The 72,089-nt window shown below is 32.2% G+C and overlaps 6 protein-coding genes across 14 annotated transcripts in view; 3 read left to right on the top strand and 3 right to left on the bottom strand.

The window, feature by feature from the left end:
- The first annotated feature begins 548 nt into the window (after positions 1–548).
- On the top strand, positions 549–8,264 carry LOC130797786 (SUMO-activating enzyme subunit 1B-1-like). Of its 3 annotated transcripts, none has more exons than XM_057660534.1 (11): positions 549–828; positions 2,020–2,117; positions 2,987–3,038; positions 3,133–3,328; positions 3,479–3,558; positions 3,672–3,788; positions 4,712–4,762; positions 4,869–4,941; positions 7,580–7,683; positions 7,764–7,868; positions 7,967–8,264. In XM_057660534.1, the coding sequence occupies exons 2-11, from the start codon at positions 2,035–2,037 to the stop codon at positions 8,081–8,083; spliced, it is 978 nt and encodes a 325-aa protein (XP_057516517.1). In that variant the 5' UTR covers positions 549–828; positions 2,020–2,034; the 3' UTR covers positions 8,084–8,264. The 3 variants fall into 3 exon arrangements, with proteins under 3 accessions (XP_057516517.1, XP_057516518.1, XP_057516516.1); XM_057660533.1 differs by having other exon boundaries at positions 585–828; positions 4,836–4,941; XM_057660535.1 differs by lacking the exon at positions 2,020–2,117 and having other exon boundaries at positions 584–828; positions 4,836–4,941.
- A 2,126-nt stretch (positions 8,265–10,390) lies between these two features.
- LOC130797787 (monothiol glutaredoxin-S6-like) lies at positions 10,391–10,705 on the top strand. The gene has a single exon (XM_057660537.1). It carries the CDS (start codon positions 10,391–10,393, stop codon positions 10,703–10,705), a length of 315 nt encoding a protein of 104 aa, XP_057516520.1.
- Positions 10,706–12,319: 1,614 nt separating this feature from the next.
- LOC130797788 (disease resistance protein At4g27190-like) lies at positions 12,320–22,810 on the bottom strand. 5 transcript variants are annotated; one of them, XM_057660539.1, is made up of 7 exons: positions 22,326–22,810; positions 22,191–22,235; positions 17,101–18,721; positions 16,866–17,004; positions 15,269–16,409; positions 13,980–14,708; positions 12,322–13,455 (listed from the first exon to the last, which is right to left on the bottom strand). In XM_057660539.1, the coding sequence occupies exons 3-7, from the start codon at positions 18,683–18,685 to the stop codon at positions 12,601–12,603; spliced, it is 4,449 nt and encodes a 1,482-aa protein (XP_057516522.1). In that variant the 5' UTR covers positions 18,686–18,721; positions 22,191–22,235; positions 22,326–22,810; the 3' UTR covers positions 12,322–12,600. The 5 variants fall into 5 exon arrangements, with proteins under 5 accessions (XP_057516525.1, XP_057516522.1, XP_057516523.1 ...); XM_057660540.1 differs by having other exon boundaries at positions 22,191–22,254; positions 22,326–22,377; XM_057660538.1 differs by lacking the exon at positions 22,191–22,235 and having other exon boundaries at positions 12,323–13,455.
- An 8,817-nt stretch (positions 22,811–31,627) lies between these two features.
- On the bottom strand, positions 31,628–38,879 carry LOC130797789 (NAC domain-containing protein 92). 2 transcript variants are annotated; one of them, XM_057660543.1, is made up of 4 exons: positions 38,658–38,879; positions 37,710–37,953; positions 35,449–35,720; positions 31,628–32,598 (listed from the first exon to the last, which is right to left on the bottom strand). In XM_057660543.1, exons 2-4 carry the CDS (start codon positions 37,885–37,887, stop codon positions 32,059–32,061), a joined length of 990 nt encoding a protein of 329 aa, XP_057516526.1. In that variant the 5' UTR covers positions 37,888–37,953; positions 38,658–38,879; the 3' UTR covers positions 31,628–32,058. The 2 variants fall into 2 exon arrangements, with proteins under 2 accessions (XP_057516526.1, XP_057516527.1); XM_057660544.1 differs by lacking the exon at positions 38,658–38,879 and having other exon boundaries at positions 31,760–32,598; positions 37,710–37,983.
- Positions 38,880–59,287: 20,408 nt separating this feature from the next.
- On the top strand, positions 59,288–67,884 carry LOC130797792 (RNA-binding KH domain-containing protein PEPPER-like). Its single transcript, XM_057660546.1, has 6 exons — positions 59,288–59,814; positions 60,347–60,599; positions 62,994–63,142; positions 63,224–63,451; positions 66,230–66,424; positions 67,470–67,884. The coding sequence occupies exons 1-6, from the start codon at positions 59,548–59,550 to the stop codon at positions 67,674–67,676; spliced, it is 1,299 nt and encodes a 432-aa protein (XP_057516529.1). The 5' UTR covers positions 59,288–59,547; the 3' UTR covers positions 67,677–67,884.
- Positions 67,885–68,403: 519 nt separating this feature from the next.
- LOC130797791 (short-chain dehydrogenase reductase ATA1) overlaps positions 68,404–72,089 on the bottom strand; it is a 7,030-nt gene continuing 3,344 nt past the window's right edge. Inside the window, exons 1-3 of one of the 2 annotated variants that reach the window (XM_057660545.1) lie at positions 70,690–71,604; positions 70,216–70,466; positions 68,404–69,516 (exon numbers count right to left, since the gene is read on the bottom strand). In XM_057660545.1, coding sequence (XP_057516528.1) covers positions 68,960–69,516; positions 70,216–70,466; positions 70,690–70,727 — 846 coding nt within the window. In that variant the 5' untranslated portion in view covers positions 70,728–71,604 and the 3' untranslated portion in view covers positions 68,404–68,959. Of the gene's footprint in view, positions 69,517–70,215; positions 70,467–70,689; positions 71,605–71,627 lie in introns of those variants that run through there. The other variant, XR_009038948.1, reaches the window with a different exon arrangement.

The raw sequence follows: 72,089 nt of genomic DNA on the forward strand, positions 1-72,089 counted from the left end.
GAAGAAAGCAATAAGAAACTAACAATGGTTAGGTCAAATTCAAAAATTAACGCCCACTTAACGAAAAAAATTTAAAAAGTGTAACGTATGTAATTAGCAAGATATGTTGGTGGTACCATTGGAATTACGAAAAATACAGGGGTACCAAAGATAAAGTGCAATAATACGGGGGTATCATTGATAATTTCCTTTAAAATATTTTTCAATCTCTCGTTTGTCTCTACTTAGTTTGATGGTATGAATATATTACATAACATCCCATACATGATGATGAAAGGGTTTTGCACCTATTTATAAACAAAAAAAAAGAAAAATATAAAACTCAATTCTAATTAAATTTCTCTTCTTCACTCATCCAAATTGCACAATGCAATGGTGTAGAATTGAACACATAACCTCCTAAAATTAAAGGGCCGATTCAACATTTAGACAAAGTCAACGATGTGAACTGACATCATTTAACTAATCTACAAACCCATATTCATTAGCATACCGATAAGTTGAGAGATTTTAATGATTAACATCAATCACCCATGTTCAAGACTCAACAACAACATTTTGAAACTGATTCTTTATATGTTCAAAAAACAATGCTAGAATTTAGAAACACACATACTTCCTCGATTCCTACTTCCTCCATCGCTCCTCAAAATCATGTTCTCCCTTTGTCTAACCTAAGTCCATAAACCTTCATCCACTGTACCGCCAGCCTCCATTCCAGCCCCTCCGCATACCGCACGCCATTGCCGCCAGTCTCCATCCAGCAGCCACCAACATTTCCGTACTGCTGCAGACGCCAGCAGGCAGCCACCGCCCACCACCACCAAAGTATGTACTTTTTTTTCTTTTTCTTTCTTTCCTTTAGAGTTTTAAATTTGTGCAATTGTCATAAATTTCTCATTTCTTTGAAAGTTAATTGCTAAATATTGTTGATTCATGATTGATGCTTATACGATACTCCAAACCACATTTGTTAATCAATTTAGGGTTTTTGTTTTAGCATTATGCATTTGTCTCCAAGGATTATTTTGATATTGATTTTGAACTTCATTTTTTGCTTCATCGAATTTCTTCAAAGGATTGAAGAACAAAGTGAATTGTTTCGAGTTCGACTGAGGCTAGTATGGTGCTCGTTATCTGATCGTAATGGCGGTTGCATTTTATAGCTCCATTTTTCAATAATTTTTATCTTGTGAAGTTCACAGAAGATGGAAAATTTCACATTACTCTTTGAAAGAGGAAAGCCTTTGACTTAGAGGTAGCAAATGGCTTGGGTGGTGTTAATTAGTGTTAGGCTACAATGGTTCTATAATATCTAGACTCTTCATTTATCTTGTGAAATTATATATACCCCATCAACCTTTGTTAATAAATTTAGGGTTTATTGGCTTGTACATTTTCAAATTGATTTGGGTTTTTTTGATTTATTGGAATTTTAATTGATTAGTGATTTGATTTTGTTTGAATTTGTTGGAATAAAGTTTAAATAATCAAATAGTTTAGGATTGCAATAACAAGTTTTCAATTTGGTTAATTGGTTTGGCTTATTATAACATTGTTTGCTATCTGATTTTGTTTGAATTTGTTGGAATAAGTGGTCAAATGATGATATTATTAAACGTAGTAAAATCTTACGTAAAGAGAAATAAAAATAATATAACTTTTAGCACTTAACATTATTCTACATTTTTTCTTTTTTTTTAAATATAATGGGCCGGCTAAATTATTGCAGTATCTCGCAAGGATTTGTAAAAAACACATGGGTTTGAATAGTCTAAAAAACCAAATGAGATATGTGAGGGATTATTTAGTTAGTGAGTAGAAGGGATTTGTTCAGTTCTCGCTGTTTGAAATTTCCTCCTCTCTACTTTCCTCAATCTTTACACAGCTCCGCAGTTTTCATGGCATCCACTTTCTCTCCCCCTTTTAAACCTTGAATTTGTACTTGATAATTTTCTTCTTCTTTAATTTATGCTTATTTTCCCCCTTTTTTTTATAAACTTTTTAAACCTTTTTTAGGGTTTGATTGGAAAAATGCAAGGGGAGGAGTTGACGGAACAAGAAACTGCGCTCTATGATCGTCAAATTAGGGTATGGGGTGCCGATGCGCAACGAAGGTATTTGCTAAAAATATTCAATTTTGTTGTTTCATCATTTGCAAACTTTATGATTACCACCTTTGTAAGTTGTACACTATCGCAAAAATTTTGCTGATAAACTTTGAGGAGTTAAGCCCCCATTACCCAAGCTTCAAGAAACGGTTTGAACACTTGTGACCCAAAAAGAGAACCAATGCAACACTAATCAAGAAACTCTAATCCAAGTAATAAAAGAACAATGCAAACCAAACACAATGATTTACAAGGTTCACCCTTAATTGGGCTACGTCCACGGTCTACTTAGATGTCTTTATTGCCTTCAAAGAACTTTTAAAGGAACTACAATGGATGATGATCACAACGATTTACTAGGGAGAGAATGTGGGTTAGAAATCTTAAGGGAACTAATCTATGTGTTGATCCCTATTTATAACATAAAGGGTCAACACTTACAACAAAACACCTAAGTAACAAAAAAGTCCAGTGATATAGAACAAATGACACTTCCAGCACACAAAGCCGAGTCCTTTTTTCCTTCTGCCTCCAAGACCAAATTTGCCTTTTCAAGACTTTTTACCTAATATCCAATTTTCCCCCGTTTCATCTCTTCTTAACCAATACATTTCCAAAGTGGATTAATGACGTAAGTCACCCCTTAATCACAACAAACTTAATGCTTTGTTAAGCACTGTGTATGAATGAATTATTATTGATTTTCTAGTAAATTTTATTGAAGCTCCTTATCTTGGAAAAGTTTGGCCTAGATCTCTTCCTCTTATTTTTGCTAAATTGAACTTATTATTACTGATCTTATGCAATGAACCGGTGTTTTGGATACTTGGCGTGATTGTTGTTGAATTTGATTCTTATTTGGTATCGTGTTATAGGCTTAGCAAGGCCCATGTGCTCGTTGGCGGGATGAAGGGAACAGTTGCCGAGGTCTCTTTCTCTCTTTTCCCTTTGCAAATGTTTTTTATTGCCATGTTGTACTTGAATCTTTATACTTGCTAGTGCTAATCTGAATACATTACAGTTTTGCAAGAACATTGTGTTAGCTGGCGTTGGAAGTGTTACGTTGCTTGATGATAGTCCAGTGACAGAAGAAGCAATGAATGCTAATTTTTTAATACCTCCAGATGAGGGATTCTATAAAGGCCGTTCTATTTCAGAGGTGTGTTGTGACTCGTTGAAGGATTTCAACCCAATGGTTCATGTCTCGGTAGAGAAAGGTTTGTACCTTTTGGAGATTACACTATGTGTGTATTTTTTTAATTGGATAAAATTTAATTCTGGATGATCCAGTGACCAGTCTTTCTTTGGTTTCCAATCGATATAGGCTTTTTGTTTAAAGTTTTGGGTAATAGTTAGTTTTTTCGCAGGTGATTTATCAAGTTTCAATGCAGATTTTTTTGAGAAGTTTGATGTTGTTGTCATCAGCTGTTGTTCTTTAAGTACAAAGGTAGGGGGTTAGTTTTCTTTTTAGTTTGTTCTCTCATTCACTAATGTTGTGACCTTCATGCCATGTTGACCAACCAACATATATATGTTTTTCCTATTGTACCAAAATTTCAGAGCGCGATCAATGAGATATGCCGAAAGTCGTCTAAGCGCATTGCATTTTATTCAGTTGATTGTCGGGGCTCTTGTGGTGAAATTTTTGTTGATTTACAAGAGCATTCATGCACAAAGGTTAGCACTTTCCTTTTGGAATATGAATTTGCATATATATAAAATGGCCTCTGTATTTCTATGTATAATTTGACAGCTGATCAAGTTGTGTGTCTTATAGCTAACTTTTCTTGAGTGTGCAATCGTTGTCTGTGACATTATAGTCTGCATCTGGTCTTCTGTAGTGCTTAAGATACAAGGTCTACAAAACGTATTCTGCTTTGTCAGTATCATGTGGCTGAAGTTCTCCTATATCCTAGATGGTGTTAACATCAAAGCACCGAGGAATAATTATTGACAGAACTGTGAAAGTAAAAAGAAAAAAAATGATATTTCTCTCGTGTGTGTGTGTGTATATATATATATATATTGCTTCTAAAGAAAGAAAAAAATGATAGGAAATATTACGATAGAGAAAAATTAATGGCTGGGTAAAATGAACTTCATGTTACTTGTGAACTGTGATAAATTTGTGCTTTGTATTAGATCACACCATAGTGCAAACATAAGGCTGCATCATATCGTATAGGCCATATCGTAAAGGTTTTCGAATTTACCAAATCAGTTATACCAGCGTTGTAAAGGTGTAAAAAACCCGCAATTTAGGTCGTTTCAAGCGCTATTTCATGGTTTAGGCCGATATTTGGCGATATGATAACCACATCACAATGTCTTGCAACCGCGACCGTTACTGTATTGTTGCACTATGGATCACACTCTGCTCCTTAAAGCTATTTATGTTCCTTTGTGCCAGCAAACGTGTGTGTGCATGTTCATGTTTATTATTATTAGATTGCAATGCCTTTGAATCTGATTAAGTGCTCTTCTTATAGTAGTCTTGGCATGCTCCATTATTTGACACATTTTAAACAATGTGGAATTTATTTATGTTTTTTTCTTTAATTTTCTGCTTAGTTTAAGTGTTTCTGTTTTTACATTTGCAGAAGCTGGCCAATGAAACTGTGGAATGCATCTTGCAGTATCCTAGTTTTGAGGTATGTGCCTATAATTGTTCGGTCAAACATCAAAGAGCTTATGGTTTTTCCCTGGTGTTTCTCTTTTGTGTAGCAACCCATCACTAAGACCTATCGCTCATGGCAGGAAGCAATTACATTACCCTGGAAAATACTTCCTAATCATAAGCGAGTCTCCAAACTTTACTTTGCGATGAGAGGTATGGAGTGGAACCTTTTCAATTATTCTCAATGTGCCTCCTACTCTTTGTGTATGTAAAACTACTTTTCTGTGGAGTTGAATTTGTTCAATTATTCTTAAATGTTAATTGCTCCTTTCTGTAATTTGTGAATTGTCTGTCATGATCTGTTCGTGAACAGTATAGGCTTTCTGGTCTTGTATTCATTGTTGGTAGTTATTTCTAATATCAAATTTTGAACTTTGTAACACACAACTTCTATTGGTCATGGATAACTTGCTATTTGGTGCCTTTTCAGTCATTAGAAGATTACTAATATGTCTGATTCCTGCAGGTATCCAATCCGATTAAATTTATACAGTTTTCTACCAAACAATATTTGTTTTGTTGAAAAATTTCTGTTTTTTTTTTTGGTAAAGCCTATGTACTTATTAATTAATATTTTCTTACAAGTGAGGATAGCCAGCCTTTTCATGGTGGGAGGGAGCTGGGGTATGTGAAATCAGGATCACTTTTTAGTTGCAGGGCAGAAGAATAGTGAGATCCTGTCTTCTGAAAAGCCAAATTTATACACTTTATGGCTTGCCTTGAATCCATGAAATATTTCTAAAAGAAAAGTTTATTAGGAGAGTTTTCTTGGAGGATTTATTCAGCGGATGATCTTTCCCGTTCTCAAATTTGGCTTGTTATTTGAATAAACATCTAAAAATTATGGCCCATTGGTGGTTGAGGAAGAATATTGTCGTGTATTGGTATTTGAACATTAAAACTGCTCAACAGATATGTGCACTTTTTATTTATGTGAAATTGCAGATAATGTTTGCTACTAAAAGTCGATAAGAAATAACTGTTTTGTGTAACAAGAATAAGGTTGTAGATTCCGCTACTTAATGACATTGGGGTAATAGAAGTTTATTATTGGTGTTTTGGATGGAAGGAGGGTGATGTGAAGAAAAAAAATTGTGATGTAAAGAAAATATAGTTTGGAGGAGATATAATTACAGGAGTTAGATGGGTGATGAGATCAAACTAAGTCACACAACTCACGGGAGGGGTACTTGTGAAGGAAGATAGTTGATATGGGTTCTTGGCGTAATTACATCCCTCTTTGAGGGAAATACATTATCCCATTATATAGCCTACCCTTTTAATGGCACAAAGGCTGTTTTGGTTGACTCTTGCTTTACTTAAAAAAGAAGTGCTTGTGTTTTAATGAACCGTATTACTAATAATACCTCACTATAAGAGCTTTTTCTTTTGTGACGACAAACACTAATATGGCCCGTTATTCATTACCTAGTGCTTAAGTTACTTGATACCATTAAGTTGTGTTGACAAGACAACGGTTAGCCTTTGACTAGGAAAGTTGCTATTAGCATGTTTTGTCTACAAACCAGCTCTTAGCTACTTAGGCAACCAATTATTTGTCACTCTTACCGCTGTTGCAACCCCTTTACTAATTAGGTTATTTGTTTGAGGCCTGGTAATCCACAAATTTTTTGGGAATAATAGAAAAAGGATGAACAGAGAGCATTTATATGCTTGTAAACAATAGGAACAATTGACTATATCTACATTATGAAAGTCTAGAGGCTAGAGCTGACTTTTCGTTTGAGCTTACCTTGAAGATTGGTGCTTTGAATGATGAGTGGATTTTAGCTGAGGCCTGATAGTGAGTTTAGAGGGGAGTTGAAGGATACAACAACAAGCCATTATTTGCCATGTGGCCCTAGCCTAAACAATGTTTGAGAGGGTTGGATATATGCAACCTTAGCCTTGTAATAACTAGAGGTTGTTCTTGATATGCCTTTGGAAGGGGAGTTGAAGGGGGTCTACGGGGAAATTGGTAGAAGCTATATAAGATTTCTCTACGACTACCAGAGACGTCATATAAGATTTATCATTGAATTGAATTTGAAGTTCAGTCTTCTCAATTTCAATCTTGGAGAAGAGACCTTTAGAATGTTGGTAGTTGTAAGTTGTAACTTGGAAGTGGTTATATTTACACTATGTTTGGATAATATTTTTGAAGAGAAAAGAAAGGGAGGGAAGGGAAAGGAAGAGAAGGGAAAGGAAGGGAAGAGAAATGGAAGGAAAATAGCTCTTGTTTGTATAGGAGGGAATGGAAGGGAAAGGAAGGAAGATAAAAATTTTCTCTTCAAATCTTTCCAGTTTTAGAGAGATTGGAACTTTAACAAAAAGTATCAATTAAATCCTTCCAATTCTCCCCTCCAAATCCTATCCCTCCCATTTTGCTATCCAAATAAGAGATTCTTTTTCCCTCCAAATCTCTCCCCTTCCTTTCCATCCAAACACACCCTTACTGTGAAGCATACTAAATTAGGGTTCAGTCTATTTTTTGGTTTCTTGCTAGTTCTTCTGGACAATCTCAGTCTATTCTTGAGGAACATGGGCGAACAAAAATCTTTCTTTGAGTGAAATTATGAGCGCTTTGTTTCATTGATTAGAGAGCAAAATAGCTGTTTTGTCATCCCTTTCAGACAAACATATCTGCAACACTAATAAGAGATAAGCCTAAATGTAAAACTAATCAGTCTTGGCCCATTTTCCCTGTTCAAAATTTGTACCTTCCGTAGAAATTTCTGTCACTAAATCATTATTCCTTAATTGCTCTTTTCGTTGTGTACTACTCCCTTAGTCATCCAAAGGTTCGAGGAGTCAGAAGCACGTAAACCTGGTGAAATCTCACTTGCTGATCTTCCTAATGTTTTGAAGCTGAAGAAGGAACTCTGTCAAGCACAGGTATGCTTAATAAGCTATAACTTATTACTTCAAATCATAGAACCTTCTGTTTGTTATAGTAACTTCCTTTGTTATTGCAGTCGTTCAACGAATCTCAAATCCCTGATTCTCTCCTAGAGAGATTACTATTGGGTAAATTGGAGTTTCCTCCCGTGTGTGCCATAATTGGTGGGATTCTTGGACAGGTAACCCGAGTCTAGTTGTATCGAATGCTTATTTAGTTATCAAATACAACAATGTAAGTTTCCTGATAAAATCTCGCAACTTGTTTTTCGAATTTCAGGAAGTAATTAAAGCTATTTCACGCAAAGGACAGCCTATCAAGAATTTTTTCTATTTCGATGCCATGGATGGAAATGGTGTAGTTGAAGATATCTCGAAACCAAACCCGGCTAGTTGAGCAGCTTCTTCACTGTTAACTTAAATTCATGTGACTATAGTTAGAATGGTTATGTCTTATTTCTTATGGAAAGTAAATTATGGGCAAATCTTGGCTCCTTAGCCCTCCTAACCTGATTCTGTATTTTTAGTGAAATCTAATTTATGTTGAGATCTATAATATAATTTTTTAACCTTTGGCGTATTTACAGTACAAACCACTTAACGTTAAAGTTATTGTTTAGCATTATAAATATTAAATGGTACTCCCTTCGTACATACCAAGCCACATTTAACTTTTGGTATGGAATTAATAATGTGATATGTAAGCCACATTACAAGTAGTATCCCTCCACACAATATTTTGCATGTAAATGTTTGTTTGGAGGATAGGAAACAATTCAGTTGTTCATTTACAAATGAAATTTTGTTGAAATTTTTGTAAAATTTCCTTAAAATTCCTTCTATATGTTGGTGCTCTAGAGAGTTTGAAATCTGAATCATCCCCAAAGAGTGTGCAAGACTACAACTTTAAGTTGACCTCCATGATCATTGGACATGAGGAGAAGACCCTATGCCTTACAAGATCCCTCAAGTTGGCAAGTATACTAAGTTAACAACATACATTATCCGTACTTCCTATTTGTACTGCCATTCATTATTCTCATATATATTCCTCCTTTTTATCCTTAATTGTATTCATTATTCTGGTAAAGGAAGTTGATTGTCTTCAACAACTAAGAATCTGGTTTCATTTGACTCTTCACTTCTTGAATAGCTATTTATTGTTAATCAGACATTTTGAATTCATATCTTTTGTCTCATACCTTTTGCACTTCCTTTATCTCAAAGAATCTAACTAATATTGCATCACATGCGTCAGCATTGTAGAGATCTTCGAATAAATTCCCGTGTGGCAAAGGTGTAAACTTACTGTGTTTTGGGCCGTTTTAAGGAATATTTTATGCTTTCGACTGATATTTGATATACGATAATCACATCTCTCTCATTAATGCATTATATGTTACTCGAACTCTTCATTTTGCTTCACGTATCCGTGTTTGAACCTTGCTCGGATATTGGTATGACACTTATTAGACACTTCATTTTAGGGATAAAATTAAATATTTAGACGTATTCGACACTTGGACACGTACTAATATTCAAAATTAGTACCCGAGTCCAAGTACCATAGACTGCATCACCTTGTCCATTATCATTACTACTATAGAGTTCATATATTTTCGACATTCGACACATTTATTTTCTGACTTCAACCCCTAAAATTGAATATATGTAACCTTACTATAATGATATCACAACATTGTTTCTGAATTGCTGATATTACTAGTGACATTAGGTATAGGATTTCAAAAAATCTATAACTCATGAGTTAAAAAGTCAGATAGTTTTTTGTTATGAATATGCCTTCTTATCATGATTTAGTGGTGTAGATTATGATCATAAGACATGACCTGATATCCAATAGACAGAAGAGTCATCACATAAATAATCAGAATCACAAAAGGTTCTTTAGCTTTCACAGTTTCGAGAATTATACCTTATCCTTCAGACTTTCATGCATGTCAGTTGCTCCCACTTAAGCAAAGTTTGAATGTTTGGATATACGCATTCTGACCTTTATTAGTGATAACAAAAAGGTTATTTTCGATTGATCTCTGATAGCAAATATTATAATGTAACTTCACTTAAATAAGAACACCTTATAATACAAAAATGTCAAGGAACAATTCAACCAAAAGCTTAAGCTGATGGTTGAAGCCCTAAGATATGTCATATATTCTAACACACCCCCTCACACAAGAGTCCTTTGGGCTAGAAGTGTTGATGCAGGCATACAGCACATACCCTCCTCATACTTGTCGCTTAATATTCCACTTTAAATAAGATGTGGTTGGGATTCGAACCATTGACCTCTTATCACGCTGGCTTCTGATATTATGTCGTGGAACCAATAGTTGATGATTGAGGCCTCAAGATATGTTATATATGCTCTAACACACCCCTCACACAAAAGCCCTTTGGATTGGAATTGTGGATGCAGACATGCAGCATAGATCCTCCTAATACCTGATGTTTAATATTCTAGTTTAAATGAGGGATGGTTGAGATTCAAACCATTACCTCTTGTCACATCGACTTCTAATAGCATGTCAAAGAATCAACTCAACCAAAAACTTAAGCCGATGATTTCAGGCCCCAAAATATGTTATATACTCTAACAGAAATCCAACATTGCCAAATTCAACTCAAAAATTACAAGAGTGCTAAAAAAAGGGACAAGCTCATATCATTTCAAAATTTGATAATGGATACTTTGAGGCCATTGGTAGATGAAATGCCTGTAGTAATATTCATTAAAAGCCAATCAGATCCTGTAAGCCATTCCATGAAGCAGCTTTTTAGTAGCTATGGTGCAAATCCTATAGTGTATGTGCTGAATAAATTAGAAAAAGGTCAAGACGTCAAATATGCCCTTCAAATGATGGGGCAGAACCCAAGTAATATTCCAGCCATTTTTATTGGAGGAGATTTCATTGGTGGAGCTAATGAAGTTATTGGCCTTCAAATTCGAGGGGAACTTGTGCACAAATTGATTAATGCTATAGCTATCTGGGTTTGAAACAAGAATCAATAATTAATCATATTATTTATTTATCTATTGTATTTTTTAGTTCGGAAAGGCTGAGGAAAAGGGAGAGCTATAGGATCTCATAATATGGGATAGTTATAGACGATGCTCCAACTGAGACAAAATTTGATTTCTTTATATGTAAGGTGGTTTTTGTTGTAGTGATATAACTTATAAAGAAATATTACGGTTTAAGTCACGTCACTATAAAAAAAATGTGGCATGTAACTATATTTAGGCACGCTTATTTAAGTGTGGCAAACTTTTTTGCAATTAGACTCATTTCTTGCGTTTTAAGCACGCTTATTAAGCATGAGAAATAATAGTCTCACTCATAAGCATGAGTACAAGTCAATTAAATACTGTTAAAATGTTATAAATTCAGCCACACGCCACACGCCACACGCCACACTAATAAGTATGGCTAAAGGTCTAAATGGATGATTTTGCAGTTACAACGTATTTTAATTGTGATAAATTCAAAAATACTTACAAATATAAAGTATTTCCAACAATAATCACCCATAATTAACAATGGTGCAGCTATTCACGTCAATATTTTATTATGTATTCCCTGTTTCTTTAGATGCTACAAGCCAACCTTAAAGTTTGCTAATTTCTTAGAAATGTAAGATATTATCAAAGTTGACATTCTTTCCACACTAAACATGTACTCGTGTCAGAAAAATATTACGATCATAATTGCTGAGTGCATGTAGGATATATTCAAAGGCTTAAGGCATGTACCAAAGCATGAACTAAGCAAAGAACATAACAACAAAGCAAAATGGGGCTACTCCAGCTGATGCTCGTTCGAGCACTCTGTTGCTCGTTCGAGCATGCCTTGGTTCGTCAGTCCGTTTCTTCCAAAGCCTTCTGTTTGATGTTTTAGTGTTTTGCTCGTTGGAGTACTTTGAGATTTTCGCGTCAGAAAGTTTCTAGAAAGTGATTTTGCATATGCTCGTTCGAGCACCTCGGAACAGTGCTTCTGTTCGTGATATGAAACTTTGTTTCATGAAATAAAGTGTTGTTATGAACGAATGTTTTACATCATAATTAACTGATAATCATCAGTTATCATTGATGTATGGTTTTGGATGAATCCATATATTACTTCAACTCTATAAATAAGAGTGAGTGCATGAAAATCATTTCATGTCTTAGAAATATCAAATTCTATCATCTTTCTCTCAATCTCTTGAAACATACAAGAGAGTAATTAATTCTTTTATTATTTTCTGATTTTAATCTCTACAAAACACATAATCATTTAGTTCAATCGATTCGTACTAATCGGTTGATGTGATTGATTGTATTTTATTGTGAATTTCCGGTATCATAACCCAAGTACCTTTATGGGGAGAAATATCACAAAAGGAAAGCTTATAGTCGCCTTCAATCTATATCAAGATTTCTAGTGACGCCAACGTCGCAAACTAATCTTCTCTACTGTGTTTTTGTTTAGTTCGTGATTCATTCATGGGAGGAGTTCGTTGCCATACATAAAGGAGACACTATAAACATCATCTTGTATTTGTAGTTTTATTTTCCGCATAATTATTTGTAATAACAATAATAGATATGGTGATACACTAATGAAAGTAATAAGTTTATAGTACGCCAATTATCGGGCAAAAGCACGAGATATCCTTCTAAACGTCATAAAACACAATTTTTAAAACTTTATAATTTCGCAAATATCAATTTGTTTTTCTAAAATTTTTACAATGCAACTGATGCGATGAGATACAATGCGACCTTGAATGTTGTGTATAGGTTCCTTGAAAAAAACACAATTCGTGTTACATGTACAACTAACTTACAAGTGCCATTTCGAACACATAACAGTCAATAGATATGATCTCGGTGATATGACAAACGACTGCTTAGCCGAGGGGAATGTGTTTTGGGTCATGTGGTAGCTGGCCTGTTTCTGTTGCTTGGATAGCAGTTGATGGAATGAGTGTCGTCGGAGAAAATAAATTGGCGGGTTTAAAAGAGCATTCTGTTATGATGAATTCTACCATAGATGGTCGAGCACAGCTTAAAGTATAACCTGCAGGACATATGCCTGAAAGGCAGGGCAGCCGTTCAAGGCGGATGATAATTAAGTCGGGCAATATAATCTGCTTGTCTTGTGCATATTTTTCTCGATCTTCACTGAATAATTGCTCCAATATAGCTGCTCCTTTTACACGCACACCTCTGAGCCTCGGTAGGTGTTGAGCAACAGAGATTTGAAACAAAGATTTCAGCTTGTCACATCCTCGTACATCAATATTTCGTAGATTTGGCAAACACGCTACTGGAGAACAGCTCTTAATCCCCACAGATACAGGCTCAAATATGTTATCTAACTCCATGCAGTTGTATATTTCGATAATTTCAAGTGAAGTTAGAGTTCGAGCCATTGTATATGTGAATACACTTTTTGTCAAAACATTACAATCATATAACTGGATTTTCCAGAGGTTCCTTAGCTGAATCAAATCTGTTTGTCCCTTCCAAATGCAGGTCAGATTGGGTAGGTATCTTAGTGTCAACTCGCTTATGTTCCAAATCAAACATCTCTCATTATTCTCAACTAAGTTTTCCATGTCTAACACATGTTCTGCGTCACAGTTTTCTACATTCAGACATAATGGATGACTTACTAATATGACCTCCTTAAATGGCAATATTCTGTTCCAACTTGTAGGAATTTCTCCTCCAAAAGGCTTTACCTCTTCCTCTTCCTCTTCCTATAAAATAAAATTAAATTAAACGAGAAACCATTACTCCTCTCTCACACAGAGTCACATAATTTACTAATCTTCTCGCAAATTGCAAATCCATAAGGTTAGCCATTTTGAGCGAATTACGTGCAAATCAACAAAACTTAATTGAATAAGTGCATCAAGTTCGTTGTCTTATCGTGTGCAAACAAGAAATCTCATCTTTAAGTGATCATTTTTCATATAAAAAAAAGATAAATAGATATTAATAATTCAACCTTCCACCCATCCGTTGTGAATAATCCCAACTTTAAATTATTTTTTAATAAACTAACCTTTGCCCTTAGTTAGCTATTAGCATACTAATAGGGTATGCTAATAGCAAACTAAGAGCAAAGGTTTAATTATTATAAAATAAAAAATTATGCTGATAGCAAACTAAGGGTAAAGATTGGATTATTAAAAAATAATTCAAGTGGGATTGAAATATTTTCAGCCGATGGGTGAAAGGTTGAATTATTAATATCAATTTTGAAAGAAAAAAAAAGTACCTGCTCTACAATATAATCCAACAAGTCTACATTTTGCAAAGAAGGGCATAACAAATGACAGTTTTCAGGAACAATGCTTATTAGACTAGGCAACCCAACAAGTTTTAATTCCCAAAGTTGTTGAAACATGATCTCTTTCAAGTTTGTTGACATCCTTTGTAGTCCAAGGTCATCATAAAATATATGTTGTAACTTAGGGCAGTCCTCAATTTCAAGCTCCATTAGGCGTGGAAACGTTGAAACCACGGAGAGAGGCAAAATACTTTCCAGCATATAACACCTTCCTATGAAAAGTTTCTCAAGTTTCAGTAAACAACTAGTCTTATCCGGAGAGCAAGAGTCCGTTACCTTTTCATAGTCGTTAGGATCAATGATATACTTTAACTTGTGGCAACAGTAAACTCTTAGAGTCTTCAGCGAGTGTAGAGTTTGAGCTATGCTGTATGTAAAGAGAGTTTTGAGGGCCGTGCAGCTACATACTTCTATTTCTTGTATATTCCTTAAGCTAACGAAATGTGTTGGTCCCTTCCAAATATATTTCAGATAGGGCAAGCAGGTTAACTTGAGCACTTGTAACCGTGCAACGATATGTTTCTCAACATTTTCAAGATTGAACACCTCTTCTCCATCATAGAAGTTATCAATTTCCAACACTTTGAAATCCATAAAACTCCTGTTTTCCATTCTTGGTAAAACTCCGTTAAGCATGTTTGTATGTGCTCTTGGGGTCTGTTAAAAACAACATTCCATCACCTCAATGTCATAACTGGCTCCCATGTATGTGTAAAGAGTCTAGTATAGACTTGGTCCACACTAATAGTCTTACACTTCACTTCACTCCACTCAACTTCACCCCCCTCCCCACTCTTTCACTCCACATTTCCACTTTATACTCTCACACTTTATCCATTCCACTCTAATACTTAAAAAAATTAAAAATTAAAATTAAAATTTAAAAAATCAAAATTTAAGAAATAAAAAATAAAAAAAATTAAAATTAAAAATAAAAAAAAAAAAACAAACAAAAAAAAAATTAAAAATTTAAAAAATTTAAAAAAATTAAAATTTAAAAAATGTAAAAATAAAAATAAAAATTTGAAAATTTTAATTTTTCTAAAAAGATTTTTTCCAGTCACTTTGTAGTATGTAATGAAGAGTGAAGAGCAGGAATAGGAGTCTTAAAACTTTGGTCCACACAAGAGGTTCTCATGTAAGTGGGGTTTAGGGGTACGGGTGTACCCTTGTTAAGGGTTCATGTAAATAAAAGTTAAAAGTAATTTTTTGCGTACCTGTTCAACATGGAGGTCATCAGAAAAATGCTTAGAGGTTGCGCCAGTCGCTATAATTACGATTTGAGATAGAGAAGGGACTTTTAGATGCCAATTCAATGGTAATAGAGAAGATAGTCTTGGTAGGTTCACAAGCTTTGCAGAACAAAGACTCTTCATTACTAGATTTCTCGTTTCAGCTCCATCATCTAATCCGATTACTTGCTCCAGCTTAGCACACTTTTCCACAGATATTCTCTCTAGTTTCGGAAGACCCTCAGCAACAAAAGACAAAGGTATGACATATTTCAATTCGCCACATGAATCTATCTCAATTGTCTTGAGTTCAAGAAAGCTTATGAGAGCTACATTATTTAGATCATCTTGAGTGAAAATTGTTTCTAAGGCATTACATTCAGAGATCACAATATGTTGCAAGTTTTGCAATCTTTGGGCATGTCTGAAGCTGAAAAGATACTTCAATTTATTACAGCATATTAGTTTAATGCATTCGATGTTTTGGAAGCCACAGTTTTGATGAGGACGACCTTTCAATACGCACTTGGAATAAGTAGTATCGACCAAACATTCAAGACTATCAGAGTGCCAAAGATTAAATTCTCTAAGATTCTGAAAGCACGTATTATTAACCTGAGGACATAGGTTTTGGATACCGGCCTGCATAGTTTTCCCAATACAAAGATGCTCTACACCCGGCAACAAATGCTCAAAAGCCTTCATGGAGAAGTCATTAAGCTCATTGAAATCCAAAAATCTTGACCACTTATAGTTAGAATCTATTCGGTTTGATGTCTTTATGTGGTACCTTTGCAAGTTCCCAAACTTAAAATTATCAGGAAAAGATAGAGTCCCTCTAAACCTGCCACTGTAGGCAGTCAAATGAGACAACAACATAAGGTCAGACAGATAATCATAACTCAAATTTGAATCGTAAGTGCAAGGGGTGTAAAACTCCTCTAACTTAGCTAATCCTGGCAGTAAATTGTGAGGTATATACTCCAATCCCCGCCATTTAGATAGGTCTAAAACTCGTAAGTTACAAAGCTTTCCTATCCAGTATGGTAGTATCTTTCCAGCTGTACAGCCCAAGCATAGAATCTCCAGGTTTTTCAACTTCCCTATTATAGACATGTCCCTAGCCCTGAAACAGAAAAGCAGCAATAAACAAGAAAAACCACAAATACAATTTTATATCTTGACTGATATTAGGTTATAAAATGTAAAGAATCATATCATGGTAATTTGTCTAAAAAATTCTTATTCCCCTAAATTCTTATCCAAACACAGTGTAAAGGAAAAGCTTTATGGTTGACTTAGCTGGACTTTGTTTTAGGGTAAACATTTTCTAGGAAAATTGTTCTCCTCTTATCCCAAGTTTGGTTGGAAGCATATTTTGAAAAGAGAAAGAAGAGTTTTCCACCCCCATGCAATCATTTTCCTCCAAATATGAAAAAGAATAATTTCTTATCCCCTTCTAACAGAAGGACAACTAATCTTCAATAACAATTTCTATTAAAATTATTCTCCCCACCAAACCAATGGCGATTGGAGTCTTATACAGGGTATCAATAGAAAATTTAAGTTTATGTTGCAATACCTCCAGCTTAGAGCTCCAATCACATGAAGACTTATGAGATTATCTAGTTTTGAGAGAGAAACCAACGGCAACATTGGCTCATTAATTGCTAGCTCCAAGTGAAGAACTTGTATAGCTCTTGTCTCTTCTAAAAACATGTCTGCAGATTATAGAAACAAATAAGCATTCATACATCACGGCTGTGAAACCTTCTAGAGTATCGTTATAACGAACAAACCATATAATAAAAAGTCACCTGAAAATGTTTCACCAGCTTGTTCAGTCACTAAATGAGTCTGTTTAACAATCAGGATTTTTAAGTCTGGATATTCCAATCTGCTAGGAAATTGCCACTTTGGACCAACCCTTAAATAAAATGCTGTTGCCTTCTCATACATGAATTTGCTTTTCAATCCTGTCAATGAGCTTAAAGTAAAAAAAGGGATACCATTGACCTTAGTAATCCATAAAGCAACATCACGAATCATATCATGCATTTTTACGCGGTTGTGACATGGAACAAATTGGCGAAAGTAACGGCTGTCATCAACAGTAGCTAACAAACAAACATTTTCGAGCTTTTTCACCAAGGAGAGCATCCTATTCCTTGCTTGATCAACTGAATCAACATTTCCAAATAAACCCAATCCAATCGCATTTCTAGTTAAATCCTCCAGCTTTATCTCACTATCCTCCGGAAATAAAGAACATAATAAGAAGCACTTTTGGGATATTTCGTCTTCCAAATAATCAAAACTCATCTTCAAACAAGCATAGATATCCCTATCAACACTTTCTATTTCAGCAAATCTGGATTTAGAAAGTTTTTGAACAGCATCTTCATACTCTTCTAAGCTTTTGTCCCTTAAAGCACTTCCGACAGTAACAACAGCAAGTGGCAAACCAGCACACTCTTTCACAATCTTCTTTGCTACTCGTGTGAGGGAATACCCTAGTGGTTGTCCAGCATAGTTACAAAACATAGCCCATGTTTCATCTGTTTTCATCACATCCAAATGAACTATCACACTACAACCCATTGCTTCACAAACTTCCTTTTTACGCGTAGTGAGAATAATCTTGACTCCTTTGTTATCTAAATTTGAAGGGACTCCAACGCTTTCTAAATCCAGTTTTCCCCAAATATCATCCAATATTACTAGAATATTCTTTTCTTTCTCCATTCGTCCTCGAAGCTCGTTTGCTCTTCCAATCTCAGTAACTTCTTTGAAGTTTAGGCCCAACATATCAGCAAGTGTCCCTTGGATGTTTACTATATGAGGATCTCTAGACACTGTCGCAAACACAACTTGATCAAACAACTTATCATCTTTAGCCCTCTTACCTGATTCCACCACTAATTTAGTTTTTCCAATACCTCCCATTCCAAAAGCACCAATAATGCTAACCTTTTCGTCCTCAAGGCCATTCATGATCATGTTAAAAGCAGATCTTCTAGACCTGAATTCTACAAAGTCATCACGCCATACAAGTTCAATTCCTTTGGGATATGAATGTTGGCAAGCTTCCAAAATCTTCTTTCCTTCCTCCATGAGGTTACTGACATCACCTACAATACCATTTTCCATTTCTAAAACATCTTTGTAGGATTTTTTGGATGGACGAAAACAACCGATTAATCTTCTCTTCCTCACGGTATTGGCTTTTTCGACAGCTAGCCAAACAGTTTTCACCTTGGCACTCATTTTGTGAACTTCTCCTAACCAGTTGTTAATTTGTTCATCAATTTCCCCTCCCTCCTCCTTAGCTATGTTTACCTGGTCTTGAACCTCCTTTTCTATACACCCCAATTCATCAATTACTCTACGTAGTTCTTTCATATTAATATCATAGATGATACTGAACTCTTATCATGTCTGTAATGTAATAATTTTATGAGAATAAGCTAACAGAAAAACAAATTTTGAATATAATTTACCTAATTCAGCTGACTCAAATCCACAATTGATTAATAACTTGAATTTGTCTGTTCGTTCTTTGGTTTCAAAATATAAAAGATCGTAATAAAATGACTAGTTAAATCGCGTAAACTTATTTATGCGAAGTTATTGTCTTACTGATGATGTTTCTTACCAAGGGTCAATAAAAATCTCTTTGTTAGAACAATTATACAATACAAGGGGATCTGTGTAGATTCAATCCCTTCAAATCCTGCCTAGAGCATGTGGGACTAACTTAATTGCATTGAATAATTGAATGAAATCTTGATCAATAGCTTGAACACAACACAAACTCAATCCCATCCACATAAAAGTAACTCCTAATCATATGCAAAATGTGGCCAAAATCACTATATTACGACCGTATAGTTAAGGTTTTTGAGCTTAGTGTGACTGAATTATTGGCCAAAACAACCTCGAAACCATCTATATCGAGCGCAAAAGTCTTTCACAACCATGACCAAAACTGTATTTTTGCACTATGCCCCCTAACCTTGACTCATCAAAGATCTCACCCATCTTACTAATAAAACTATCTTCTTTTGAGTAAATTAAGGATTAAAAAGTCAATAACAGCTTCATCATCTCTCATTCAACCCCTGCCCCTTAATGATAACACGATACCAAAAATCTCTATGAATATGTTAACCCATTTGGTAGTCGGTATTGAAATGAGAGCTAGCTTAGAGTCTAAAAATAAATTCTCAAACTCTAATATCACCAAGATCGAAGATATGAAGTACCTTGATAAACAAATAACAACTTCAGTGAAAATAACAATGTATGAGGGAAATAACAATGCAAACAATTGACACAAGTATTTACAAGGTTCACCCATGGTAGGCTACGTCCTCGAAGGTGTGTAGTATTTTGTTTATACTATAACAATGGAGTTTCAACAACTCTTACAATGAAGGATTACAATGGAGAGTAAGAGAGAATAAGGCTATGTGTTTAGGCTAGGGTTTGTGTTTAATGATTCCAAATGAGCATATGAGCTCCCTATTTATAGAGCTAAATATGTTAATGAGTCTTACATACTTAAAGCTAAGAATAAATGGCATAATAATCAGCTCTAGAATACAAAACGTTAACAAAACAACATCCAAAGCCAATTGGTCAGCCTGCTCGTTCGAGCCAACATAGTGCTCGTTCGAGCAGGTTCATATGACAGTTTCTGTGTGCAGCAGCATAATGTGCTCATTTGAGCACAATCTTTCAAAGCCTACTATCTGCTTTTGATCTTCATTATCGTTCAATACAAAGGGTGATCTCCAAGTGCCTTGTTCAAGGCACCTTGTACAAACTCTTTTCAACTCCTCATTAAGTATCAATCATCATCCCATTAACATCACCATTTACATTACATGTTTAAGACTCATCAACACCTTCATAACTTCAAATATTAAACCACATTCTTAAACACCACAATCAGTCACACACTTCACTCACTCATTAACACACCTATTGGATTCTCATCTTTATGCACACATGAATACATAGACTTGATTGGTGCACTCAAGACTCCATTACTTCAAAAGAATATTAAAGGGTGGTAATGATAATGAAAAGTTAGTGTAATTTTGGTAGAAAAATATTTCGACAATTTTAATAGTTATACTTGTTCTTCTTCGATAATCTCATTTTCTTAACCCAATTCATTTCAATTAAAAAGTTGGTATTAGGTGGTAATGGAAAATTCCGAAAAAATAAAAATCTTCAACAAGTCATTGTCATTACCACCTTTAGTACCGACAATTAAGCGAGTTGTAAATGTATCCGAGGGGCAAAGCCATGATTTTGAATTGGGGGAAGGGCAAATTGTTGATATACTAGCAAATTATATACCATATAAAAGATAGAGGTGTTCATAATAGATCAGATGACTCGACATCGTCGATATACTAGCAAATAATTTCTCGACATTGTAACCGAATCAAATTTGACTCGATTTCAAAAATAATTTACAATTATGTAAAAACAATATGGATTTCAAACTGACCTGAAACACCTAACCCAAAAGTAACTTGATGACCCAAAAAAACACCTCTAATGAAAACTAGTTAAGCTATGAAAAATTTAAATTCATATATACCGAAATAAACTTGAATCATTGCAAAATTTATATTTAACAACTAGAGTTGAAGCTTCCTAATAATTATCCATTTTGAAAAAAACTAAGTGTTTTAACGAGTCTATTCCCATTATATTGCTCAAAAAAAATAATTCCCACTTTGCATTATGTGGGAAAGTATTTCCCACAATACCGTCCACGTGGAAATTTTTTTATTTTTTTTAATTTTTCAGACAAAACCGCCACTTGAGATGGCGGTTTGCCTTAAGCACTAAACCGCCACATGAAGTGGCGGTTTGCTTACTAATTTTTAAAAAAAAAAAAATTAAAATGACCTGTTGTTTTGTACTGCTATAAAACCGCCACTTGAAGTGGCGGTTTGCTTACTTTTTTTTTTTTTAAAAAAAAAAATTAATAATGTTTTGTACTACTACAAAACCGCCACTTGAAGTGGCGGTTTGCTTACTTTTTTTAAAAAAAAAAAAAATAATAATGTTTTGTACTACTACAAAACCGCCACTTCAAGTGGCGGTTTACTAATTTTTTTTTTTTTTTTTTTTAAATTAAAATCCACAAAACGCCATTTCAAGTAGCGGTTTAGTTCAGATCTCTTAACAAAACCGCCATTTCAGATAGCGGTTTTATTAAAAAAAAAAAAAAAAAATTTCTGACGTGGACGGTAATGTGTGAAATATTTTCCCATTTCAAGCAAACTGGGAATTATTTTTTTTTTGGCATTAACATGGGAAAAGATTCTGTTTTAACTCTATATATTTAACTAGTAATTCTCTAAAAAAACACTACTAAAATTAAGATTTAGCAAAAATAAAAACACAAATTAAAAAGGATGAATTAACTAGTAATTCTCTAGAAAAACACTACTAAAATTAAAATTTAGCAAAAACAAAAATACAAATAAAAAAGATGAATGTGAAATTATAAAAGATAAAAGAGTAAAGACATTATAATATAAATTTATTAATTTATAAAAAATAATAGTTAAATTAAGGTTTGATCCCCTAACCACGAAGCTATAGTAATTTTTGTTATATTTGTAACCTCTTTTAACTAGATGTCATATTAGTAAGGGCTACTGCTAAAAAATTACACGGGATCCCGTTTTCGACAAGGCCCCGGCCCCCATTTGGCTTCGTCTATGTTTTTTCCACATCTCCCATAAAATAATTTGGAACAACAAGTATCACAATTCACAAACAGATTACTAACAGCGGTATTTAAAACTAAATCACAATTCAAGTAGCTCCATCTGCCCATTGATTTGATAAGGGATTAAGATAGAACCCATCATACCATTGATAAATTTGGAAAGCCTACACGCCAAAAGGGAAATGAAATCTGGCAAGCAAATAATTAACTGGGAAAAATCATAAATCATAATATACCCATCAGTTTTCATGCTCAATGAAATCAATAAAAAAAACTTACCAAAGGCTCCATTGGGGTATTTGTACTTCATTGGGTATGTGGCAACCGAGGACGAATCCATTTGCAGCAGTTGATTGATTCCATAAAATCAGAATAATTATAATGAGGTGAATCCACTAGCAACCCACTTGATCCAAACCGCCGACCCGCAACATAAATGGCACTACGGGTCGGGTGACCCGCTTAAAGCGCCAAATACCCTTTTTAGGTTGTACTGTCACGCGTTGGTCGTACATATAATACAGCATAAGGATAAGGATCTGATTTTCCGATCAGATCTTTGTTTGTCAGCTCTTTAGCTTGTACAAGCTTTAACTCTAGTATCCCAACAGGCTTTTTGTAGAGGATCTATCATCATCATTTATCACTTAAATTAGCCGGAAAATTAGTCTTTGTATATGGTTTAGAAGATTTGTGTACTAAGTGGTAACTTATAAGACGGTGTGAGAGAAATGAACTTAATTGATGGATGATATTCTAGTTTTTTTTATTTAGTGCATGTATTTTAGGTATAATTACACTATAATATAATTTGATTTTTAATAGTATATATTGAATCTAAAGACATCTATTAAACCCTTTAATAATATAATACTCCCTTTGAACCAATTTAGATGTCCCATTTGCTTGGGCACGCTTATTAAAGATGGTGTGGGGTCCATTAAAAAGGGTAAGTAGTGAAGGGTAAGTAGTGAAGGGTAGTTTGGTAAGTAAGGTATATGGGGGTATATTCGTAATTACTTGTGTGAACTAATGATATTTAGGTAAAAAAAATTGACAAAAATAGAAATGAGACAACTAAAAAGACTTTGTCAAATAAGGAAATGAAACAACTAAATTGGTTCGAAGGGAGTAAAAAATAATACTAAAGTTTTCTACGACATAGGATCTAGTGAAATTTTCCGTAAATGCCACTATAGACTATAGTAACAATTACATATACCACTAAAGGCCAAATAAAGTGTCACTAAATTACTTTATAGTGAAATTTATAATAAAAATCAATAATTCTTACACTAAAAATATAAATTGGTTGCATTTTTTTTAACGTTACTAAATTTAATGTCGCGAAAAGTTAAATTTGTTGTAATGCAATTGTAAAAGTGGGAAGAAAAATATTATACTTCTAATTAATATAGTATAATAGAAGTAATTTTTTTAAAAAAGAGTATTATTACTTTTCTTTGTTATTAGTTACTGTTGGTACAATTATTTTTAAATAATATATTTATTTATAGGTGAAATTACCTATTTAATAATAAAATCACTTTTTAAAGCAAATAGCAATATGAAGTAGATAAGTAGCAATGACAGAATTTGCATGTCAGTATAATTATGAAAATAGTATTATTCTACAGCTGGTAAATAATCTTGAAAATAATTTTTGCTATATTAAAATATTATTTTCTTTTATTTTGGAAATAATATTGAAAAATACTATTGGTTTACAAATTTTGTCACGTTTCATTTTGCTATATCAAAAGGTTATTCTCTTTTACCAAGGTAAATAATTTGGAAAAAATATTGCTTACCAAATCTTCTTCTTCACGCTAAATTGTACTATATTAGAAAATGATTTTCACTATAAGTTTAACGGTCACGTCAGCATAAAAATGAATGGGAAAATTTTCAATGAGAGTCTGACACGTGTCAGTCTTGTTTCTTTATTAGTAGTTTTTATAGATAGATTAGTAGTTTTTATAGATTTTAGATAGATCGTATGATTCTATTTGTCTCCCCTTCTAAGAAACTAATGTGTGGAATTAAACTTCATCTTTAATAAATTGTATGATATGATTAGATTATTGATTTTTTAATGGATATATATGACATGTTGAAATAATAATATGCCAAGTAATCCTCAATCAACATATAGCAATACTAAATATGACACAACTCTCTAAACACTATTATGTGTAATTTTCTATTCTTTTTAGCAGATAGTATGATATGATTAGATTATTAATTTTTTTAATGGATATATATGACATGTTAGAATGATAATATTCCAAGTAGTGATGGCCACGGAGCGGGTTACCCAGAACCGAACCGGTCCCCAACCGCTTGAAACCGTCCCGGAATCGGAACCGTTCGCGACAGGTTTCGAACCGCGGAACCGTGAAACCGCTGGAAAAAAGTTGCCGGAACCGTGAAACCGCCGGAAAAAAACTGCTTGAACCGGACCTAAGAAACGTGTATTGGTCATTAGATACTCCTACACGTTGGGGCTTAACCAACGATTTATTAAGAAAAGCGATTGCTTATCGTCCAGTTATAACACAACTTTATAGTGTGTGTACAGATAGCTATATAAGTGATGACATATGGGAACTAGCTATAGGTGTACATAAAATATTAGAAGCGTATGATCACGCAACTAAGAATTTTTTCATATGTTTACGAACCAAACGTTCACTTAGTAATAAGTGAGTGTATTACTATTTTTTATCATCTTCTTAAACATTCGCATGATGATACTAACCCATATTTAAAGCCGATTCTTGCAGATATGATGGATAAGTGGAAGACATATTTTACCGATTTTCCTTATATTTATGGATTTGCAACCATTTTAGACCCATGTTTTAAGACAGAAGTCCTTAATAAAGTAATTGGAATTTACTACCAATCATTAGATCGCCCGCTTAGTGATGTACATAATTATGTTGGAACTAGTAAAAAACTTTTAGCAGAACTTTATGATTACTATGCTAGTGTATATAACCCAAAACGCGATACGTCTAGGCGTGCTAGCGTCTCGGCACGTCCCTCTTATTATAATTTCGTAATAGCTAATATAATGAGCCAAGATGATAGTTTTGTAGGATCATCTTCTTCTTCACCCTCCGCTGCATATTTAGAATTAGATAATTATCTTAAACATCACTTTGAAATTGACCAAGGTAGCTATAATATTTTAGAGTGGTGGAAAGAAAAATCTATAAATTTCTCATATTATCAAGAATTGCAAAGGATATCCTTGCAATTCCTGCTTCTACGATTGCATTGGAGTCTGCTTTTAGTGCGGGTAGAAGAGTTTTAGACGAAAAGAGATCTCGTTTTGCTCCACATAGTATTCAAATATGTGTTTGCAAGAAAGATTGGGATCAAGCGGAGATTCGAACACAAGGACTAAGGAATGATGATGATCAAGGCGATGATGATGATGGATACATCTGCATCATCGTCAGGAGGAGAGTCAGCGAAAGCATCTAACCAACCAGATGATGATGACGAAGACGAATAGGATCCATCGGACAATGATAAATCAACATTCAACAACTACAAATAAAAGGTATGACAAAGAACTACGTGGGCTTTGATTCCTTCGGGATACGTAGGCAGCTTAGTATTCCTTTGGGTACTAGGTTCAAGTCCATTTTCTCCCTCTTTTTTTTATTAATCGCCTTTATCGACATTATCGTTGATTTTTCTTATTAATTTATTTTTTTCATTCTTTTTAGTAAATATTTTAATAACGATTACAACTTGACAAGCAATGAATTTCGCTAATAATCAAGTAATCATCAAAGGTACGTTCGCAATATTATAGTATTTTTATATTAATATAAATATTTAAAGGAAAAATAAAAATGGAACCGATGGTCCGACCCGCCCGTCCCGCGAGTTGGAACCGCTGGAACCGCCTCATGAACCGCCAGAACCGTTTGGAACCGTTCAGAACCGGAACCGAAACCAGAACCGTTCGCGACAGGTTCCAAATGGAACCGGAACCGGATGGAACCGGAACAGAACCGGCCCAACCCGGACCGTGGCCATGCTTAATTCCAAGTAATCCACAATCAACAAATAACAATACTCAGTATGGCACAACTCTCTAAACACTACCATGTGTAATTTTTTATTGTTTTTAGTAGATAGAACGAGAGTCTTTTGCCATAATATTGCCCCCAAAAAAATTAATTCCCACTTTAGGTATTATGAGAAACTATTTCCTACAATACTGTCCACGTAGGATGAGTTTTTAATTTTTTTTTAATATAACCGCCACATGAAATGGCGGTTTTGTTTAGGAATCCGAACTAAACCGCTAGATAAAATGGCGGTTTAGTTGAATTTTTTTTAAAAAAAAATTAATTTGAAGCAAACCGCCACTTGAAGTGGCGGTTTTATGCCTGTACAAAACACCAGTTTCTGTTCTTTTCACTTCATTTCATTTGCTTTGTTTTGAAGTGGCTGCCGGTTGTTCTTTAAAAAAAAATTTCTTCAATCCTCATATACTTCATATTCACAATTCCTCTCATTCAACTAAATTAATCAACTACATTCTCATCTTCTCCTTCTTTACTTGTTCATTTTCATCATCATTTAGGGTATTAATATAAACCCTAATCTATTTCAATTTGCAAATTGAATATTTTGTTCATTATTGTTGTCATTTGAAGTTATAAATACATTGATTGTTTGTTACATTCTCTTGATTTCATGATTTAAGCTTACGTTTTACACATTTGTAGTTGAATTTTATGATTTGGTTTGTATGAATATAAAGTGTTTGATGAAATGCTTCAATGAAAGTTTATTACTTTGTTGGGTTAGTTTAATAGTTTTAGTATATATTCATGGTATTTTTAGCTTTATATTTGAATTGAAAGTTAAAAAACATGTTTGTGTTTGCAGAATATGGATCATTATCCCGTTATAGTGTATTGGGGTGGGGAAGTAAGTTATACTGGATCTGATGTTGTGTATAATGGAGGATTAAATACAGTGATGTTTATCCATCATCAGAATACTAATTTTGAGGTGTTTCATAGCAAAATCTGTGATGTAATTGGTTGTGATCGCAACTCTTTTATGTTAAAAATGGAGATGAAATACTCGGTGACTAGGAAAAATGTGTTAGTCCCGATTAAGAATGATGAAAACATAAGTGCTCTTGCTTATGCGGCATCACAAGCCCCTAGACCGGCAATGGAGGTTTATGTTGAATTGGTTGCAAATTTGGATAATGTGAGGGAAGTCATAACTAGCATGGAACTTCCAGAATCAGGTCCTAGTGAATGCCATGATACATTCACAGAAATGTTAAGTAACCCAAATTACGTTAATGAGCACTTGGATGAGCTTACCTCTCCAACTCATTCACGTGGCATTGGTGGTGGTGTAATGAACACCTTCTCCACGAATCGCCTTAAAGAGTTTAATGAGGACGCGTATAAGTACTTAGTGGATTGTTCTATTCCTGAGCGCCAATGGACTTTGATTCATGACGGTGGGCATCGATATGGAGTGAGAACTACAAACATGTCTGAAGCGTTCAATGGGGTAATGAAGGGGCCCAGGTCACTCCCAATCACTTCATTGGTTAGGATGACATTCTTTCGAGTTAACGAATACTTTGCCACAAGGAGGAATTTAGGGAGAAACAAATTAGACAATGGACATGTGTATGCCAAGAAACCAACTGATACGATTGATAAGAATGCTGAAAAAGCACGCTTTCATGATGTTAGGATATATGACACAGTGCGTGGGATATTTGAGGTCACCACTGGTTGTGGCAACAGGATAGCAGGAAAAGGTGGAAAATCCTACATGGTTGACCTCACAGCAACATCATGCTCCTGTCAGAAACCAATCATCTTCAAGTTACCGTGCTCACATGTTCTTGCAGTATGTCGAGCTCGTAACATATCGTATGATGCTTTTGTGGACACTTCGTTTCGCACTACAAAATACGTATCGACATATAAGAAGACTTTCATGCCTGTTCCAGACATGTTCACCTGCGATCCTTGGAACAGTCCTACGGTTGTTCCAGATCCCTCAACAAAGCGTGGAAAGGGTCGTCCGCGATCAACTCGTATACGGAATGAAATGGATGCACCATTGATGCGTCCTCGTAACACGTGTAGCTTTTGTGGATTTAGTGGTCATAATAAGAAAACATACCCTCAAAGGTCAACAAAGTATGTTTTTTTTAATATTTTGTAATATCATGTTGATTCACGTAATATTTATATGATTTTTATAACACTTATGTATGTAACAGCGATCATGGCGATGCCGGGCCCAGTTGATCCATCAGTGCTTACACTTCAGGCAACAAAGGGCCTAGTTGATCCACTGCCCAATTGGTTACTCATCCACCGGTGCGCAAAACAAAAGGGGCCGGGGGTTGTAGTGTAACAAACTTTGTATATTCTTATATGATTTGAACTTCTTGTATGACTTTCCATGATTGTAATATATCTTCGCATTATTTTCATAATTAATTTTTCAAATCAAGCTGGTTTGTAATTGATTATTATGGAATAGATGGTATTGAACTAGTTTAATGCAGGTTGCGTTCACTATTTAAGGGAAATGAAAAAAAAAAAATTCCAAGACAAGCAAAGTGCCACATGAAGTGGCGGTTTACCAGGGACCAAACCGCCACATGAGATGGCGGTTTGCCTTGACCATACCGCCACTTCATGTGGCGATTTAGTGTTTAAGGCAAACCGCCATCTCAAGTGGCGGTTTTGTCTAAAAAAAAATTCAACGTGGACGGTATTGTGGGAAATACTTTCCCACATAATGCAAAGTGGGAATTATTTTTTTTTAGCAATATTATGAGAAAAGTACCATAGAATGATGTTCAATAGACTATAAATCTTAATATGGACTTTTCTGAATATCAAATCTAACAAAATATTTTTTGTTTCAAAAAAGTGCTGAACATCTTCCAACTCATGTATAAATACCCTTAGCTATTTGATGCCCTTCTCGGCTTGTTTATCTGTACATATTGGTGATAAATAAGAGAAATTTGTGGTGTAAATTTTTATAATATGTATTATGTCATGATCATGATGATGAAATTTTGACATAAAATTTTTTTTTATTCAGAATTTTTCATTACCACCTAATCTAACATTTTAAAATGTTAATTAATGCATTCAATAAATTTTGTGAAGAAAATGAAATTGTTGAAGAAGAATAAATATGACCATTAAACTTGTCAAGAGATATTCCATAAAAATTACACTAAATTGCCATTATCATTACTACAAATTAATATCGATTACTAAATAGGTCGTCTAGATTATTCTCTTATATTTGATCTTTTCACTTACGACATTCTGACCAATGCCCCTTCTGACGTCTCATTTAATCTAGATGTTGATGAAATACCTGCTCGGGTATGGATACCCTCCCTAGCATTCAAATGATTATTTCTTCAAATTTTTTGCAATGTCGCGAAAGGAATCATCTCAACTAAAAATTTATGGCGATCGTTGAGGTCCCAGGATATGTTATATACTCTAACACGTCCCCTCACACGAGAGCATATTGGGCTAGAAGTGTGGATGCGCATAGACGCTGAATATTCCACTATAAATGAGGAGTAATTGAGATTTGAACTCGTAACCTCTTGTCACATTGGTTTCTGATACCATGTCAAGGAACAATCTCAACAAAAAGCAAACTTTTAATTAAGATGGTTTCTTGACATTACCCATTCTTATATACCCTTTATCATTCCTTTATCATTCTATCATCCATTGTATCTCTTTCATGATTTCAATCATTTAAAAATATCTAAAGAAGCAACTACTATGCCACATTGCTTCTTCTTATGCATTGTTTCGCGCTTAAAACCCTCTTTCAAAAATTTAATCTATCGGCATTGACAGCACTATTTTTGTTACGTGTCCCTTTAATTATTGTAATATTAACATTATTTTTTTAATTATACCTTTAATTATTGTAATATTAACATTATTTTTTTAATTATCCCTTTAATTACTGCAATTAACACCTAAAATAAAGGGAAATTATTTACGATCATCATTAATAAATATCTTATCACCATCATCATTTCAAATGAGGAATCATTCTAATCAATCATTTAAAGCATCTAAAAAAGCACCTGACATGCTAGGTGGCTTCTTCCTATGCATTCTTTTTCGCCGAAAGCCCTCTTTTAAGAATCTTACTATCAATATTATATTTGCTACATATCCCTTTAATTAATGCAATATTTATATTATTTTTTTTTACTTATTATTTGTTTGATTACTGAAATATTAACACCTAAAAATAAAGAATTATTGTTGCGTTCATTATTAATGCATATCTCATCATTCAAAAATAAAGATGAATTATTTGCGATCATCATTTAAAGTATATAAAGAAGCAACTGATATGCTACGTGGTTGCTTCCTGTGCATTATTTTCTCGCCTAAAGCCCTCTTCTAAGAATTTTACAATCAACATTACTTTACATATCAATATTTAGTATATCATCCATTCATGTAGATTCAATGGCAAATTAATGGAAAATCTAACTAATGAAGAAAATCCAACTTAAATTAAATAAGTATCAAAATGGCAAAATGGCAAAATCTCAGCGAAAATGGCTAATTCTTGTGACAAAATCGAAAATGATGGTGATGAACTAAAAGAATGGTGATGAACTGAAACAAACTTACCTAATTAAAAACGGTGAAGAAGAAGAATGGCAGTGGTCTGGATTCTTGTCGACGTCTCAACGTGAATGGTGAAGAAGAAGCAAGATGACAACGTGAAAATTGAAAAAGATGGGAGTCTGCCGTCTGGACGAATTTGAAAATGCAAGCAGCAGCCAGCAAGGCAGCAAAAATGAAGACAGGATTTTAGAAGGCCCAAGGTAGATTTAGGCATTTAGCCAATTTAGCGTTTTGAAAATAAATTTTTTTTAAAAAAAAAAAAAAACAAACCGGATACGGGTACCCGGTTTCCCAAAACTTGCGATCCATATCCGACCCGAATACCCGGTTTTAAAACCGGGTACCCGACCCGAATTTAGTAAACCGAGTAATTTATCCGGTTTTAAAAATCGGATACCGGGTATTCCGGATCGGGTTTTTCAAACCGGATATTTTTGAATACCCCTAACTTTATTTACGTATCTCTTATAATTTACTGATATATTAAAATAATTTTCTTTACTTATCCCTTTAATTAATGTAATATTAACATCTAAAATATCTAAAGAAGCAACTAACTTGCTACTTTTTTCTTCCTATGCATTGTTTTTCGATCTTAAGCCCTCGTCCAAGAATATTTAGTACTTAATGGTACTACTAGAAATAATTTATAGTGTAAATATACATAATATGAACCATGTCTAAGGTAATAAACCTTCGGTCATAAAATACTTTTTTGTCACAATTTTCATTACCATCTAATACTACATTTTCAAACGATAATGCATTCAAATAAAATTTTGTAAAAAAAATGATATTATAAAAATAGAATAAATATAACCACTAAACTTGTCCAAGGATATTCCTAATAAAACTACATTAAATTTCTATTACAATTCTCATCATTAAACCAACTTCCAACAGACCGTTAATAGAATGACATATCAAGAGAACGATAGAAGGATTGAGACATTTCCGCATTTGGAATAAGTACATAATATTAATGGGACCTCCCAAAATAAACCTTTTTTTGGTACCAAATTGTTTCTACAAATCTTTGATCATGAGGGTCAAATTTTAAGCCCAATATCTAGATGAAGAAAAGCTCACAAGTCACATGCATCAAATTAGAAATTTTCTAACATGAAAATAACCATAAAATACATGAAACAAGCTAAAGTTACAACTACAATGAAAATTACTATAATTTAAACTAAACATATAACATTACATAGTTAATATAATTTAGTACTACAACCAAATGACTTCCATATGGTTGAAAACTCAAAACCCATTTATATTCTTAAGACATGTCCTTAATATGGAGGCCAATAATTGTCAAACTCAACACAATTGTCCACATTCATGAACCTACTACTTGATTCTCCACCATGCCCATTGTTTATATTCATATCCATGGATCCATAACCATTTTCTAGTCCATTCAACATGGATGAAGTAACATCATGTTGTTGGTTCATCATTGGCCTTAATTGTTGTGTACCATGTGAGGCCCCACCAAGGTTTAAGTTAAGACCCGAAATGGTGAATCCGGGTCCATTACCGGGTCCAGTAACGGGTCCAAGTGGGTAGTTTATTTGGGTTTGTAGAGGTAAGGATGATGTACTAGAGGAACCAGTTCGAAGGACACGCGAAAGGTCGGTAAGATGATCGACATGATGGTTGAGCATGTAGGATCTTCCTACGTTAAATTGAGATGGATCTAATGGAAGCAATGGTGATGAAAGTATGTGAGTTGGTACCATTTCTAGGTTGATTGCTCGAGTGGATTGCGTTGTTGGGTATTTCTTTACTCCTGCACTTTTTTGAAATACCCGACAGACTACCCATTCATCCTGTTTAAGAAATCGAAAATTATTTGTTAGTCCCACTTCCTAAAAATAGTTAATAATTCAATCAAAACAATAAAATAAAACAATGCAAATACATCTTAGTCATGGCTAAGTGAAAGTTAAAAGATTATTCTTATTATATTCACATTATTTCATGTTTATATATATATATATATATATATATATATATATATATATATATATATATATATATATATATATATATATATATATATATAAAAGAAGTGAATGACAACGTTTCGTACGTACTAAACTCTTAAGTAAAAATACTTTTACAATGTAGTATAAAATGGTATTGTAGCAAATATATATTTCATACACATTCCAGGGTTAGTTAGGAATATTTTAGTATAGTAAGTAATTACATGGGTCAAACCAGCTACATAACTTGTACATATGGGTGTAAAAAACTACGAAATTCACGTATTACTTAAGTGTATACTTAGTCTTAACTGCAATTGCCTTATCTTAGATTATACATCATGGCCAAATGTTCCAACTTACCACGTCTCATAGTTTAATACATTTTCTAGACAAATTTTATTTCTTGTGTCCAAAAGATACACTGCTAGAAATAACTAGTTATTTTGCTTAAATATAATATAATTAAGTTGGTTGGGTCTTTTTTTTTATAAAAAAAAGTTTTGGTACGGTTAGTATTGTGTTATGGAAAAAATATTAAATATTTTTTTTAATTCGTATGTATGATGATGTGAGACTCCGAGAAAGTAACTTGAATGATAGGCAACTATAGTCCTTGATCCGGAATAAAATTAAACTAGGTCAACGATACTTTGGTAAAAGTGTATGAAGAAGAGATAGCGAGACGATAAAGCCAATAATATTTAAATAATCTTTTGAAAACATCATAATGGGTAGAAAGAGTAAAGATAAAAGGTTGCTCCCTGTAATATGTTTTTGGAGGTGTGACTCTAGTTTAGGGCGCATGTCGTCCATTAGAATGTTTGCACGTTATGATTCTTATTAAATCATCCTAATATATGAATTTTAGGGGATTTGCTGTTCTTTAATCTTTTATTTATTTCTGGTTTAATTAAAGAGTTTCATAGGTAATGTATATCTTAATTGTTGATTGCCTTAATTCCTATCTTTGTGGAGGTGTTTTGTTATTTTTCAGTTATTGAGAATGACCTAAAAAAGGTCATTCTAGCTTAGAAATTCTACACCAAATTTACTCTTGTGTATGCTAAACTCTTAAGCAAAGCTTTAATTCTTTTCTCATTAAGCTCAAACCTTCGCCAAGTGAGTACGTATTTTAGAATCTGAGTGCGTTAATCTTGATTACATACATACTAGGATATTTCTTGTACCCTTGATATAACAAAAATGTCTTTTTTAGGGATCCGTTTGGCTGAGTTAACTGTAAATATTTAAGAAGGTAGATAAAAGTCAAATAGGAAAACAAGGTTAATTAGTTAGATGATTAAAGAAATTTAATTGTTAGAGAGGTAGAAGAATTGGTTAGAAAGTAATAAAAAAACATAAAATAGCAATTAGTTCCCTCATTTTAGGGTATAAATTTACCCTAAAAGAGGATGAGGAAATTCTTTTTCTCCAAATGAGGGAAATTATATCTTTTTATTCATCTCTTTTAATTTACTCTCATTTAATTTTACAATTATTTCAATTATTTCATTTTCATTTCTAATTACTTTTTCATTATAATTTGAACTTTTTTTATCCTTTAAATATTTACTCTCAATTCAAGTAAACCCTTAATGCAAATAACTTTCAGCTCTTTCTAGACTTTGCTCATATAATTATTATAAGCAAAATATACTGAATTTAATGATGGTGACGAAGGGGATCAAGCATGAGGTCCTATGTAGATTTCAATATGTTCTGAAGTTCATTGTGTCTAAACGGAATTCTTGGTGGTTAGATATGCTATAAGGTGGTTTCGTTGAGCTGATATGTGGCCTTCTTGCCTTACTGCTTATTGTATTTCTTTGTTTGGTTTGTTGGTGGAATGAAAATCTCTAATTTTCTTTAAATAAGAGGGTTTTTTTTGGAGTGCTAAGAGTGTGTTTGGACGAAAGAAAATGAAGAAAAAAGAAAGAAAGGAATTTGGAGGGATGAATGATTTTTTATTTGGATAACAAAATAGAAGAGAATGAATTTAGAGGGGAGGGATTTGGAGGAATTTGATGAAGAATAAAAAGATATAACCTTATTGCTTCCTTTATTTCTTATACGTTACCATTTCAAAATTAGTAAGAGATATAACTTCAAAATACATTACTTTAATGAAACGAGCAGATTTTTTATGGATTTACTTCACACAAAAATATTGTGCACTTTTTATATGTTTTATTATTTTCTACGTAAATTACTAATTTCACTCTTTAAATGAAAATGTGCCTAATATTTTTTTTTTGACTAAGTTCCATCTTACAAGACTTTTATGTATATGATTAATTATCAGGGTCGTCTCAAAAATTTTGCGGTTTATAAACCCTTAAGATTTAAAGAAAAAATATTAAAATATTAGTTTATAATAAAATCTCTTCATTGATTAAACTTACTATCCAACTAGGTAATAGATTTTCGAAAAAGAGATAGCATAGCAGAAGTTGTTAACATCTTTTTAGGTTCATAAAATTTGAAACAATTAATAATATTTAACTCTTTGTTACTTAGTTACTCTAGAATTCATAATGTGTCTGCGGTACGCCGGTAACTAAAACAATAAATTAAAAAGGCATAAAAATGAATTTTTACGGCCTCTCTGATGACAAGGTTATATGCTGTAGACATATGCTAATCAACAACCATGTTTATAAAGAGAGTTAAGTAGTAGTAGTAGTAAACCTTGGCACTTCGATAAGCAGATCTAGAATGAACACGATATTCATGCATGACCCAATTAGTTTTCTCTCCACGCGGAGCTCTCCCCCGATAGAAAACCAAAGTCTTCTTCATACCAACCAAATCAGTGGTAACAGTGTTGAATATTTCTTTGTCTTTTCCGGTGGTTTTCCAGTAACCAGTGTTTGTTGCACGATTTGTTCGTACTCCTGTTGGATATTTTCTATCCCTTAGGCTGAAGAAATACCACTCCTTTTCTCCCATTTTAGCTTTCCCTAATTTTTTTATTCAAAAATAATCAAATTAGAAACGGAGTAATAAATTACTTGGCAATAAAATTCTAGGGTTTGAGTACTAAGCTTGTAGATTTTGTAATATTAGGTTCTTATACATTCCTTTGAATTCAAAGCAATTGTTATATTTGATTTTTTTTTTTTTACAATATTGATCATCATTCTTAATTTGTATTTATTATTTAATCTAGATGTAAAAATATTGTCCAGTGAGATCTTGTTTAGTTTGTTTCAATGTAAATTTATTATTATCAATTTTTTAATATTTTAATTATGCACAATTAGAAATATTTAACAATGAATTAATACATTAGATATAGTGTACAAACCAAATGGATAATTGGTATGAATTGGAGGGAGTATATTACAAGAAAAACAGTTTGTCAAATTATGTATTTATAATGTATTATAAATTATGTAAAAACTAGTATATAAATCGTGTAATGTAAGAAATTTTTTAATATAAAAGTACATATAAATATAAATTCAAAAACAAAGATGCAATTGCAAATTAATACTTTTTTTTTAATTATTTTTACTTAATGATGTCTAAAATGTTAAAATACGTTAGAATTATGGACAACAACTAATGAAATTAATTATATATTTTGTACACAAAATTATCGGAATTTAGAATAGCTTGTGCACTCTATTAATTTTGATGCATTCCCCACAATTTTCTTTGGTTATTGTCTTTTATATATTTTTGTTAGGGAAATTTACTAGACTGTTTTTCCAACTGAAAATTTTACCCAAATCTTAGGGTGTAATATTGTAAGATATTGATTATTGATTTTACTTGTATTATGGAACTAAGAATATCATTTAGGTTGATGTAATAATTTTAAATTATTCAAACGATAATTTACGTAAATAAAATAATGTCTTTATAAATTGAAATCTTAATAAGTATAACTTAAAATTAATTTTAATGACATCCTTTTTTTTTTTTTAATAATTACAATAATATTTTATTCAGGTAAAAAGATAACGTGTAACATATTCTCATAATATTATGTTCAAATTTAGTTTTTTCTTAAAATGATTTTTTGTAGAAACTAACAATTAGGTGAAATTTAATGTTCACATAACCATGCATATTTCATACCCAATTAAATTAAAACACGTGATAAAGTTTACTCCTTTATCATTTTTCGGCAAAATTAGTAATATGTATGACCCTTCTTCTGAAATGATTTTGAAACATTTGCTTTCAAAGTCAACCACTATAATAAATTTAATAAATTACATATTTATCTAACATTAATATTTTGTTTGAGGATATTAACATTTACTTATAAATACTATCATTTTGCAAAACAATAATTATTTTATGTTTTTGATTTTTAGTTTTCAAAAAATAAATACTATTTATGTCATGATGAAATTGGATTGGTTAGGACTCTATTAGTTGGGTCTAGGTACAAGTCGATTTCAATTAATAATATTAATGAGTCAAGTCATTTTTAGGTTATTGGGTCTGAATTTGTGGGTTGAATAACATTTGATAGTCTCTAAGGATTGAATATGACCTAAATACATGAGAATCATACAAATTATGTTTATCATACTAAGAATAGAACATGACCCATAAAGTCTTAATAATAAGATCGATCTAGACCTTTTGAATCTACTAGGTTGGATCAAGACTCAATCTTAATTTATTGTGTCACCCAAAATAAATTCTTTATATTAAGGTTGGATTTGAGGTTCGGCTTTAATTTTCGAGCAAGTCCAACTAGGAACTAAATCTATGAAGGATAAATTATCTAAAATAAAATTTGTAAAGTCACAAAATATTTATGTCGTAGTTTTGCACAAATTAAACAAAAGTATTTTACTAAAAACTATTTTGCCAGACCATATTTTTTAAAATCGAAAACCACAATAACATCAAACGACACCTTAGTAAATAAAACAAATAAATTTCATTATTTAAAAAGATAAACAAGAAATAAAAGATAAATATACCTGGAAGATCCCATGGTTCTGATTTGTTAAGATCAACATCAGCAATAGCTCGGCAAGAAAAGGTAGAATCGGAGATCTTATTAACAAGGTAAAAAGTGATAAGCTCTTCATCAGTTGGATGAAATCTAAATCCTGGTGGCAGACTTTCTTCCTTTGCTTGTTGATCTCCATTTTCCATGATTTTCTTGCTTTTTCTTATAATTGATCTTCCTATAACTAGCTAGCTAACTAGCCCTTTTGGGGTCTTTACTTCCAATTACAAATCAAAAGAGTCAAAAAGTTAGATAATGATATCTCTACACCTTATATATACACCAATTTCTTAACCCTAAGTTTTAAGGGTACACATATTATTTGATACTACTCCTACACTTTAATATAAATAAATTAAATAATAGATGATTTAAAATTCTTCATAACTAGTTAACTAAAACCCCCTCTTTTCATTAAGTTGGTTATATTTTATTTTTTCTTTTTACAATTTTTAAGCATAATTCAAATCTCCATATCTATGTATTATAAAAAGTATATATTAAAAGTCTAATTATCAAAACCACATGAATATATTTTAAGTCATATATATATATTTTTTTTTTTGAAAGAAAGTCATATATATTCTTGAATTAAATCATGTTTTCATATTTTCTCTCTTTAAATGGAATATTCTATACGTAACTAAGTTAATGAAACAGAGATAGTAATATATTGCTTGTACTTCCTCTGTTTCATTAGACTTGTTACATTTAACTTTTTACGCAATCCAATGTGCTATTTTGATCATTTATATATTGAACTATACACATCTATAAATTATAAAATATTGATATAATATTTTGAATTAGACGATTTAAACAAAATTCCATTTGATTGTGATTTTTTCTTATAAGCTTGAAAAATAGATAGTGACAGTAATGCAACAAGTATTTCCGAAAGAAGAAATTAAAGTACCTTTCTAGAAATATTTGATTAAATTTCGAAAGCAAAATTTGAGCATCCGACAGAAGTAAACTTTAGGGAGCTTGGTGGGTATGTTAGTATGAGAAAGAAAGATGTATTTCACAATTAAAGTCTTGAGATTTTAGAGAAACGCAATAAAAGTTTGTGGGTAAGAAAATTTATGAGTGATAATAGGGTTTCGTACAAGAGTATTAAGAGATGGTACTTACATATATTTCTGTTTAATTAATCTATTTATTTATATGCATATTAAGGTGTATGAAGTAAGAAGATTTCTAGGGTTTTAGTATGACATGTGTGGATGTGTGTAGTTGAAGCTTTTACCAACTAAGGACCTTAAGATACAAGGTGCTTGCATGAAATTAATTATATTTTGATTATACTATGGAAGGTCGTTGAAGAAATATCATATTTTAGGGTTGTGTAAGATTATTATCTTATCTTGTACCTTCATCTTATACTAATAACTGTCTAAATCACTTTGCTGGCCATGAATCTATTTTTCTTTTTGTTGGGTGATTAATTAAAGGTAAATGTTAAACAACACGTTCTCGCACTCGTTAACATGAATAATAATATATTTCTGATTTATTTGTACCTTTGAATTGTGGCATAAGAATTAAAAAAGGTCACTTTCAATTCATTTTGTCTAATTAACCCCCTATGGATGATAGGTGAAAAAATAATGATGTGACGAGTGTGTGTAAAATAGAGATAAAATAGAGAATTATTGAGTTGCCTTTTGCCAAAGATGAAATGAGTGCATGTATGATGAAATGTGCGAAACAACCAAACAAGGTAATAATTGCAAGTATTATGAAACGAAGCAAGTATAGGTTTAAAAACATTTGCTATGCACGCGAAGTTGTTTATATGGAGATATATATCAAAGAACATTCGAAATATAATGCATGTATATATTATCGCTCTAAAAACAAATATTTTTTTATCAAATGTAAGAATCGATATAAGACGGCATGATTGTATTATGAACAAAATAAGAGACTTAATGAGTGCAAGATCCTTAATTAAAACAATACGGCTTTTGGGCTGAATAAAACTACATTTTTTAGGTGTAAGCAAGTATTGTAGTGAATACGCAAAGTGAAAACTCTTACAAACAAAAGTCCTAAATGGCACCATTACAAAAATTTTACTTTTACATTATGTTTGGATTTAGGAGAGAAAGAAAAAAGGACAGGAAGGGAAAGGGAATAAAGGGAAAGGAAGGTGAGGAATAAGAAGAGAGAGTGGATCGATTTATTTGAAAGAAGGGATCAAGAAGGAAAATAGGATTTTTCTTCAAAATCTTTCCACCTTATGAAAAATTATATCCTTAACAAAATTCGTCAATATTTTCTCTCCAAATTCCTCATCTTTTTTGTTATCTAAATAAGAGATTCGTCGTCCTTCCAAATCACTTCCCTTCCTTTGCCTTTATTTCTCACTATGTTTATGTTTTAGTCACAAAGCATTTGCTGGCCAATGCTTTTTTGTTGGACAAAGAAAAAAGTTCATTGTGAAGACGTTGTTTAAAGGTCGTTGCATAAGCGAATGGGCAACGAGTTTCCATTTATTTGTTGCCCAAAATTTGTTCTTAACTAGGGCAACGAATTTGGATGTTGCCTAAGATAACCTCAAAGGGCAACGAATTTCAATGTTGTGTTGAAAAATCAAAACTTTAAGTATTTAGTCCTTTTAACGTAATGGAATTCTCAGGAGTAGTCAAAAGTCTTAGGAAGCTTCATTACTTATTAGTGAGTCTTATTTAGAACAATTAAGAGGAGAATCCTAGACTCATATAATCTTGTAGGATGTATTCTTTCTTTATAAATAGTTGTGGAAGGATTTCCGATAATAAAGGATGAACTTGATTAAACCAAAAAAATGATTTTATTTTGTGAAATATTCGAGCAAATCAAACTTATGTGATCCGTTATTGGTGGTAATAAAAATGATTTGTAGCGTAAATTAAGATAAGTACGTGTCTTTTTCATGGTAATAAAAGTTTGTGAAAAAATTGAGATTGTTGAAGGAGAATAAGTATGGTTATTAAATTTATCAAGAGATATTTATACAAAATTTACACTATTTTTCTATTACCATTCCTACCATTTAGTTTCAATTACCAAACAGGTCGTTAGTCAAGTCATCATTAAGGTCTCAACTCTCAAGTTTGATTTCAGAATCAAGTCTCGCTTCAGATGTCACGATTTCTGCAAAATTAAAATTTAGAACTATTGATATTAATAAACTTTACATTAAAATGAATCAAAAAAGATCTCCCTTCATCACTATATTTTGACATAGGAGTACAAATTAAAAATAAAATACAAATTAAAAGTAATCGATGAATAGTATCAAAAAATCAAATAAAATAATTACTTTAAATTATATTATTCATGATGCCTTAAATTTTTTTTAGACTATTTTTATCTTTCGCTCTAGGGCTCATAAATAAACAAGGATAATCCTAGTTGATCTATTACCTTGTTTATTTAGTTTAACCAAGTTCTAATAAGTTTAGTTTATACGGACATTCTAATAAGTCCGCCTTAACCAAATTAAATAGAAAATCAAAAATTTAAAAATCTCACATTATCTTGTCTTATAATAAAATTCTCGCTTTTTATTAAAGGATTGAAAAATTACCTAGAATAATCCAATCTTTTCATGATTTTTCTATAATAATTCCACCTATTGATTAACTATGAATAATTTCAACTTTAAGGTGTATTTTCCTTGAGTAAATCCGGATAACTTGATGACCTGCTATAGTAGGCACTTTACCAAAAAAATAATCTGAAAATAAATGTAAAATTAGAAAAAATTTGCTAAAATTATGTATGATAAAAAAATCAGAAAAAATTTTAACTTTTTGTTTAATATTTATCTTTTTTTTTAAATAATAAAACTTGTTATAGCAAGTCATTCAATTATTGGGTTTACTCTAGGGACCCTAAAGTTGAAATGATTTATGGTTAATCAATAGGTGGAATTCTTGTTGGAAAATCAAATATAATTAATATATAAAAATCTCAGATTTATATCATTTATTCTTTTTACTTAAATGATTTTCAATTGTATTTTTTGCATAGTTAAGCTTGTATAGATGCATTCAAACTTTTTCTTGTTATTGTACGATGAATCCACATCAAGAACCAATATTAACAATTATATAAAACAACCAACCGTATAGTACGTTAGTTAAATAAATGAAAAAAATTGGATTTTTGTAATGTTAATGAAAATATGTGATTTTTATTATAAGATAGAACTGTTTTATTTTAATTTTCAAATTAAACATTTGATATAAATAAAAGAAAATTGCTCCTAAAACAGCTGTTTCATATGATGCATCCTAGAAATACTATAGAAGCTTCATTTGCATGCATGTATATGTTTTCATTTTGGATGTTGAAGCAATTAGCAATTATGTCTTATTATCAGCCAACATCCATTTATATTTCTTCAAGAGTTAAGCAAAGCAGTTGCAAGATCAGCATCAAAGAAAAAGAACTACTTGCATCTCCTCAAAATGAAAAAGTTTTAATAATAATAATAATAAAAGACTAGACTGTACACAGAACATATGTCCGTCAATTAGGTATATTTCCTGCATTTCTTGTGCAAATGGTTTTGTTAACTATCATTCTATAAATATGGTGTTCACATTGCATCATATAATCAACATCATACAAATATATCTTCTTTCTTTTCACTTCTAGGAAATCACTCCTCTGTGCCATTTAATTTGAAAGTTGCAACTAGGGGTGTTCAATGGGCTAGGTCTCCATTTTAATCCCTTATTCGGCCTGTTTTTAGAAGGGTTTTGTAAGGACCAAGTTGAAAAGGGGTCGGGCCAAAATGGGCTCTACTACAACTAAAATGAAACGGGCTATAAAAGGGCTTAATAAGGATCAAAAACAGGCTTTTGTAAATAGCATAATAGATGAATAATTTAATTATTATAAATGATAATGCCAATGACGATTATTAACGTTTCCACAATTTAATTATTATAAATGATAATGGAGATCATTATAATAATTTTTTAGTAATAAAAATGGGTCAGGTAGAGTCAAGCGGCGTTTTCAAAGCCCAACCTATGTAAAGCCCATATTAAGTTTAAAAAGCTCTTATCCAACCAGGCCCATATTTGGTTAAGCCGGCCTGGCCTGTATTCGGTCCATTGAACACCTCTAGTTGTAACCCATTTTTTATTGGTTGTTCCACCTACTTTATACTCTTTTCTCTTTTGGTTGTGGTTCCTACAATTTTCTCCAGTCCCATCGAGAAGATTACTCTCTTTTTAATTCCCATCGTAAAAATCATTCTCTATTTAAAACAGTTTCTACTAATTTTTTCAACATACCTGCTATTTATCTTATTTACCAACTATAATGTAATATTTTCACCTTTATCAATTGCTACAAATATACACTATGTTTGGATGGAAAAAGTTGAGGAAAAAATGTTAGGCCCATCTGCTGTAAATGATCAGTATTAATATGATATTCTCAGCTTTGGACTGAGCCCACCCGGATTGTTTTGTGAACTTCTCCCAAAGGTTTCATACTAATATGAATTGGGATCACTTACTCTTCAAGTCTTTCTTATTTTTTTGACGTGTGACTTGAGATGTATGCTCAACAGAAAAGAATAAATCGAATATAGATTTAGTGCACAATATTTTTATTGTGCACCGTTATCCTTCAGTCTTGACTCTCTATACTACAAATCTACACTTTTCTACCTATACTCATAAGTCTAGGATTGGTGCATACTATTTTAGTATGCACTAAGTCCACTTAAGATATACTCGAATAAGGAAAGGAAGAAAAATGTTGGGATGATTTATCCCACATCGATGAATTAAAGATGGTGTGAACATTTTATAAGTAATTGGAGCTCTTCCACCTGTTGCCATATGGTTTTGGAATGATATCTCCTTAACTTATAATGAAGTGCGTGCACCTCATCTTTTCCTGATAATATGTTGACATTGACAATAAGTCTAACTAAACTTTAAATGGTATCAGAGCCAATGATTCGATCAATAATTAAAAATGATAGGTCCAAAAAGAATGACATTCCTACCCTAATTGATTACTCTCACATGCAAACTTAACGGGGATTCGCAAGTGAGGGGGGTGTTAGGATGGTTTATCCTACATCGATAAATTAAAGATGGTGTTGCGCACTTTATAAGTAATAAAAGCCTTTCCTCTATTGTCATATGGTTTTAGGATGGTATCTCGCTGACTTATTATGAAGTATGTGCACCTCATCTTTTCCTGATAAGATGTTGACATTGACAATAAATCCAGCTAAACTTAACAAAAAATAAAATAAATTTGCATTTCTCTTATTTAAATACCAGCAAAAGAATTAAGGTATGAAAATGAAGGAAAAGAAATTTAAAGAAAGGAGTTCAATACTCACATTTTTTTTTAGTAAAATAAGTCATTCTAAAATTGGAAAGACTAAAGGAAATTAAAGACATTAATTTTCCTTCCCCTTTCTCTTAGTTCCCATTCAATTCTCCTTGCAAAAGTATATAGAAAAAAATAACTAATTTAGAAGGAATATCCATAATATTGGCACACAAACACAAAAGTTTTATACTTTTGGTGAAAGAACCCTTTCACCCTTATATTATTAATAGCAAATAATATAAGACTCTATTTGAGAAATTTCAAACACTATCATACAATTCATGAGAATTTCTTCCAGTCTCACAGGTTTCACCACTCTCTCTCAAAAATCAGGATACAAATATGAGCAATCAAACATCTCCATTTAGAAGAGGTTGTAAACATAAACCCTAAACCTCGTAAAATTAGAAATTTATAACTAGTGTTAGGACACATTTAAAAAAACTACATCATGTAGAAAATTATATTTTCATTATTATATTTGACCTTCAAATTTCCTTATAATTATCTAATAATTAATATAAATAATAGAAAATATATCAAATAAACTCTTAAAAAACCTAATAGGAACACTAACTTGAATAAATTAGATTCTTCGATATCCATATTTGATTTGCTTCTTAACAAATCTTTTTTTAAACTCAATATGGCTACCAACCAAAGTATTGAGTCACTAAAAAACTATTTTGACAAACATATCCCGATGGAGGCGCCTTCCTTGAAGACAAATCTTTCTATTATGATTATATTGTAAACATAGAGATTTCTTTTGTTTCTCACAATTACCAAACATAATCACTGAAAGCCCACTAGTGATCTGCTCAATTCATCTATCATTTAAACATGATGCTCTAATTTCTCCACCCTTCCCAAAGAGATTAAATATCTCCCTAAATCAGGTACATATAACTTTTTTGATCTAGAGTTACTATTTGGCCATTGTAAAGCACAATCTCCACCTCTCCAACCCCTACAACTAGGTCTATAAAATCTTACTCGACTTGCTAATCTGATCTAAAACTAACAAACCTGTATAGTATAGCTCATTTAATTAAATGGGTTAGGTTTAAATCAAAATTTTAATTAAACCTTAAACAAACATGTATAACTCTCATAAATGGGCAGCATGTTGGATATCTAGAACATATATGTGAGCGGGTTCTCAGTCTGATTAATGCAAGAATCTAGTTTTGGGTATTACTTGTATTTAGAAGTGTGCATTCGGGTCATTCAGGTCGATCAATTTCAGACGGGTATCATTCGGTTTTCGAATCGGTAAATTTCTGATTGTATGCGCTACAAATCGTACTCGGGTCAGATCGATTAGTACGGGTCAGTTTGATAATGGTTATTCGCGTTATCAAATTTGCATGGTTTGTTACCAGTTGAAATTTAAGTCAAGTGTCAATTAAGTGTACATCGTAACTCATCAATTACATTATATTTGTATATAACTCATTTAATCAACATTCCCTTCCCTTTTCTCCCCTTCTCTTCTCGGCCTTTCGTTTTCTAGCAAAATTACTATCCACACATAGTGTAAATGAGAGATATCATAAACACGGTTTCTTTTTATTTGAACATGTATAATCCAATTAGGGTTTCAAAACCTGGGACATTGAATCCTTTCTTAAACCTTCATTTCAACAATATTTTCGATCAAAGTCGACATAATTGACTTGATTCATTATTTGAACAATTCTGGGTGTTCACTACATTCATAAATAACGTCGCTTGTCAACTTTTTGTATAACACAGCACGCCATTGAATTGTTTGAATGCTTAACAAATATTCACTTATAATATTTTTAGGATTAAAATTCTTGAAGAACAAGCTTTCATTCAATAAACAACAATATAAATTAGTTTTTAATTGATTACATGTAATCTTCCATGAAATCGGAATTCGCGATAAATCAGCAAAGACTCTGTCTACCATTAAAGAAAGTAGTAGTTGCTGGGTATTTGTCAAAAGTATGTGTCTAGAAGCCAACTAGAAAATCGTAGTCAGTTATTTATAAATAATCATAAAAAGACAAAAATAACACTAATAAAATATTAAAAAAAAAAAAAGAAAAAGATAATTATAAAAATGATGAATCTATGACATAGAGCCACATACCAGTAATTTATAATTGATTTAAATTACGGTACCAGTAATTTATAATTGATATAAATTACGGTTATTTATCTAGTAAAGTTCGAAGCCAACAAGAAGATAATAAGTAGGAATGTGCTTGTCAAGATTAAGATAACTTATGAAGCACTTTAAGATTTTATATCTGCCCTGTTGTTCCTTTTCACGTAGTTACAGCTTTTTCTTTCATCATTTTTTTTCCCAACATATGCGTGGATACATGGCCGTCAATGTTGTCATCTAATGTTATTCAACTTGGGTATAAAATTATATATCCATAGTTGTTAATATATATATTGTTGAGTTGGTATGAGCTTTGCTACGTGATAATATTAACCTAGATTTGAATCATATTAGACATGCTTATTTTTTAATTTTACCAATATGATTTGATTTTGTTATAGATTTGTCCCCGACCTATATATACCATATCAAACAAATAAAAACAAAGGTGAAAGTAGTTATTTTTTTAATAATGTGCAACTCCGAATCCAAATTTAGTTTCATGAGATTTTACTCTACAAATTTCATTCGTGGCAATTCATTTCATCATAAATATTAAAAAACTATAAAATGACTAATGACAGCTTTTTAGAGCTTTGTCAAATGTCATAATTTTACAAGATTTTGTTTTACAAGAATCAAGTGCATAATATTATCATAAATCATCATAAATACTATTAAAAGAACTATAAAATAACAAATGACAACTTTTTAAAGTTTTGTCAAATGTCATCATTTTACAAGATTTTATTTTACAAGAATCAATTAATAATAAATACTATCAAAAGAACTGTAAAATGACAAATTATAGCTCTTTTAAAGCTTTGCCAAATGTCATGATTTTACAAGACTTTATTTTACAAGAATCAAGTGCATAATATATTATTAGGTATAATTAGCTAAATGAACAATAAATAAGGAATAATTAGATCATTTTTAACATAATTTCAGCTACTAATACACTGACTTTTAGATCGGTCAATTGCTGAAATATGTATACTTAAATTTTTGGAATATCACAAACAATTCAAACAATTAATAATACAATTTACTTTGAAATTGAATACACAATAAGGAAATTATCATATATGTAATATTTTAACTATTTTTTAAAATTCTGCAAATAAATGAAATAATTGTCTCTTTAAAATTTGAAATTCGTCATCAAAAATTCAAAATAATTTAGCTTAATATCATTATTATTATTATTATTATTATTATTATTATTATTATTATTATTATTATTATTATTATTATTATTATTATTATTATATATATATACATATGTAATTATAGCGATGCTTTAATACTATTTTTCCTATTTTAAGCTTTAACAACATTTTCCTGTAAAAATACTTTATAGAAGTACTATTTTAAGCTTTAATACTATTTTCCTATAAAAACACTAATGAAGATTAATTTTCTTTAATTTGATTTGGAGGAAAATTTTTAATGGTATGTTGAAAATCATGATTTAATTTGAAACTTAAGAATTGACTCAAATTTAATGTTTGACAAATCAAAGAAATTTAATTTTAGATTTGAGTTTACTTCGTTGTTTTAAAAGTAGGTAAATATATTTGAGAATTTGAGAATCATTTTGCAAATCTTGTCAATCTAAAATTCTTCCTTTATGATTTAATAATTAAAATTGTCATTTTGAAATAAATTATTGATTTCTAAACACAATTTAAAAGAAATGAAAATTAAGACGAGAGGAAAATTGGTTGAATTGCAAATTTTTACAAAGTGATGGATAAAACTTTTCTACGTACCCAAGTATTTTATTTCAAGTATTTTAAAAGTAGTATTAGATATATATACTTCGTGTTAAGTTCATTAAACTAAGTAATCAAAAGAATAGATTTCCTTGAAAAGGCTTATTTAGTAAAGGAGACCTCCCTCAACGGGTAAAGGTTCAGTCAAGATCATTTACAATTCCAGTTGATTAATTCATATTTATAGTAAATAGATAGATATTAATTTTTTTTAATTTTAATTTAATGGTGTTAGAGTGTATATAATATATCGTGACGTCTCAACGGTCAACTTAATCTTTTTGTTGAGTAGTCTTAGACTCTCTTTACATGAAATTAGAATCCAATGTGACAAAAAAAGTCACTATTTAATTTGAGTCTCACCACTCAAATTCAAAGTTGTGTGCCAATAGCCAAGTATGCTTAGGACAGACTTATGGTGCATTTACACTTCTAGTCTAAAGTCTAAAAGACTTTCGTGTAAGGAGTGTGTTAGATTATTAACATATCTTTAAACCTCAACCATTAACTTAATCTTTTAGTTAAATTGATTAAGATATGGAGTTTCCTTATAAAAATGCTTTAGTACTATTTTTCCTATTTTAAGCTTTAATTTGTATATACTTTTAAATTCAATTTTAACTTAATTCAAGTCGGATTCAGTTACAAAAATGAATAAATATTAAGTCATTGAATCTATTTAAAACACCTCCAACTTTTAACTAATATTCACAACTATATATTTTCATACAGGTACGTTTGCAGGGGTACTGAATTCTAAAGTAGGTAGAGTAATTTAAATACAGTAGAAATATATCAAGTACTCCAAAGAAAATACTTAGTAGAGGTTGATAATTAAAGCTGTTAAATTTTGTTCCAAAAATTTTGCAACTTAAAAGAGGTAGATTAGGACATGATAGCAATTGAAGTAATAGGTATAAGATGAATTGTATATGAATTTTATTGGAAATACTTCACATGTGAGACAAGATCCCACATCGATAAAATAGTGGGTTGTTGACTTGCATATATAGTAGGTGAGCTAATCTTCCTACTACCATATGGTTTTGGGAAACAATGAACCTCACCAAGTGTATGTGCAAGTCAACGCTCTTGGCTCGTGAATTTGTAAGCTTGAGCCCACGGGTCTTTCGTGTCCACACGTAACAATGAACCTAATTTAACAAATTTAGCTTGTAATTAGTCTAAAAATAGTAACTACTTTGGGGTACTTACATACGTAATTGTTGGTGTACGAGTGCATGATATCTTGTGAACATACTCTTACTATAATAACTTAACAAATTATGGTCTCTTTTGTGAATTACGCTCACGCATGTTAGGTAAGAACTAAGAGCAAACCCTTAATTACTTTACTATTGTATAATAATGCTTGCATTTTAAATCTTGATTTGCACAATACCATAAGGATTATAGTCCCTTAATTCTATATGTTGAAGAATTACTCCAAGTCATACCATGCGTTAAGGAGAACAAAATAAAATCATATGGATGGATCAGGTCTATAAATTAGACGTTATATGTAAATTTAGGAAAATCCTAATAAGAGTAGGATTATGAGTAAGTCGAGAAGCAAGGAATAGGTTGGCGTTATTTGGGAAATTAATTAATGTGAAGACTTTTGCGCTTTTAAAATTAAGAATGAATGAGGGAAGTTGGTAGATGCTGAAGGATGAAAATATACTAAGCTTTAATCGACTAGGTTAATTTTAATTACGGTTTTTTGGGATTTTGGAGATGGAATCAAAGTCGACCTTAAGGGTAGGCCTAAGGGTCAATCACAGAGTCCATATTTTGATACAACAATCTCTTATGAGACAGCCGCATACGTGCGACCACTCACAAGTATAAATTTTTTTTTGATCACAAGCATGAAGCGACCACATATAAATTTTTGTGATTTTAATATTATTATAGTTATAAATAAAAGGGCCCATAAAATATAGTTATAAATAAAAGGGCCCATAAAATATAGTCATTTTTAAAAGAGAAAATCAAATTTTCAATCCTCATACGCTAGTCCCAAAGTTTAGAAAATGGAAAGTCGCCTGAACTAGTAAAGTTTACTCAATAACATCAAATAAGGAAATTAATTATGCTTGTGGCATGTGATCTTTGGCCTTCTCATTTCCCAATTCATTGGTCTTTGATTCAATATATATATCGCAAGCGTATATGTTTTGTGATATAACTCGAACACATTCAGATAGAATACCAAGGAAAAGTTGGTTCATACAAATGAAAGCTCTGCGATTTAGACTTTAGGAAGTAAGTGCTTATAGTAATGGACTATTCCACCAAAAATAATTATCAATACATATAAAAATTAGGGTTGTCTATTGACAGGATATATTGGAGATGATGATAATGATATAAAAACTAGGGTGTAAAAGATTTCCACCAGAATTCATAAATCAACCCAATTTTTAAAGTTCGCCAGCTTTTTCATTGTGTCGTCACCCTTTTTAATGAAATTACTAAAATGCCCTTAAATATATTTTTAATTATAAAATCAACCATTATTATTGCTAAACTAAATTTATTAATAATAATGAAATTAAAATAAAAATATTAATTTTAAACAAGAAAAAAAATTTAAAATCGAGAAAATAAACCTAATCACATGTTTTTGTGTTGAAATTTGATACATGATTATTCTTTTAGCCAAAACTTTTGTTAGGAAAATCACATTACTGTAATGTTTGTGGCATTAGATCTTTCCAATGATATATTACATGCCCAATTTCGATAAACGAGTGAGAAATGATGATTGTTTAAAATTTGCTTGTGCTGAAATTTGATATGTGTTTAATTTTTTGAGCATATCTTTTAATAGAAAAATCGTATTAATGCAAGGTCATGGCATTATAAACTAGACGTCAAGAGCTTTCCAACGACATATTATATACTCAATTCTAACAATCGAACAAGAAATGACGACCGTTTAAAGTTTGCAGTGATTTCTAACATCCAGTCGTGCGCGACCGAACCGCGGTATGGTCGCGTAAAACGCGCGACTGGACCGCGGTGGAGTCACACATTTTACGCGACCATACTGCGGTCCTGTTGCGCATTTTACGCAACTATACCGCGGTTCGGTCACGCGTTTTACGTAACCATACCGCGGTCCTGTCGCGCACGACTATATGTTTAAAATACCTGCAAACTTTAAATGGTCGTCATTTCTCGATCGGCTGTTGGAATTAGGCATATAATATGTCGTTGGAAAGCTCTTGAAGTCTAGTTTCTATTGACGTAAACCTTGAATTATGAAAATTTTTCTATAAAAAGTTATGCTCAAAAGATTGAACATGTATCAAATTTTAGTACAAACAAACTTTAAATGATTGTCATTTCTCACTCGGTTATCGGAATTGAGCATATAATATATCATTGGAAAAATCTTAAAAGTTTAGGTTCAAATGCCGCAAACATTGCAATTATGTGATTTTCCTATTAAAAGTTATAGCCAAAAGAGTGAACATGTATTAAATTTCAACACAAGCTTTTTTTTTTGAAATTAATGATCATTATCGATGCTTATTGATCCATTTTGGTGATTATTTTCATTTTCCATAGTATTTTGACATTGAATTTTAGTTCAGAGAGTTTTCTTAGAGAGAAATTAGAAAGATAAAATTATGAAATTTCATAAAGGGCAATATTGAAAGTCAATATATAAGGAGTGGCGAAAAAATGAAAAGAGTTGCGAACTATAATAACACAAATTCTTGTGAGAGACGGTCTCTTTGAGAGACCATCTCTTTTTTGGCTGGTTCATTATATATATTTTTAAAATATTGTAAGTGGACATTAAGAATGATTTAAGTTGACATTTAAATATTATAAGTAGGCATTAAGGATAATGTAGGTCGGCATTAAAAATACAGTAAACAGGTATTAATCTTTAATGGATTGGATTTGAGATATGTCTCTCGAAGAGAGAGTAGCTGGTATAATAATGCCCTAAATCAATTGGTATTTCCAACCAAAGAAAAAATAAAGAATAGGAATTGGGTTCTAGTTGTGCTACTGATGTATATCAAGGTAGGTACTTACAAGCACTAAAATAAAGGTAAAGTATAATAATGCAATAAATATTTTCAAAGTATAATCAATTTGATATCATGAAAAATGCATCAATTATTTCAACGTACATTACTATATAGGTGATAAAAGTGTTTTTAGTTACTCCTCCAAGGTTTCAAATTAAATAAAAACGTGTGATTCAATAAAATAAAGGGAAAAATTGTAGAAAATAATTCAATATTTCACTTATTTGTTGTGAGTAGTTTCATTTTTTAATTATTTTCTAATATTTCAACCTTTTATATTTTTTTCTCCAAGCATGCCCAATAAATATAGATAATTAACCTCACCCCATGAACCATCACAACCCCACGCCTTCCCTCGCCCACATGGTATGATAGGAGCAAATACATATTAAAAATAAAATACTTATAAAATAATCAACATATGAAATTATTTACAGTAAATGAGTGAAAGGTTGAATTATTTTGGACAATTTTTCCTAAATAAAGATATGCACAGTTTTCCTAAACCTTCACTACTCAATCCTCTTAACATAAATTGATTGTGATTTTGGTAATAATAAATACTCTTACCAAAATGATAGATGTTTTCAATTATTTAGTATTAATAAATATGAATTCATTTATTTTCAAATTAATATTTGAAAATAAGTGAAGAGATTTTACTATAAATGTAGATATGCACCATGATCCTAAAGCTTCGCATCTCAATACTCTTAAAACTTAATTAATAATTGTGATTATGATAATTAATATGTAATTAAATATACCAAAATAAAACAATTTCACTCCTAAAAAAAATATATACATTCATGGATCTTTGTAGTATTTAAGGAGCCAAGTATTTTATAGTTTTTCCACCTTATAACTTTTAAAAATCATATTGATCTTTTCAAGCAATAACAAAAATATAAATCAAACAATTTTTAGCTAATTGTTTCATTTCAAAATGGTCAAAAAGGCAACATATGTTGCTCTTCTTTTGTTGGTGCTAGTATGTATGTTCCATGGTGAGTGAAATTTGAATGTTTATTTATCTATTTTGAGGTATATAACTAAATTTTGGGTGGTTGGTTAAATAAGAAAAATATATTCAAAGTGAAAATGTTGGAATTAGCTTTTATGTGTATCTCATTAAAAAATCTATGCAATTTTCATACGTAGGAGTAAATTATCATATATTTTGGATAAAATCCTTAGTCGAGTAAAATAATACTCCCTTCAATCCTTTTTAAGTTCTTCCATTTAGTTTTTTTGCCACTATTCATCAATCACTTTTAATTTGTATTTTATTCTTAATTTAGCCATCAAAATATAGTAAAATGGGATCTTGTTTGATTCGTCTCAATGTAAATTTCATTAATATCAATTTTTTTAAAATTTTTAACTATGCACAATTTAAGATATTTAAAATTGAATTAGTGCATTGGATAGTGTGTCAAAACTAAAACACCTTAAAAGGAGGGAGTATCAATTGATAACTAATATAATTCTCAAAATGCATTGCAATTTACCTAATAAGAATATACCGCATTATTAATTTATTTATAATTTGATCCTTGATTTAAAAGGATTAATGTATTCACCTAACCATATCCTCATAATTTGTTGCATTTAATTGAAAAACAGGTAAAGTGATGGGATTACCATGCAAAAGAATAGATGAAGGATGTACACAAGAGAGATGCAATGCTGCATGTGGTAGTAAAGGAAAGTGTGGGATCAATTTTAAATGGTTGTGTTGTTGTAATGAAGAAATTAGTGTTATCAAGAAATCTCATATCCAACCCAACAAACATTGAAAATGCCTTTTATATCACTTTTTAGCTTGACTTTTCTTGCTTTCAAACTATTAAAATAAATAAATTATTTTCTCTAGTAGTTGAATGTGTTTTATATTTTTCTCTTTTCTTTATTCACAAAAATATATTTTCCTTCGCTTTTAATCTTTATTATTATAATCTAATGTTAAATTAGCGTAGAAGTTAATTGATTGTAATCTGTCATACGATCATGGGATTAATTGTAAATTTAAGAAATTAGTAACCTTTAGACTTAGTGTTAATGTAAGCCCGGGTAGAATACAACAAATGGTCACTCTCTTATATGACATTAGGGTGAGTGAAAATCAGACAACAACTTTGATAACACAGTGACAATAATATCCCATTTTAACTACCAAATTTCGCTCTTCGTTATAATCCTTCAACAAAAGAATTAAATCATAAATCAAAATAAAAATAACTTATAGATACTTGCAAGAAATAATAAGAGATTCTTTACTTTTTCCAAATGTAACCACCCTAACAAATTTATAAAAGTAAAAAAAGAAAAGTCTGGATTTAGGTCCAGACCCAAACTCAAACCTAATCTCTAGATCGGATCCTAGACCCCGCCCATAGACCTGGACACGAATACATTTATTAAAGTCATATTTTCTGTATATGCTTTCTTTCTTCTCGAAGTTTCTTCCATGTTGCAAGATAAGTTCTGTGAATTGTGTGCACTCGGATTTAAAATTGTGCCTTGGTTGCGAGAAATGTGCATTCCTAAGTAGCTCGGTCTTCATTATTCACCATCCATGCACAAAGTGGATGGATTTCTTTAGGTTAAATAAAATAGCATAATTGACTAGTAGAAGCGTGATGAGTGCTTGTACAAATTTAATGTACAATATAATAGAACATTCCTAAGTGCTTGAGTTCTTAGTCCCTTTGTTTTTATGGCGGTTTTAGATGAAATAAATCGATATAATGAGATGTTCCGTAGTACATGATGACATTGTTTCGGTAGATGAGTTTAGAGAATGGGTAAATGCTAAGTTAAAACAACGGAGACATGAGTTTGAATCACAGGGATTCAAATTAAGTCGGACTATAATCGAGTACATGAAATGTAACTTTAGCACCAATGAGATAACGAGAGACATTATATAGTTAGGAGAGTAAGAAATTCATTCTACTTGATGTTTCAAATACCTTAGATGCATATTTAAAAGTAGTGGGAACATCCAATAAGATGTGATCCATAGAACTAAGTGTGAGTAGCAAAAATGGAGAATGACTTCTGGATATTATGTGATCGAGGTGTTAGAGCGTTAATATGGATAAGAATGTTGGAGCTTTATAAAGGATTATAGTAGGAAGATGGGAGCAGTGGAAATGTAAACACTTCGATGGATATTATGTGATCATCATGGTTAAAAAGGATAGTGATATTTTTTTTTTAGTATAAAATAAAAGGTACTACAATGTTTAAGATTTATTAAATATATAAATTTGCTAATATGCATGGTATATATGTTTAATCATGTGTTGACCGAGCAAAGAGTAATATTTTCATGATAAAGTGGTTTTTTATTTCATGATAAAAATTAAATAAATAAATAAATAATTTCATGTTTATGGTAGAAGTAGTTATCTTTTTCGTCATATTAAATTAGATTAGACATTGTGTTGCATTAGGCGTATGCCGTAAGGTACTATCTAATATATAGTATGTTTTTGTGCTTATGTGATAACACTAGATTAAATTGCATGATAATTTATTTGGTGTAATTAACCGTATTTTTGGTGTAATTATATGTGACCCGATTGAATTTTTTTTACCGAATTTAATCAATTCATGTGTGTTTGTAAAGTTGTCCATAATTTGCCTTGTCAATCAAAATTCATAATGATTCAACTCAAAATATTCTCAATAATAGAATCAAATACAACGAACATTCGACAATGTATTTACGTACACATAGGACATGAAATTCACCTCACTCGTAATATCATATCCATACTCCAACCAAATGCCTAAAGGCGCACATCCAAGCTCGAATGATGTTAATACTCCTTTCATCCCTTTTTTTTTAATTATAAATTAAGTTGAAGAAAGGAATAATTAGGTGAGAATCAAACCTATAATATTTTTAAAACGTGGTATTTACTCTATATTTGAGGTAAAATTTAATTTCTCCTTTTTCAATCCCTTTGAATTTACTACAAAACACGCAAAAGATGAGTTAAGCTAAACCTGAAATACACAACTTTAATTAGAAAAGCACATAAGCACCCAATTTTTATATAAAAGAAATTCATAGGTACTCAATTATAGCAATTGAGTACCAAACTTTGTCAAAATTAATTAATAGAATATTCAATAATAATAAGTAAATTTAATCATAAATTCTTGTGAGAAATGATCTTTTTGAGAAATCATCTCTAATTGGGTCGACATCATTATATATATTTTAAAATATTATAAATAGGCATTAAAAATAACATAAGTAGACATTAAGATATTGAAAGTAGACATTAAGGATACGGTAAATAAGCATTAAAGATAATGTAAATATGTATTAAGAATACGATAAATAGATATTAATCTGTAATGGGTTGGGTTTCTCACTCATAGCTGAAATTTAATTTAAAAACAAAAAGAATAAGTTTTCTATTTATTTCCTTAGGACTAATATCATGATGCTTCATATCATTAGAGGAAAAATCACTAAGATACCAAAAGCGGTATTGCTATCCTAGCCGTACTGATGTCAATGAACATTTAAGAGGTATTTATAAAGATTAGAAATTGAAGGTGGAGGTGGGATGAAATATATAGATAAAAATGAAACTCACAGTTTTCATTTTTTTATCGTTTGTTGCCTTTGGATATAACAGTGCTTCTATCTCCCTTCTTGTTGACTTCTGGTGTTCGTCCTGGTGTGTCTGGTGGTGTTGGCCACAGCCACACGCTGGGGCCTAACGGTGCTACCCGTCCCCTGTTTTAAAAGTTGTCATAATTTTAGTGGTGGATGGGCTTTATCCCCTCATAGTTAAATGAATGGCGGGTTTTGGTGTTCTGGTGGCGGAGGTCTTCTTCGGAGTGCTCTAGCGGCTGACGTTTCATATCATGTACTACCTCCGTTTCAATTTAGTTGCAACATTGGAAGTATATACATTATTCACTTAGCTCCCTTAATCTGTGATTAATTTTTAATCTATAAGTTAAAACATAGTCAAGTAGGATCTTGTTTGATTCGTCTCGCTGTAAAGATTATTAATATTAAATTTTTATAATTTTTTATTATACATAATTAGAGATATTAAGGATGAAATTAGTGCATTGGATCGCGTGAAAAATTCTTATGTTGCAACTAAAACAAAACGGAGGAAGTCCCAGTCTTAGGGTTAGGAGTTAGGACTCCTTAGGATTAGTCTCTAGGTGTTTTTTATTTAGGGCATTATTATTCATCGCCACCCCTTTTTATTTTATCGTCACCCCTGTCTTAATCAAATGACAAAAATATCCCTAGACTCAAAATAACAATAATCATAATAATAATAAAAACAATATTTCAAAATAATAATAATAATTATTATTATTATTATTTATTATAATTATAATAAAAAAAAATAATAATGATAATAAATAAAAATAAAAATAATATTTTAAAAAAGTAATAATAATAATAATAATATTTTAAAAATTTATAAAAAAAACAAATTAAAGGGGCGCGCGACTCAGTCGCGGCTCAATCGCACAAAAATCCGCAACTCGGCTGCGACTTAGTCGCATAAAATGTGCGACTAAGCCGCGCACGACTCACCCCTTTAATTTTTAATTTTTTTAAAATTTTTTTTAAATATTTTATTATTATTATTATTATTATTATTATTATTATTATAACAATAACAATAATAATAATAATAATAATAATAATAATAATAATAATAATAATAATGATGATGATATTAATAATAATAATAATAATAATAATAATAATAATAATAATAATAATAATGATGATGATAATAATAAAAATAAAAGTAATATTTAATAAAAAATAACAACAACAACAATAATAATAATAATAATAATAATAATAATAATAATAATAATAATAATAATATTTTAAAAAAATTATAAAAATTAAAAAATTAAATGGAACGTGCCACTTAGCCGCGGCCGAGTCGCGGGTTTTGTGCGACTCAGCCTTTAAATTTTTATAAAAAATAAATTTTTAAATGTTATTTTTATTATTATTATTATTATTATTATTATTATTATTATTGTTATTTTTATTATTATTGTTATTTTTGTTTTTAAATATTACTTTTATTTTTATTATCATTATTATTATTATTATTATTATATATCGTCAATTCATTAAAATAGGAATGGTGATAAAATGAAAAGGGTGACGATGTTTAAGGATCGTGGTTATTTGTGTTTTTGTTTCATACCTTTTAGTATGGTCTTAGTGTGTATGAGGCTTGCCCTCTTTCTTTTAAAGGGTGTCATTAATCTCTTGTTTTTCAATGGCTTTTTTCATATAGGTTTTTTATGTCGAAAAGGTGTATTTGATGACTCTTTAATGCTCTTAGTCTCTTTTTAGGGATTTATTTTATTATTAAAAATTTCTCAATTTTTTTTAAAAAAACTTAAAAATAAGTTTCAATTTATTTACCTTTTAAAATTATATTTTTTTAATAAAAAATAATAATAGATTTGTTCATCATTACCAACAGTAAACAAAGTTTTGACTATTTGACCAACTTATTTTATTCTCTGTTAATTATAGACTTACAGCAAATAACATAACCTTAATGTCGGATACAAAAACACTTAAAAATAGGTTTTCGATTTTATCATAAGCTTATTTGAAAATTTTTAATAAAATTATTTATTTTTTTCACCCGTCTTATATGAGACCGTCTCACCATGAGACGAGTCCATACAATTAAGCCTATTTCTCTAAGTGATCACTTTGAAATTACACAAAAACTTGGACGAGACCGTCGCAAGTTAAGACGAAGTGTGGGCGGCCCATTTCATGCTCGTGTAACAACATTTCAATTTTTTGGGCATTTATCAATTTTAACCTTAAATGTATCAAAATTTGAAAATTAATACCTTTTAAGATCAAAATTAAAAAATGCGCAGAAAATGAAAAAAAGGCCCATATTATTATACGCGTGAATTGGGCCGGCCCAAATTGACGGTCTCATTATGAGGTCGTCTCGTCCAAGAGCAGCTATTAAAATATAAGTAATCATTTTAAGGTTATAAGTGATAGCTTTAATACTATATAAAGTCAACACTTTAAATATAAATATAAATATAAATATATATATATATATATATATATATATATATATATATATATATATATATATATATATATATATATATATATATATTGAAACAATCCAATTAAAATGGTCACCGTGAGACCGTGTGATATGAGAATTTTTGTTTTTTCGAATACCCCATCTCCAGTCGGCCAAATTTTTCAATGGGCCAATTCCTTCTAAATACAATACCAGGAAATAGCAGACCATCTACTCAAGTGTCGCCCAATTCCTCGTTCTTGTTCCATCCTCGACTCTCGTCTCCCCCATTTCGGCATTCCTTCTATCCCTCGAAAAAACTAGTCACCCATTCTTGCACCACTTCTCCCAGTACAGTAGAAGAACTCCGAAAATGGCGGATTCAGCAGAACTTAAGAACGAGCAAACAAACCATCTGGAAGATGATAGCCAAACTAGTGAAGATTCAGAGACTGCCACAACTACGACGCAAAAATGGCCCGGTTGGCCTGGCTACAATGTTTTTCGACTTATTGTTCCTGTTACCAAAGTTGGGAGCATAATTGGTCGTAAAGGGGAGCTCGTTAAGAAGATTTGTGACGAAACTCGAGCTCGGGTTCGTGTTCTTGAAGCCCCTGTTAGCAGTGCTCCCGATCGTGTTGTTAGTTCTTTTCCTTTTTCTTTTTCTTTTCTTTCTTTTTAAATTAGGGTTTTACTTGTTCTTTTGTGTGGTTTAATTTTGGGAAAATGATGAATTCTATTTTGTTTTTATAAGAAAAGTTGTTTTAGCTTAGTTTTAAAAAGCGCTTCCGGCCGTGCTTGGGTACGCCTCACATGGAGGCTCTAGATACTTTTCAATAACTTATAAAGTGTACGTCACCTTTAATTTGTAAATGTGACATAAACCATCCCAACATTTTTGCCCACATCCCAAGGTATCAATTTGGTATTTGCATGAACAAGGAGATGAAGCCACTTAATGGAAGTTAGTTTAAAATTGTTCTTATGTTTAGTAAGCATTGATGGAAAAATAATGTAGTAGGATATGTTAGTAATACGTAATTATTTGATTTATGATGTCTTGATAACTTCTATGCTGCATGGGCGTGGTTGTTCTGAAACTTTTATGTGCTTTAGGAAACCATTTGTTGAGTTTTGTTGCAGGAGATAATATTTTCTCTATTTTCTTTAAGGTGCTGATATCTGGGAAGGAAGAGCTAGATGCTCCTGTGTCTCCAGCAATGAATGCTGCTATAAGGATTTTTAAGCGTGTTAGTGGCATTGGTGAGGGTGATGACAAAGGTTCCGCTGCTGATGTAGCTGCATTTTGTTCAATAAGGCTATTAGTTCCATCCGCGCAAGCTCTTACTTTAATTGGAAAACAAGGATCTACTATTAAATCAATACAGGAGAGTAGTGGTGCTGGTGTGCGGATTTTGCCTGAAGGTTTGTGTACATTATTTTGCTGATTTTGTATTTACTGCTAATGTTAACATTGTGATACAACTTTATTTTTTGTTCACTTTTGATTGAGGTGTTTTCATATATGCATAACTGAAAGAGAATAGCTCAGACCCGACAATGGTAGAATTATGAGTAGAAGACGAGTAGAAGAGACAGAGAATAAACAAGAGACAATCAAACAACAAGCGACACAATGTGTTTATGAGTTATCTAATGATACCTCCCCTCAAAAGATGATTACTTTCATTAATCTATTCAACAATATATTAATGACTAGCCAAACACACTTGAGAACAAGCTCTCAAGATAGTGATTCCATTCAACAATGGTAATCACCCATAAACTAATACATCTCTCTTGGTTTCCAAACCATAACTTTCTTTAGTGTATTAGCATCACTCTCATTACTCTAATGAAGTTCTAAGGACCCTTATATAGCCCAAAAACTAATTAGAGAACCCTAGGACCAATCCTTAAGCCCCACAAAAGATCCGTGAACAAAACATAATCGCGCGCTGACGAGGCACTGAAGCCCGCTCGACCTGTCGAGCCGAACTTCAGAGGCTACTTTATTGATCTACTATTTGGCTCGATCGAGCCACTAACGCTCAATCAGTCGAGCGGTCCATGCTAGTGCTCTGTTGCTTTGTGTCGAGCCCATCAAGCCAACACCTTCGCTCAAGGTTGATTTGGCACTTGCTCTAACAATAACTCCATAGTTCTCTGCTTTTAAGTAACTTTGCTTCGATGTGCTTTTAAGTACCCTTTTTTTGAGTTCTTTGCTTCCCTTTAAATTGCTCGTATGTTTGTAAAGTCATAGTTCTTGCCATGCGAATGGAAGCTAGGGATTAAGTTACTGGTTTATATGTGGTTGTAGTAAGGTGTGGTTATAAAGGAACTCATTTTCCAATAATCTAAAATATAACTTTTACCTTGATTCTCAGCCATAACATCTAGTGACTTCGGGCAAGTCGACCTTTGCGGTTAGGTTTATTAAGTAAGATGTCAAGGTGGAAGTATGGGGGTATCATAATGCACCCTTTTCTTCTGCTTGAATTTTTTTAAGAAGATAAAGATGTATATGTTGTGCGACAGCGGAAGCAAGAATCGAAAACAATATAGAAACAATAAGAAATTCAATGAAACAATAAGAAAAAGACACCAAGAACTAATGTGGTTCACTATCAATGTGATTGCTACATCCACTAACACAGAGATCAATAATTATCACTATAAACCGCAAAGATTACAAAAATGAGTCAAAGATTTCTCACTTGATGGCTCACTTTTCTCTCTTGTGTTTTTGGTTGCCCTAAACCTTATTAGAGGGAGTGTTCATATAGTAAACCTCCTAAAAGAAAAGATATGGGCTTAATTACAAGAAATAACCGGCCTAAAGAAAGAGTAACCAGCCAAACACGTGGAATAATGAACTTCCTGCGGCCCTTCACGACCCGCCTTTCCTCCAAAACAGAAACTAAGCTCAAGGTTTCCGCGACCCGCGAAAAAACTCCCTGTACGCAACCTCTCGACCCGCAACTAAGCTCGTAAACCGCGAATTCTCCTTTTTCACTTTCTGAAAAAAGTCAAATGCAAATGCCGCAGTGAACACCTACTCTTGATTCATCCTCTTCCCATGACCAAGATTCTAGTTTGAGTCACCCAATGATCTTTAACCGGTCTTAAACTCGATTCGAGTCATAGAACCCGACAAAACCCCAACAGTATAAGACTTCAATTGCTATTTGAGGTTGTGCATCGCTGAATCCATTAAATGTTGCTACAGTGTTAAATCTTATAATCATTTATAAACTCATTATCTATTGTGCTGCTTAAGTGCTTATAGGCCTATAGTATCTAGCTAGTTGGTTTTACTTGATTCAGTGTGCTACAAATTTTTTCTTTTTTTACATTCTCTTTTGATCCTTTCCCCCAAAAATGACGCTACCTTCCTATGTATTGAAACATATGCCTTGGAATTATTTTGATATGGAATAAAATAGTAAAGTGAGCTTATGTGGGAAACAGTGTATGTTTTAACTTATAAGAGGAATTTTAATTTTAATGCTACAACATAAAATTACAAAGTTATCGAACCGGTAATCGTAATGGTGTAAAAATAAGCGTCTTAAGCCGTTCCAAGAGAAGTTTCATGATTCAGGTTGATATTTGGTAGTACTATAACCGCATCATTCCCATTGCCGCATCATTGTTTTCATTACCGCAAGCGTGATGGAATCTGCAATTTTGCACTATGGTTCCTATACATATAGGTTATCACTCATATTACCTATATCATTTGTATCTTCTATAAATTTAAAAAGTTCTCTTTCTTTTGCTTCCCACGTAAATTTTAATGAAATGAATATTGTCTAGGTGAACTTCCCTTATACGCAACCTCTAACGAGAGGCTTGTTGAGATACATGGTGAGACTTTTAAGGTTCAAAAAGCATTGGAAGGCATCCTTGGTCACCTGAGGAAGTTTTTGCATGATCACGGCGTTTTGCCGATGTTTGAGAATACAGTAAGAAGTTGCTTTATGAAATACAAACTCACCTTTTCTCCAACTAAATTTTTTGTGGCTAATAAACCTTTATTTTTGTAGTGTAATGCTACATTTTCACAGGATCAAGAGACTAACGATTCCTTGGCTCAGAATAGGACTAGTGTGGACAATTCTTTGTTGCTGAAACGAGAAAGTTATTTTGAGCGTGAAGCTGAACTAGATTTGAAGTTTACTCGTTCTGCAGTGTCACTCTATGGATTAGATCCACCTTTGAGTTCTCTTCATTCTGCAAGAACAACTCGTGCTTCTGCTCCTCTAGTTACTCAGGTTTCTATTTTCATCTCTCTATCAATATGGTAATCTTATTGTACCTCTATTGTGTGTAGGGTTGATGTTATTTAAAAGTTTCCTTATTTGAAATTCTATCACTAGAGAAGTATAATTTGATAGATTATTTTGGACATCTTGCAAGTACATATGGTTTTATGATTATCTTGTCATTAGTTGTCGAGAGGGTTGATGAGATTGAAAAAGAATTACAAACTAGCAAATTGTAAAAGGTTTGTTATGGCTCGCAGTTTTGCACAATGTGCATCATTTTAAATGATTTTTAAGGGTGTTGAGAAAATTTGATTTATTTGTTGTTGATTTGTGATGTGAATGTGAATCTAATATCTCAAGTATCTCTTGTCAAATTTTGGATGTATGTTACAACTATATTTGTTGGTTTTTTATAATGGAAATAATTTAGGTATATGAAACAAATCAAAACTTTGCTTATTTCTTTCTATGTAGTAGGGTAGGGGATGGGATGGTGTATTTTGTTTTGTATGGGACTTTTGTTTCAAACACTTAATGCCTATGACCATCAAGTGCCATAACTAATTTGCTAAGAGGAATAAATTGAATTTAAATATAATAGGAATCAAATTAAATGGAAAGTGTGCATCAATTTCTGGAACAAAGAGTATAATTGAATTATTTTTTTGTATGGCTCTTCTTAGCCTCATGTGTTCCATTTTTCATTTTTGGGAGAAAGCTTTCAAGCTTTCCGTGGAAGCAAAGTTTAGCGTAGTTTTACTTGGATAGAAACCGAGAATGTATATAGGTCAGAAATAAGATGTGTATAAGCTTTTTTGTGTTCGGGCTTGGGATTCAATTCTTTCTGTAAATAAACTGATAAACCATTGCAACATAAAAATAGATATATATATTCACTATATCGTTTTCTAGAATGATCATGAATATTACCCCTTCGTTATGGAGTCTAGGCAAGTTGATATAATCCAACATCATATTCAGGTTTTTTTTTTTATTATTTTCGAGTTCTGCAAATGGGTGAGGTTCCATGTTTTTAGACATAGTTCAGTACTTAACAAGTAAATATGGAGGTGATGGCTAAGGTTAGGGGAATTGGATATTGTTATAAAGTCAGATGTACCGTGTAAATTATGAAGAGAAGGATTTGATTGTGAAAAGATAAGAGACATTAGTTTCCTTCTCAACTACAACAATATTTTATTACCCCGAAGCATTAAACTCCCACCTAGACCATAGTGCATAAATGCGAATTTGCTCTTGATTGTTGCAATGGTAACAATGATTCGCTAACAGGGGATGTTGTTATGTGCCCCCAAATATCACACTATCAGATATTCGTTGAACCCACCTTAAACACGAATTATCACTTCTATGAACAATGCTTTCACCATGATCTAGGCTTTTACCTAAGAGGGTTTGAAGGGTTAGATGTAGGAATGACCTTGAGTCGAACTCAGATCAGATTATATTAGCTCTGACTTTGCACTGAATAAAACTCCCAACTTTTTTTCACCTCCACTCCTGGCTCAGACTGGAATTTCATTTCCTTAGACTTTGCTCAAACTATGAGTCACTGAATGTAGCGAATATGAGTAAAAAAGATGAATTGAATTGAATTGAACAAGAGCTAAAACTGAACTGAAAATAACCTAGGGAAAACGAGCCCCTAGCATAGTGCAAAAACAAGGTTGTATTGTATCATATCGGCCGTATCGTAAAAGTTTTCAACGAGCCCCTAGCGATATTTCATGGTTTACACTGAAATTTAGCGATAAGATAACCGCATCACCCCTGTCATCGTATTAGTGTGTCCATTACCGCCACCACGATTGTTATTGTATTTTTGCTCTATGGCCCCAAGTGATAGAAGTCAAAAAGCAATTCTTAGGTTAAAAAACTAAGCCTATAATCTTGCATATGGACAAAAACCTTATTATGGGTCTCTACTCTGTACTTAATTTCAATCACTATTCTTTTCTTTTTTTTTTTTTTTTTTGTGGTGTGGTGGGGTGATGTTGGTGGATTGATTGGTTTAATAGCTTTTCCTTATTTCGATAGATTATTCACTTTCCAAGCTTTAACATAGCTAAATACAAGAGTGTTGGTTTCCATTGTTTTAAGCACAAGTGAGATGGAATTTTGGGAATTTGAGTTGATGTCATCGGGGCAAAGATTTCTTGTGTCATCTCTTTTAAAGCCTTGTGTAAAAGACAGTATATGTGTTGATTTTCCCTATCTGATGTCACTTATTGGGTAGAATATACCTGCTTTGAGGTATTCGATATCTTAGTTTAGGTTGCTATCATATCCATACATGAAGGAGACAAGTGCTTCATTTTTAATCAGGTCATATGAGGATGCTAGCTGATGTTTCATCTATAGCTTTGCACTTTGTTTTGGTTTCTTCTGATGCAAATTATTCTATATTGTTATTTCTAATCTGTCACATTAAGTTGAAAATAACTGTACTCTTTCTATTACAGTAAGAGGAGTGAATAGAGTAGGCTCCTTCGACAATAATATTGATTTTTTTGCCTGTCTTCTGGTTGTATGGACTACATTGAGAAGTTTATCTGAGTATATGCCAAAGAAATTCACATACGACAAGCATTTTTTTCGTTTGATATCCTGTGTAATACTTCTTTGAAAACCCTCATGATATATACGACTACTTGAGATTTAAGAATACTATACTGTGCTGTTTACAAATCATGGCATTCATTTGTTTGTTAAATTTTCCTGGTTTATTATTAATTTTAAGTCCTTTTTAATTGCTCTACTCAGGTTACACATACAATGCAAGTACCTCTTTCCTATGCTGAAGACATAATTGGAATTGCTGGAAGAAATATTGCCTACATCCGCCGTTCTAGTGGTGCATCGCTTAGCATCCAAGAAAGCCAAGGTCGAGGCGGTGAGATCACTATAGAAATAAAGGGGACTGCGACAGAGGTCGAGATTGCTCAACAGCTCATCCAGGTTTGTAAGACCTGTGAATTATGTTACCTGGCTTTCAAACTTACCAATAATAGTTTGTGCTTAACCTTGAGACACAAATAGTGTTAACATCACTTTGATAATCTCAAAAGCTACCTGGATACCTAAAAATGCGAATTTTCTCTGTTTACTCATGGGAGCTACATTTTCTTTCTTCTCTCATGGCCAGTCAGTCCACAGATAATTTTCTTAAACTTGGGCACACATATGAACAACTTTAAGTGCGGAGATGTAGGCTTCTTTTGGGGATATTGCAAAAGAGTACAAAAACACTACATTATCCTAACGGCATTAAGGGGCTCCCACCTAGAATGGGGTTTGGAAGGGTCGGATATACGCAACCTTACCCTTCGTAGTGATAACACTAACAAAAGAATTGTTTTCGATTGACCTTTGGTAGCAAACATCATGTGCAACCTAACATAAATAAGAAGTGCACATGATTTAACGAGTCATTTTACTATAGTCTATTACAGTGTCATATGATTTACTAATTGCCTCGCGAATCGAAAAACGTGAATTATGGTCGGTTTTAGGCTATTTTTGAACCATTTTGAGCGAATCGCAAATCTAAACAAATCACTGGTCTATTATAATCGGAAACCAAAGAACTATAAACATTTGGCTCCATCAAAAGTGGTTTAGAAAAACGTTGGTTAGGAGAGAATTTAGTTGGTAGGACCCAAATTACATGGAGAAAAAGTGTATGAAAGAGAGTAACAGGAGTGACTTACACCATGGATGTTGGAAAATTGTTATTCCCTTGGTTCTTTACTCTTGCCCCCCTCACTTTTGGGATATGAGAGCTTGGAGGGAGGAAAAAACCAAGTGAGGCAACGTATATTTCAGTTAACACAAACTTCGTTTGTGGACTGATAAAAAACAAATAGTAGAACTTTGTTTGTGGACAAGAAAGATTTGTAATACTTCTGTAACATGCTGAATCTTATCCATGATTAAGGAAATTAGATCTTATAGCTACTTTAATTTTCCTCTATTGTATTGATATGCTTGTTACCGTTTACAGGAGTCGATTAATGGCCAGAAGGCAGCGACTTCATCTAGCATCTATGGCAGAAGTGAATTGGGATTGGGTGCTTCCTCCTATTCGCAGCTGTCTGAGTCAACGTATAACCCGTCATCTTTATCGTCCTTATCATCCTATTCAAGTAAAGGTCTTGGAGGAGATTATAATTCGGGTTTGGGAGGTTATAGTCATAGATACAGGTATTGAGTCTTTATAATAGCTGCTAAAGGCAGAATTGCTTTGGCCTTGTAACCCAACTTTCAAAACTAGTATTGTTTGCTAGATGAACTTTCTCTAATAGAATTTTGCTTTTCCAGTTGCATACAAATCTTGTTAAATATGATCGGCACAAGCTGTGAAGTAGTCGATATTCTTTTCTTTGCTTTATAAATGCAGCTTTTTGTTGTTTGTAAAAGTCATTTATGGCCTTCACACATAGGGAATTGCCTAATAGTTTTACCAATGATTAACTATTTATTCTATACGTACGCGAATACACGTAGAAATAAATGCAGAAGGACAAATAAATTCATTTTCTTATTTACTAGTTTTTTATATATTCTTTCTAAATTTTAACATTTAAGTCAGCATTAACTTTACTCTCAATATCTACAAAGATAATAAAAAAAAACCTAAAATTTTTTTTTTTCCTACGAATGCCTACAAAATGGCCTAACAATAAAATGTTGTCAACCTTGTCTTCTATAAGTATTTTCAATATAATTTATATTTTATTATTAAATATGATTTCATATCTTTCAATATAAACCCAACAAAAATTTATTTAAAGAGATATTCTATATGGTAGGCATCAACTATTGTAAAAGGCGAGATGTAACAATTCTTCAAAATTTTTCCACAAAATAGCATTCAACTGTTAAATAATTAACTACAATTAACATTATGAGAGGAAAAACGTTTATTTTCCGTTAAATTGAGAAATTATCATTTTACCCATGTCTTTTTTCTCCTTCATTTTTCTTCTTCCACTTCATACTTTAACTATGAATTTATATGGATAAAGCTTATCCATTAAGCTCTCTGATAATAATGTAATCATTAAATGCAAAGAATGACCTATTTTGACATTGTGAAGAGGATGAAGCTTTAATCTCGCATATTTCAAATCATAATAAATCTGTGCCTATCTCTATTCGACTATTATTGATTTACATAGAATTGAAAATAATAAAAAAAAATACATATATATAGTAAACAAAAGCTCTTTCATTCCTTAGCTGATCAGTGACAAACATAATTCCTGGAAAGTCCTTTACCCTGTAAAGTGACAAGCATGATTTCTTAAATGTATTGTTGCAAACTCGTGAATGAGTGCATGTCTCCCAACCCAAGGTACCCTATCCCTATCCTGATAGACTCGTGAATGGTGTAGAAACTTCATAAGACATGTCCTGAAGCACTTATTCATAGATTTTTATTTTTATTGTTTTTGCCAATATATTTTTTATTTTTATTGTACGAAGAACAATTTATTTCACCAATTTTTGGTCTAGGTACATATGAGTCATACTGGTACTAGCTTGAGTGTAACCCCCATCAATCACAAGATTATGTCCAGTAATAAAACCAGCTTCCTCGGTAGCCAGAAATAGCGCGGCAGCAGCGACATCTTCAGTCGTCCCGCCCCTTCCACTCAGTAGACTGCAACTTTTTGCACTTAATTTGGAAACCTCTTCGGCTGCAATGTCCCCAAGAAACCTCCTGTAACCGCCAATAAGCATGTCTGTTGGAACACCGTGAGGGGAGATGCAGTTTACTCGAATACCGTGTGCCCCAAGTTCACAAGCTGCACTTTTGATCATGCTCATGACTGCACCTTTTGACATCGTGTAGGCATGTGAGGCAAGGCCACCCATGATGGCAGCCGAGCTAGAGGTGCAAATAATGGAGCCGCCTCTTTGACCCTCAATCATGGCACGGGCTGCATGCTTGATTCCGTGCACCACTCCATATAAGTTTACTGCAACAATGTTTTTCACTTCGTCCATATTGATGTTTGTGATGCTCCCGTCTGCACCTGATGTGCCTACATAAAAAATTCATCGCATAACAGAGAGAGTTTAACAACTTAACCAAGCCACAACGCAATGTATACTCCCCGGGACCTTCTATATTCGGCCACTGTTGGTTAAATCATCTAAAATGAATATGCCTAAAATAGCAGGATCATCCTTAAAAATCTAAATATTGATAACAAGCATCCAATTATGATAAAAATACAGATGTTCAATTAATATAAATAGTAGCATAGGAAAGTTCATAATTTGACTTAATATATATTTTGGGGAAAATTCAAAAAGATGTGTTCATATGCATCCATATTAAAGGGGGTAGAGGCCAGAAGGAAGCAAGTTTTGCCAAGAGCATCTCCAGTGTTCAAACACTAAAATTGCATGAGCTACAGTTTCCGATATTTACTTCGACCAATTTCACTTTGACTTAATCACGGACTTGAATGCTCGAAAAGCCTTAGCATATACTACTACCGTGTCTGATTCTTCATCTTTGGACATTGGTATGACACTTAGACGCTTTATTTTAGGCAAATTGAATATTTAGATGTATCCGACACTTGGACACGTATTAGTATCCAATATCAGTACCCGACTCCAAGTAACATAAGCCTCAGCTAATCTCCTAAAGACATCTTTAGATTTATCAAATGTTATATGCTAGTCAATAATTTGATATTGCTAATTCAAAACTCTAGTTGTTAACATCCTACCTGCATTATTGTATATAACATCAAGATGGCCCTTCCACGCTAAAGCTAGCTTCACTGCGGACTCCATATCAGCTTCCTTAGAAACATCACAATGAATATAGCGGCCACCAATGGAGTTAGCGAGGTTGATGCCAAGTTCGTCAAGTACGTCAGCCACAATTACATGTGCCCCATTTAAGGCAAAGAGTTTTACTGCGGCAGCTCCTATGCCTCGTGCACCCCCTGTTATTATTGCAACTTTACCCTTCAACCTAGCATGGATTTAATCATAGCTTGGTTAGCTATATCATACAAAATAAAATCGCAAGGAACTTCAATGTAACCTTGTATAAGAAGGGATACAATTATTTATCCTTTACTTTTAAAATTTATTAATTCTCCTTCCAATTCAATTTCCCATTTAACATAGCTTTGTTAGTTTAGCATCAAACACAACTTAGTAATAAAAATTAACTAAAAGAAACAGCATTTTACCTTTGTTGTGCACTGGATTTGGTGCCATCAGACTCCATTTAGGGATTGGTTAGTTTTACAAGTGCAAAAATATTGCTACGTATATAAGGATGATTGGCCTTCCGACATAGAAGGGAACTAGAAAGACATGTAAAATATCATAATCTTTATATGATGAATTTTCAACAACACCACACTTTTCTCACTTCTTACAACTACTTCACAATAACTCTATTAATCTAACAATATCTAATTTAGAAGGATTTTAGTTAGCATTATATTTTGTAGGTCAGCAGATTCTCAACCAAATCTACTCACAACCCTGCACATATAATCATCATTAAACTATAAACTATGGGACTCATACGGTTTTGCATAGCCTCTACCCTCTACAGATATATGGCACCAACGAAAACATTTATGAGATAATTCAAACAATAATATAGATTGCATAATTGTACTTCCAATTATCCATTCGTATATGTTAGGGGTGTGAAATGTTAGATTACCAAAATACCGACAAAATAGTACACCTTAGCTACATTAGAACTCCATATTCTCTTGGTGCCTCAAAATTTAGGACTGAACCTGATCCAATATTACTATGCAAGTATTCGTCACAACATAATTAGATCAGGCTCATCCGTTTCACATTACTTCATATGAGTAGAGTGTTTGGACAATCCAATCGCAATCTACACTAGTACAGAAAAATAGTACATATGAACCTTTCATTGAGATCAACCCAATCATCATAATGTCATACTCAAGACTACGCACTAGTTGTCACACTACTAGTTCAAATTACTACATTAACATGATCATTGACATTGGATGTAGGGAGTTGATTAGAACAAAATAAAATTGATTGATAACATGATTATTGACATTGGATGTAGGCAGTTGATTAAAACAAAATAAAAATAATGTAACAGATGCAAGGACCAGAAAGAAGATACCTCACAGGAACTGATCCATCAACTTCTATTGTTAACTCAGAGGATCAACTTGTTGGCGTAGTCTCCTTTGGATTCTACATGATCAGTAAGAGGACGTCTTCACATAGAAATAGCAAGAGATATAATTCTATCCATCATCACCAAGATAGTCGCACTATAGTAGCAGCAGCTGTCTAATTTCAGATAGCAGCTAAATGCGACCCACGTACTAACAGTCTGCAACAAGTGGGCTACAACAGCATCTCAACCAAGCAAAACCCAAGTAGCTCTTTATACTACACCCAAGCAGCAATTATCTCCCAAGAAGTTTTTCATTTGTCATATCATTTCTCCACTGATGAATCCAGGTCCTAGTCCTTCTAATCAAATTGTTACTCAAGCATCCAGTAGTAACACACTCTGCAGACAGTAGATAAGCATAGCCCAAGGCAAAGGCAAACATGACCTGATTGATATAAAAAT

The sequence above is a fragment of the Amaranthus tricolor genome, chromosome 13 (assembly GCF_026212465.1).
Source record: "Amaranthus tricolor cultivar Red isolate AtriRed21 chromosome 13, ASM2621246v1, whole genome shotgun sequence".
Classification (NCBI taxonomy): domain Eukaryota; kingdom Viridiplantae; phylum Streptophyta; class Magnoliopsida; order Caryophyllales; family Amaranthaceae; genus Amaranthus; species Amaranthus tricolor.

Coding starts and splice junctions, on each gene's coding strand:
- LOC130797786 (XM_057660533.1), top strand. CDS start 2,035: ATGCAAGGGGAGGAGTTGACGGAACAAGAAACTGCGCTCTATGATCGT. Junction 3,039..3,132: donor TGAAGGGAACAGTTGCCGAG/GTCTCTTTCTCT, acceptor AATACATTACAG/TTTTGCAAGAACATTGTGTT. Junction 3,789..4,711: donor AAGAGCATTCATGCACAAAG/GTTAGCACTTTC, acceptor TTACATTTGCAG/AAGCTGGCCAATGAAACTGT.
- LOC130797787 (XM_057660537.1), top strand. CDS start 10,391: ATGGATACTTTGAGGCCATTGGTAGATGAAATGCCTGTAGTAATATTC.
- LOC130797788 (XM_057660539.1), bottom strand. CDS start 18,685: ATGAAAGAACTACGTAGAGTAATTGATGAATTGGGGTGTATAGAAAAG. Junction 17,005..17,100: donor AGCTGGTGAAACATTTTCAG/GTGACTTTTTAT, acceptor TATAATCTGCAG/ACATGTTTTTAGAAGAGACA. Junction 13,456..13,979: donor TGGATTATATTGTAGAGCAG/GTACTTTTTTTT, acceptor TTTATTTTATAG/GAAGAGGAAGAGGAAGAGGT.
- LOC130797789 (XM_057660543.1), bottom strand. CDS start 37,887: ATGGAAAATGGAGATCAACAAGCAAAGGAAGAAAGTCTGCCACCAGGA. Junction 35,721..37,709: donor AGAACCATGGGATCTTCCAG/GTATATTTATCT, acceptor TAAAAAAATTAG/GGAAAGCTAAAATGGGAGAA. Junction 32,599..35,448: donor CTGCTTATCGAAGTGCCAAG/GTTTACTACTAC, acceptor TTTCTTAAACAG/GATGAATGGGTAGTCTGTCG.
- LOC130797792 (XM_057660546.1), top strand. CDS start 59,548: ATGGCGGATTCAGCAGAACTTAAGAACGAGCAAACAAACCATCTGGAA. Junction 60,600..62,993: donor TGTGCGGATTTTGCCTGAAG/GTTTGTGTACAT, acceptor AATATTGTCTAG/GTGAACTTCCCTTATACGCA. Junction 63,452..66,229: donor CTGCTCCTCTAGTTACTCAG/GTTTCTATTTTC, acceptor TGCTCTACTCAG/GTTACACATACAATGCAAGT.